The sequence below is a fragment of the Carassius auratus genome, chromosome 9 (genome assembly GCF_003368295.1).
Source record: "Carassius auratus strain Wakin chromosome 9, ASM336829v1, whole genome shotgun sequence".
NCBI classification, from domain to species: Eukaryota; Metazoa; Chordata; class Actinopteri; order Cypriniformes; family Cyprinidae; genus Carassius; species Carassius auratus.
The window spans coordinates 5,572,855-5,644,943 of NC_039251.1; the positions used below are offsets into that span (position 1 = coordinate 5,572,855).

The window sequence follows — 72,089 nt, forward strand, 5'->3', positions numbered from 1 at the left end:
TATTTAGCTTGAATTGTATTATTTTTAGTACTTAAACACATTTCAGATCAATTAGTTGCTATGGCATTTCATTTCTAATATTTATTCATTTATTTGTTTATTTATGTATTTTTTTAGCTTCTTATACTAGTTTTTATTTAATTTCTATTTTATTACAGATACATTTGATTATCTCAGTTAACTTTCTATTGTTTTAGTAGTTTTTCATGTTTAGTGACTGACCGTTTTTATTTCAGTTTTAGTTTTACTTCAACTTGAACATATTTCAGTTCAGTTTCTAATTTTCATTTAAGATTTCTAAGTTTAGGTTTGTTTGTTATCTACTATTGTTTTTCCATTTTTTAGCTTCTTATACTACTTTTTTATTCTAATTTCTATTTTATTTCAGCTTAACTTCAGCTAAGTAATTTAATTAACATTTTTATCGTTTTAGAATTTTTTTTTCTTTAATATTTATTGACTCTGACCATTTTTATTTCACTTTTAGTTTTACTTCAACTTTCACATATTTCAGTTCAGTTTGTTGCCATGGCAACATTTCTAATTTGAATTTAAGATTTCTAAGTTTAGGTTTGTTATTTATATATTTTATATAATTTCATTTGTTGATGTTTTAGCTTTATTTCAATTGATTACTTCCATTAATTTGTAAAAGTTTTCGTTTGGTCTTCATGTTTAGTGTCTTTGACCTCGTAGTAAAATTATTTAGGATTTCATGGATGGATTATTTATTTTTATTACTTTAACTTAATGGATAAGTTGCTGTGGCGACATTTCTGAGTTTCATTGTATTTCAGCTTTATTCCAGTGAAAGAATTCTTGTTTTGAAGTAGTTCCTGTAGTTCTTTCTCTGTTTAGTTCAGTGATGGTGACCGCTGTGGGGTTTCAGCTGTGATTGTTTGTGAATGGCAGGTCAGCCGTTTAAGCTGGACCCAAAGTCGGCCCACAGGAAGCTGAAGGTGTCCCATGACAGTCTGACGGTGGAGCGGGACGAAGCCTCGTCGATGAAGAGCCACGCTCAGGACCGCTTCGGCAGCACGGGGAACTACGGCGTGACGGGGAACGTGTTCATCGACAGCGGCAGACATTACTGGGAGGTTCTGATCGGAGGAAGCACATGGTAAACACAGACATCTGAACCATTCTGGAAAATACACTAGCGTAGTTTTCTTGTCTTGTGACTAGTGGTCAACCGATATTGTTTTTTGACAACCAATGCTGATGCCGATATCTTGGAAAGTAAGGGTTGGCGAGAGCCGATATAAAGCCGATATATATATATATATATATATATATATATATATATATATATATATATATATATATATATATATATATATATATATATATATTGGTTTTTTATCAGCTAGCACGCGCCTTGCTTTCCAAGATATCGGCATCAGCTTATCGGTCCACCGGTCCAATAATATATATATTATTTTAATTAATTTTAAAATAAATTTGAAATCATTTGACAATGGATTAAAAAATACATGTGTAAAATAAACATACTTTAGGTGACAAAGTATTTTTTTCACAAATATTTTATAAAAATATAATAAAAAATAAAGTAAACACTGTAACCAACAGGAAACTCAGTATTCTGGGAAGTTTGTGTGCATTGGGAGTCATATTTTTCAAATAACGCAAAAGGATAACCATCATTTTACATACAGCACACAGAGAAAATGACATGAATATGACAGTGAGCAAATGCATAAAGGGCAGAATAATTAAAACAATGGGTTTGAAGTTTAAAGCATTCAATTAACACGGACTGACGCGATCATGCATGATAAAAATACTCAGATTTCACGGCTGGATTTCACTAAGATTGCAATTCTGTGAAAATAAATGTTCATTGGATATTCAAAGATTTGTTTAAATGATATAAATGCATATTTGCTTAATGCTGACGGCAAACGAGACAGTATTATAATGTTTGCCTTTCTATTACTAATAATATAAAAGCAATCGATATAATACTTTTTGTATATATTAATTTCTTTGTTTAACTGTACAATATTAGACAGACTTCTATCTGTATTAGACAGAACTGTTAATGAGCACTGTGCCATCAAAATAAAAGGCCTGCCTCAAACACATCAGGCAAGCAGAAAAATGTATCGGCCGATGCCGATATTTGAAAAATGCTAAATATCGGCCGATATATCGGTCGACCACTACTTGTGACCAAAGACCAGCATACATTGGTTCTATTCCAATATATTGTCATATTCAAGTGTTGTTTTAGTATTAATAATAAATTTTTATTATATGATTTATTATTATTTTGCTAATAATAGCTTTAAGGTTTCTAATTAATTTTTTGTTTGTTTTAGTTTTTTTGAAAATGTTATGCGCTTTTTGCTTTTTTATATATATTTACATTTAGGTGTAAAATTATTTTACTTCAGCTTTAGTAATTTTATTATTTAACATTTTAGTATTTTTATTTTATTTTATTTTATTTCATCATATTTAATTAATTAAATATTATAGTATAGTATAGAAATATAGTTTTCATCTTATTTCAAGACAACAGCCCTATTCAGACAGTTATTGTTTCTCATTCTCATTGTTTTCTCATTCTATAAAAATACATTTGATGATAAACTGGATTGGCTTGGCGATTTATTCACAGATTTTATTTCATACATTTTTATTTCTTCTTTAGTCATTTTAGTATTTCAACTTTAATATGATTTATTTCAGTTAGTTGCCAAGGCACCATTTCACACTTTGATTTATTTTAAATCATAATAATATTTCACATTTTTACTGTGTTTCTGATTTTAAAAAACTGCTTTGGCGATCAGAAGAGACTCAAAATCATTTAAAAAAATCTAATAATTGACAGGAAGAATGTATAAACAATCATTTAAATGGAAATGCATTCTCTCTAATTCGTTCTAGGTTTGCTATCGGGATCGCCTACAAATCGGCTCCCAAGCACGGCTGGGTCGGTAAGGACTCGGCATCATGGGTACTGAGCCGCTGTAACACCTCATGGGCCGTGCGTCACAACAGTAAGGAGTTCCCCATCGAGCCGTCTCCTCACATGAGGCGTCTGGGCGTCCTGCTCGACTACGACTCCGGCTCGCTGGCGTTTTACGATGCCGCTGGAACGCAGCACCTGCACACCTTCGACATCGCCTTCTCTCAGCCCATCTGTCCCGTCTTCAGCGTGTGGAACAAGTGCTTGACCGTCCTCACCGGGCTCCCCATCCCAGACCACTTAGAGATCAGCGACCCGCGCGACTGAACGCTCGCTGATCACAGGAAGAGTTCTGACCAGAAACGAAAATTAGCTGAACATGTGTTCACACTCGGGTCATCAAAGATTAGGATGAGTTTGTTTCTTCACCAGATTTGTAGAAATGTAGCATTGCATCAGTGTCTCATCGACGGATGCTCTGCAGTGAATGGGTGCCGTCAGAATGAGAGTCTGATAAAAACATCACAATAATCCACAGCACTCCAGTCCATCAGTTAACATCTGGAGAAGACAAAAGATAAAACACATCCAGCATTAAGATGTTTTTAACTAAAATACATTGAGTCTATAATCAATAATAACACTTCCTCCAGTGAAGAAGTCCATCTCCTGTTGTCTCTCTCATCAAAATCCAGACACATATTTGTTTAGAGCGGTTTTGGCCTGTAAACTGTGCAGATTTCTCTCCTGATTCAGACCAGACCGCTTTTTCACTGGAGGAAGTTTTATCATGGATTATTACTATTTTTAACTAGTGTCTATTTTTTTTTTTTTTTCAGTTTTAATTTTTATATTTAATTTATATTTATCTTTTGTTTCTTCTCCCCTATTTTAGCAACTTATATATTAATAAATAAATAAAAATATATATATTTTCTGTTTAGCTTTTTTGATATAAATTTTTATTAATCAAATTTATTTCCATTTCAGTTTTTAGTAATTGTAGTACTTCAGCTTAAACTTATTTACAAATTATATATCAAAATTATATATTTTTTCATCATATTATTTATTTTTTTTTTCAGTTTTAATCATTGAAGTACTGTAAATTAAACATTAATTTAATTTATGGTCAGCATTTCCATTCAGGACATTTTATTTCAGCATCATTTTAATTAACAAACATGGTTTTAGGTCACAATAACATCACTATCAAGTGTTTCCTGAAGTTAAATTAAACTTAATAAAGAATTTCATATGATGGATTATGGACTTTAAAGTCCTAATGCTGGATTTGTTTCATCTTTTGTCTTCTCTAAATGTTAACTGATGGACTGGAGTGCTGTGGATTATTGTGATGTTTTATCAGCTGTTTGGACACTCATTCTGACGGCACCCATTCACTCGCAGTGAGCAAGTTATGCAATGCCAAACTTTTCCAAATCTGATGAAGAAACAACCTCATCTACATCTCAGAAAGCCTGAAGACGAGGACACATGCAGCACATTTTCATTTTTCTCTGAACTATTCCAGCGTATAGATAAAAATAAATAAATAAAAAAACAGCTATGTGTCTCTCCTGACCGCTTGTTAACATCAGGTGCTCTATAAACCTGCAGAACTGGACCAAAATCATAGGAAAAGTCCATAATAATGTTCCCGGCTTCACTAACAGATCGTATACTGTGCATTGCTTCACCTACACTCCATAATTAAACACCTTGATTCCTAATAGTTGATGATTATTTATGACTCTTCTGTCTCATGCACCTCGAGTCACTTTATTTACTCATTCTTTAGGGTTTTTAGTATGACTTTAAGATCGTGTACAAACACCCAAATCATCACCTGTAGTTACATGAAATCAATATTACTATCTGTCTGCTCCTGTGCTCCTCTATTAGACTGATGCTGTTCTTCACGTCCTCAAACCCTTACTGTGTTCAGAATGGAATACTCGCTCACTACATAGTGCATACTGCGCAGTATACTTACTCTGAGTAGAACAGAACAATACTCTCATTAATCAACATATTTTCATGATTTCTGAAGATCATGTGACACTGAAGACTGGAGGAATGATGCTGAAAATACAGCTGCACATCACAGAAATAAATTACACTTTAATATACTTAGAGTATACTGCAGAAATAGTATGAGTAGGATGCCATTCTGAACCGAGCCATATATTGTACGTGCACTTTTTCTAAGTGTCTGACCTTCTACCCTGTTATTTTTTGCAAGAAAACTGTGAGGTTAAATTTGATGAATTTAATTTCCAGGATGTTTTTGGACTCCCTGCTCGTCACGTGACATGGAAGGAGAAATGCCAAAGTGTGGATATATCCTGAAATGAATTTCTTTTGACTTTGATGAAATCGATCTGACTCTCAGGACGTTTTCATCGTCACACTGAGGTTCGGTTCGAACGACCAAAATCACAAAGGGATGTTAGTTAAAAACGATCAATGATTTGTCACAATCAGTTAAATTAATGCCATTTGTTAGAAATATGGTGTATGTGTTGCAGATTGAGTAGCACCTACTGCACTTTATACATGAGTTTGGTTTGATTCACTGTTTAGATCTTCTTTTTTTTTTTGGCCCTTTTCTGGAAAATGCTTTTAAACCTGTTTCAATGTACAGTGTTACAGTTATATTTTGTATTCAGAATATTTTTTTTTTCTGAATAAAAAAAAATGAATTATGTGCTTCCCTGAAATAATAAAATTGTGTGTCCTATTTTCGTTGTGAATGCGTACCTCCAAATATGATAAATACAATGATTATTATTGGGACAAAGATAGTACATTTTAAATTTAAATACCAAATTTTGACCTTGTGGGGACAAGTTTAGGTCCCCTTGAGCAAACAAGCTTCATAAATCATAAAGAATAATTGTTTTTGAAAATCTAACAATGCATAAAGTTTCATATAAGGGGAAGGTTTAGGTGAAGGCTTGGTGTAGGGCGATAGAAAATACAGTTTGTACAGTATAAAACCATTACGGCTATGGAGAGTCCCCATATAACATAGAGACACAATGTGTGTCTCTGTGTGTATGTGTACGTAAAATAAATAGCACACACTGTATATATATATATATATATATATATATATATATATATATATATATATATATATATATATATATATATATACAGACTGCATAAAATGTTATACATACGCAACTAAAATAAAAAAGACATTTTGTAAAATAAACTATTATATATATAAATTATATATACATTTACAAAATGTCTCTTTTTATTTTAGTTGCGTATGTATAAAATTGTATGCAGTCTGGGTTTTTTATTTTTATTATTTTTATTTTCTGTGTCGCGGAAGTGAACGCGCTCTTCATTGATTGGTTGCCTGCTTCCTGACCCCGCCCAACCCGGAAGAAGCTCCGTGTAGGTGACGTCGCATGTTGTTGTCCACGATGGCGTCGTCCACAGAGCAGTGTCTCCTGGAGCTCACTGAAAAGGACACTCGGGAGAAGCTGTCACACTGGGACCAGCGCGTAGATCCGATGGCTCCGTTAACGGAGAAGCAGACGGACTCGGTGCTCGAGCTCCGTGCCGCGGCGGAAGTCACGCTTCTCCCAGCGGAGGTGAGTGAGTGTAACGTTAGCTAGTGTAGCTAACAGCACAAACACACTCCTCTCGTCTATTCATCTCTACACACTCGCTGTAGAGTCACACTCCTGCTCGGTAGTGTGCACTAGGTCTGTATGACCCTCGTCGGGCTGGTTAGGTGTGTGGAAGTGTGCCACGTATCTAATCCACCCCGTATGCAAATGAGTCAGGCTAGCTAAACAAGACTTGCGTTTCACTTCTGAGAAGAATTAATAATGAACCCATACAGAGTGGCTTTAAAAATGTTATATAAAATCAATAAAGTTCTTTACTGAATAGAATTGGTTTTACACAATTTTCTTTTCAAAATATAATTGTTTCCATGCACATGAAAATATTGCTAAATATATAAAAAATTTAGTTTTCCATACACACAAGGATGATCATATTTGGGGATCAGCGGCATCTAAAAAATTGAAAGTCTCTGAATGAAACTTCGTTTTGTCAAATATTTTGTTTGGAAGGCATGCTTTAAAATAAATGACACCTGGTTCATTTTGTGTCAAATCAGCCAAATTTCAAAAACTTCCCAAGGTCAAATTTTTAATTTTGCCCAATATTTTTTTCTGAAGAAAGACAGACATGTATAGTTACAAAAGAAAAATTAAATGTCATGGAAGAATATTCACGAAGTATTCCACTGTTTTGTAAAGGGAGGGTCAAAATGGCAATCTTCACTTGAGATTCAGAGCCTAATCACAGGGGGGTTAAAATGACTTCAGAAAGATGTCAGCATCATAATGTTATTTTTACACAGAGATTAATAGCTCTATTAGTAAAATCTGTTGACTTTAGTAATCTTAGTTGCATTGTGTGCCAATGGTGACCATTCAAATATAGGGAAAGAGCACTTTTCAAGTTTACTTCTTCAAAGTTTGCATGACCGTAACTCAAGAAGTAATCAAGATATCTTAATGTCCTTTTAGAGATTGGGTCATAACAGACTTTCCTTTGGGCATCTGTATTTTCCAGGCCCTATATGCTTTGGTTCCAGAGATACTGGAATCACAATATGGCTCCAGGAGTTAAAATGGACATGTTTTCAGTGGTCCAAAACCAAAAGTGGATCAGTTGGCATAAATATGATGCTGCTTTATTTTAAGGAACAAATAATGTTGAAACTAGAGATGCATCTCGTTTACTCTGTAGCTTTCCAAGTGCCATAAATATATATATATAAAAAAAAAAAAAATATATATATATATATATATATATATATATATATATATATATATATATATATATATATATATATATATATATATAAAATAAGTAAAATCAAAAATTAGAGCCAGGGAGCTCTTGAGTGACACTCCTGCTGCCATGTATTGTTGTTTAATCATCATTCAGAAGCATTTCAGACATTTGCACTTTCTCACGAACTGAGTCTAGGGATCATTCTGGAGTTTCTCACTCTTAATCATGAGCATGAGATGGTGATGCTGCTCTGAATGTGTCCTCAGCTGCCCATCGAGGACATCTGCAGCCTGGCGTCCCGCTCCCTGCGCTCCTCGTTCACAGCGACTCTTCCCGAGTCCACCGAGGAGGTGCTCCTGCACGGCTTTCAGATGCTGGAGCTGGAGAACGAGCGCATCCAGACGGCCCAGCAGGTCAGACACACACACACACACACACACACACAACACACACACACACACATCTATTATCCTTTCATCACAAGTTCCAAAGGCATTCTGTTTTAGGTAAATGCCATTGCATACTCTGTCTAGTCTGCACTGACAAGTTGCATTAATCTTATAGTGCATTGTACAGTGCAGACTCACACTAGACAGAAACAGGAGGATAACTTCATCAAATATGAGAATAATTAAAGAAGCTCTAATAGTAGCTTACTAACACAGTTCTTACTATTTCTGCAGAATATATATTCATTATAATATACACGATAAAGACTCATTACTTTATCAAATGCTAAAAGTTAAGACATTTTAATTATGGGGGATCCAGGTTAAATCGAACCCCTAACGTCTGCAAACAAATGAAATATTAAATGCATGCTATTAAACGTTTTGTGAATTATTCTTCATCGCATATATGGTTAATGTTTTAGTTTTTAACCATGTGATTTTTAATCAAACTGTCTTTATTCAGATGCCTCATTTTTTAACAGCGCTGCACGATTATGACAAATATCATAAATGTCCCGTGAAACTGTAATTGCAATGATTAATTACAGTTATCATGATTTACATTGACTGATGTTTTGAATAGCTTTATACCATTGTTTGAGGCAAATGCATGCCATATTTTGATATAAAAATGAACAAGCTGAAAGCACTCCTCCTGAAAAACATATATTGCTTTTCTGTAGCTTTGTCAATTTGTACATTGACTTGGTTTGTGTAAATATAAAAAGTAAACATGCACGCTATTATTAATTTAAATCCAAAGCTAAAAGTAAAACCCTGGGGGAAAAAAAACTTAAGATAAATGTATTTTATGTATTTTTTTGTGATTCATTACTGCTAAAAGTTTTGACATTTTACTAAAAATGGAAAAATAAATGTTATTATAGCCTTGTATATGATGAGATTGTTTAATATCAGTGTGCCTGTCACCGATCAAGGAGTTTATTATTTAGTATTAAAAATAAAAACACATTGTAGGGAAGTAAAGTGATGAAGTATTACACACTTTTAATGAATGCAAGTCTTCACAGACTGTATAGTTTGTTTGTTTTTTGCATCTGTTGTGCACAAGCTGAATGACATCATCATCATCATCATCACATGACTGATGACATCATCTCTCTGTCAGTTTTTCTCCTGGTTCTCGAAGCTGCAGGTTCAGATGGATCAGGATGAAGCTTCAAAGTACAGGTGTGTGTTCATGTCCGGTTCTGACCCTGGGCTCCGTTTTTAGAAATGTATGAGATTTATGCATCACCTGAAAGCTGAATAAATGAGCTTTCATTGATGTGTGGTTTATTAGGATCAGACGATTGTTCGAGACACAACTATTTGAAAATCTGGAATCTGAGGGTGCAAAAAAAAATCTAAATATTGAGAAAATCATCTTTAAAGTTGTTCAAATGAATTCTTAGCAATGCATATTACTAATCAAAAATTAAGTTTTGATATATTTACAGTAAGAAACTTACAAAATATATTCACGGAACATGATCTTTACTTAATATGCAAAAGATTTTCGGCATAAAATAAAAATCTGTAATTTTGACCCATACAGTGTATTGTTGGCTATTGCTACGATGCTAGTTATGACTGCTTTTGTGCTCCAGGCTCATGCATTATAATATAATATATGAGTATTTTTTAATTGTGCATACATCGTTGTGAGTTTATTATGATTGTGTGCTTTTAACCTGATAACTGTCACTCACGTTTTTGAAGATAGACTTGAATGTGCATGATACAAACCTAAATTTTGATATTTCATGACTGAAAACATTTTGTAACATGATTTTGATGTGCCATTTACATGGTAATGCAATGTCTGATTTTAAAATGGGTTTTGAAGGATGAATTTTGAGATTTTATGTTTTCAAGTGATATATAACTTCTTATGATTTCTAAAATGTGATAGAGAAAAAGGCAACGAGGAAGTCTTTTTTTTTTAAACAAAGGTCAAAGCTCCTTTTGTAATGTAGATTTCTGAGGGTGCACTCTTGTCATAAATTCATCTATTACTTTTCCTACATAATTTTTAACAAAAAATATTGGCATAATATATATTTGGGAGTCTTAGACCTTTCCAATGATATATAGTTTGTCAAGATTAGATTAAAATTGATTTTAATATAGTATAGTCAACGTAGGCGTCCCGTATACTGGACGGGGTGACATTTAACAGTATCAGCAGAAATGAATGGGTGTTTTCAACAAAGGCACTATAGTATTGCCCCGAAAGCAGATGTCTGATCAGAGTAATTGGTCTGTGCTCCTCAGGACGACGCGGGATGCTCTGAGCGGCTGTCGGGAGCAGTGTGACTCCATCCTGAAGGACGTGAACACCGCGCTGGAGCATCTGGACTCTCTGCAGAAGCAGTACCTCTTTGTGTCCACCAAAACAGGAACGCTCCACGAGGCCTGCGAACAACTGCTGAAGGAGCAGGTCTGATGCTCCCTCTTAATATTTACAGTAAAATTGTGAAATATTATTACAATGTAAAAGAACTGTTTTATAAGTGAATATCTGTTAAAGTGTAATTTATTTCTCTGATGCACAGCTGTATTTTCAGCATCATTCCTCCAGTCTTCAGTGTCACATGATCTTCAGAAATCATGAAAATATGATGATTTACTGCTCAAGAAACATTTCTGATTATTATCAATGCTGACGTATATTTGTATGGAAACCACGATTCACTAACATTCAAAGGTTTGGGGAAAGTATTCAGTTTGGTCGAAAGAGACATTTATAATGTTACAAATAAATGCTGTTCTTTTAATCTTTCTGTTCATCTGTGAATCCTGAGAAATAAATCATGTGACTCTGAAGACTGGAGGAATTATGCTGAAAATACAGCGGAGCATCACAGAAATAAATTACATTTTAACAGAGATTCACACAGAAAACAGCTCTTTTAGATTTTAATAATATTTCACAATTTTTACAGTATAATTGATTAAATAAATACATCCTAAGTGAGCAAAATGTGTCTCTTTGTTGTTTTTTAAACATAAAAAACAAATATTTGAAACTTTTTTTTTTCTCATAATGATAATCTAAGTGTATGTAATTAAGGAGTGTTGATCTTGTTAAAATCTGTCTGTTTGTCTCCTCTCTCTGTCTCTCTCTCTCTCTCTCTCTCTCTCTCTCTCTCTCTGTCTGTCTCTGTCTTTATCTCTCTCTCTCTCTCTCTCTCTCGTCTGTGGACAGTCAGAGCTGGTGGATCTGGCCGAGAGCATCCAAGAGAAACTCTCATATTTCAATGAACTGGAGAACATAAACACGGTGATGCTCTGCTGCTGTTTCCCCGATGCATTGATCATGCATTAATCCTGTGTGTTAATTCATGGGTTAACTCGTCTCTCCTGTAGAAACTGAACTCCGTGACGTTGTCGGTGAACAGCGAGGGATTCATCCCGATGCTTTCTAAACTAGACGAATGCATCGAATATGTCTCCTCTCATGTAAGTGTCCTCCTCTTGTGTTCAGGCAGAAGCTCTCCATCTTTCACACATGCATTCTCCTCATATTTCTTTCTTTCAGCCGAGCTTTAAGGACTACCCGGTCTATCTGAGCAAGTTCAAGCAGTGTCTGTCCCGAGCCATGCTCCTCATCAAGAGCCACACGGTCAGCACGCTGCAGAACCTGACGGCTCAGCTCACTAAGAGGGTGCGTTCAGTAAGAGCTCAAGCCTGGCTGATGACTGGATCACAGATGGTTGTGTGATGTGCTGTGTGTTTATTCCAGCAGGACCCGCTGGGCGCTCCGAACGCAGACAACGCCTTCACGCTCTACTATGTGAAGTTCAGAGCAGCGGCTCCCAAAGTCCGGGTAACACTTGTGTGCAGACACTCGCTTGACTCGGCTCTTTTATAAATCCATTTGTATTTAATATGTGATTTGTTTTTGATTTTGTTTCAGAGGCTCATTGAACAAGTTGAGCAGAGGTCCAACAAAATCCCAGAGTGAGTGATGGAGAATGTTTTTTTTTTTTTTTTTTGATAATTGTCATTTCTATACACATGGATTCCAAATGTGTTTTTTTTTTTTGTGTTTTTTTTTTTTTTTTTTAAATCCCACAACAACAAAATTAAAATCACAAATGTTGCCTTGGCAATTAGCTAAAAGAAAGTCTTTTCAAATAATAGATTTTTTTTTTTGATGGAAATTATTGCATAATGGTTTAAATTAGTTTACTATAATAACTCTATTGTCAAGAAACTGGAGTGAGTAAATAAACTTAAAGAGGTTAAAGAAAGAAGTTTTCATTTATTTGTTTTATTTTGACCAGAAATTATTTTTTTACTCCATAAAACACATGTTCGACAGAATAATTTATTAATAATTTATTTATTAGTTTATTTTAAAATTGTATTTTATTTGTTATATTTTTATTTATTTTATTCATTTTTTAGTTTGTATCCTTTTTTTTATTTTGTTAATTTATATATTTTTAATTATATATCTATTAATAAAACAAATTTTTTAATGTGATTTTATTTTAATTTATATAGTATATATATATATATATATATATATATATATATATTTAATGTATGCATTAAGCAGATGCTTTTATCCAAAGCGACTTATAGTGCATTCAGGCTATCAATTTTTACCTATCATGTGTGTGTGTATATGTGTATATATATATATATATAATGAACAAACAAACAAAGAAAAATATATGATTTTATATATATATATATATATATATATATATATATATGATATATATAATTGTTTTTTGTTGAATCACTGTTCTTGGAATCAAAGGTGTGTGTGCTTGTGTGTGTGTGTGTGTGTGTGTGTGTGTCAGGTATCAGCAGCTGCTGGATGAGATTCATCAGTGTTATCTGGAGCAGCGGGAGCTTCTGCTCAGTCCCAGTATAAACTCTACCTTCACTGATCTCACCAGCCACAACAACAAGGACCACTGCGCTCTGGTGAGGAACACACACACACACACACATCCTGCCGCACGAATCACATCATGAGCTCTTCTCCTGTTATTTACAGCAGACGAATAAATGCCTACCTTCTTTTCATTTGTCCAGTGGTTTTCAACAAGGGGACAAGTTTGTTTGATCAGTTTCCACCTTCCTTCTCCCCTGGCTTGATGTTTGTCAGAAGTGTGTGTTTGTGAAGGAGTGTGTTTCGACTGAAGGTCTGCGTTCAGCTGCTGACTGACGTTGCTGTTGTTTCAGGTGCGCAGCGGCTGTGCGTTTATGGTCCACGTGTGTCAAGACGAACACCAGCTTTACAACGAGTTCTTCTCCAAACCCTCGTCCAAACTGGAGTGAGTAAAGAAACGCTTTTCAGATTAAAGCATGAGAACTATCCCATAATTTACTTTCATTTTGTTCTGACATGCAGTTATTGCCTTTATTAGATGAAGCACAACATGTTAGACAGAATTATATTTATTAATTTGTTTATGGTTGTATTTTTTCTTTCTTAATTTGATTTTATTAATTATTTAGATTTTAAATTTTGTTAACTTCATTATTTATTTGAAATAAATTAAAATGTTTGTATTTATTTGTTATTTATTTTCTATGATTGTTTTTCTTAACAGTGATGAATATGATGAAGCACCTGTTAGAATAATATTTATTTGTTTATTTCTGCATTTTTTAATTAATAATAATTAATTATAATAATAATAATTAATTCTGTAATTTTAATTAATTAATTGCAGTTTTATTTTTTATTTTGTCCGCCGTTATTTATTTAAAATATTAATATATTTTATTTATTGTTATTTCTTTGTCTTTATATTATCTTCACTTTATTTTTTCTTTATTATCTTATTTTTCATTTAATCAGTTAATTTGTTTTAATTACCATTAATGATTTAATTATTTGATTTTTCTATTAAAAAAATGTTAATTAGTTGTAGATATTAATTTATTTGTATTTTGTTTATTTTTTTTTAAATGTAAAAATAAAAAAAAATATATATATATTTTTTTGTATTTTATTTTTTATTTACATTTACAAATAAAAGTTTTTTTTTTTTTTTTTTTGGGAGCATAGATAGTTAAATCAGAATCTACCTTTGTTGCATGGAAAACAGAGGCTATGGCATTTTGTATTTTATTCTATATTTTCCATTTTTCGATTTAACCTCAGATTGTGACTGACTCAAGCTGGGTCTCTTTGAGTCTTGTGAATATGTTCGTGTGATTGTAACATCACTTGAGGCTGTGCTTTGTGACAGTGAACTTCTGGAGAGACTCTGCGTGTCTCTGTATGACGTCTTGAGGCCTCTGATCATCCACGTGGTTCATCTGGAGACGCTGTCGGAGCTCTGCGGCATCCTGAAGAACGAGATGCTGGAGGACCACGTCCAGAACAACGGTAAAACAGCCTGTCCTTCCACAGACCTCTGCTTCTGAAGGAGTAAACACAGCTGAGATGATGGTGTGGTTTGTCTCAGTGGTGCAGCTGGGAGCCTTCGACGCCGTGGTGAAGCAGATGCTGGAGGACGTTCAGGAGCGTCTGGTCTACAGGACACACATCTACATCCAGACGGACATCAGCGGATACAAGCCTGCGCACGGAGACCTGGCCTACCCCGAGAAACTAGAGATGATGGAGGTCAGCGAGCAGAGCACGCTACATATATATAATCTGAACAAAAAATATTGAAACGTAAATTAAACTTAATGTGGAAACTGTAATAGTGTCTCATTTATACAAAAATAATATTGCTTGGAAAATAGATAGTTTCCATTAGGAGATCCATCCAGCTTTGAATTATTATTATTATAAATTGTATTTTTGTAATTTATTCATTTAGAATTTTTGTAATTTATTTTTATACAATGTTTTTAGTTCTTCTTATTACTTCTTTTTTACATGTATTTATTTCTATTTTTTAAGTTGTATTTATTATATTTTAATTTACCTAATTTTATCTACCGTAAATAAATTTTTCAATTGTATTTATTTATTTATTTATTTTTAACTTTTTTATTTTATTTATTTTATAATTGTTTAATTTAATAATAAAAAAATCTATAGTTTTTATTTTTTATTTTATTTATTTTTATTTGTAATGTATTTTTATTTCAGTTTTATTTTTTCATTTTTAAATATATTTATTTTTATAATTTTAAAGTTATTTTTTTTATTGTATTTCAATTTCAATATTTTTAAAAAATATTTTAATTTATTTACTTAAAATATTTTAATTTATTTTAATTTATTTACTTTATCATTTTAATACATTTTAATATTTAAATTTATATTTTTAATTTTATTAGATATATTTTTTATATGTATTCATATTTTAATACATTTTATTTTTGAATGTAGAAAAAGAAACTTAAATATAAATATAAATATAATGTGAACAAAAAATGTTGAAACGTAAACTAAACTGAATGTGAAAAATGTAATAGTGTATAATTTATACTAAAATAATATTGCTTGGAAAATAGATAATTTCCATTATGAAAGCCATCCAGCTTTGAATTATTATTTTTATTATTGCATTTTTTATTATTTATTTTTGTCATTTATTCATTTAGAATTTTTGTAATTTATTTTTATACAATGTTTTTAGTTTATTACTTTTTTTTTTACATGTATTTATTTAAATTTTTTTTTGTTTTATTTATTATATTTTAATTTATCTAATTTTGTCTCAATTCATTTTTCAATTGTATTTATTTATTTTTAACTTTTTTGGTTTATTTTATAATTGTTTAATTTAATAATAAAAAAATCCAATAGTTTTTATTTTATTTGTAATGTATTTCTTTCATTTTTTTTTTTTTTTTTTTAAATGTATTTCTTTTTTTTAAATGTTATTTTCATTTTCAATATATATTTTATATATATATATATATTTATATATATATATATATTTATATATATATATATATATATATATATATATATATATATATATATATATATATATATATATATATATATTAATATTTTAATACATTTGAATATTTAAATTTATATTTTATGATATATATTTTTATATTTATTAATATATTTTTTATTTTATTAGATTTTTTTATATTTATTAATATTTTAATAAATTTTGAACATTTATTTTTGAATGTATGTTTTTGTTGTCTTTTTGTTATTGATGCATGAGCCAGTCTAGTGGTTGTTCAGTGTTGTTGAAGCGTGCTCTCTCTGTTGCAGAGAATCGCTCAGAGTCTGAAGGAGGAGCAGATGAAGCTGAGCTCGAGCAGCTCTTTCTCTGACGTGCAGCTGGAGGAGTCTGATAATCAGAAGCTGATCAGCTCTGGTGTGTGTGTGTGTGTGTGTGTGTGTGTGCTCTCGCTCTGTTATCCTGACAGTACGCTGTGTTTGTCCTGCAGAGGCGCGCTCACGCAGCACAGTTTCTCCTGCAGATCTTCATGGCATGTGGTATCCCACCGTCAAACGCACGCTCGTGTGTCTCTCCAAACTCTACCGCTGCATCGACGTCAGTATCACACTCCACCACAGCCTAATTACTCATCACACAATTAGTTAACGATTATATGCATTTAATAATTAACCTTTTATGAATGCAATAGACCACAATCTGTAGTTTCCCAGCGGCACTGTTTTAATAATTGATATGCATTAAGAATATTCAATAATTTAGTACCAGATTTAATTGTTTAATTTTTAATCTGATCTTGTGGTTTAATTAGTATATTAAATCTTATTGCAGCATGCATGTTTTGCCAAAACAAACTGAAAACATTTTCATTGCATGAAATAAAAAACACATTTGCTGAAATTATAATGATAAAACACAACCAAATCATTCAAGCATGACCGAAGCCAGATGTGGTGTGTCCTGTAGAGGGCGGTGTTTCAGGGTCTGTCACAGGAAGCGCTCTCTGCCTGCATCCAGTCTCTGCTCAAAGCCTTCGACATCATTCAGAAGAACAAGGTGAGGTGTTTATACATCATCAGAAAGTTGGTCGGTAAGGGTTAATTCCCGAGAGCCGTGTTGAACGGACATCTGTGCTTTCTTCACAGACTCAGTTAGATGGGCAGCTCTTCCTGATCAAACACCTCCTGATCCTGCGCGAGCAGATCGCCCCGTTCCACGCAGACTTCGCCATCAAAGAGATCTCGCTGGATCTGAAGAAGACCAGAGGTAACAGCCACGCTTTTGGGAGCTTTGGGAGGATTTGAATAGTCTTAAAGATGTCCACAGCGCTGACAGAACAAGTGGGACAGCTGCGACTGGTGCATTCTAGATTTTAAATACACATGCATATAAATTAGTGTCTTTAGAGTGTTCTTCAGCCTTTTAACTGATAATACACAAAAAATATTTAATATTATACACTAATATTGACAAAAAAAAACATGCTCCCTCTAAACGTGCATGAATGTGTGCATAGATTTAATGGAAGACAATACAGAAGATTTGTTTTATGTCATATTTACTTGTTTGTTACTCAATAATAAAAATTGGCTTTTGCTTTTTTTCCTGAGGTAAGGCGAACCTAAATAGTGGTAATTGTGATCAAAAGGTGATTTTAAAAGTATCTGCTGTATGTAAAGTGACATTAAGTTTACTGAGAATATTTAATATCACTCATGGAGCCACATTGAGAGTCCCATATCTTTGAAACTGAACCATATTGTGACTTAAAAATGAAGATACCAACAGTTTCTATAAGGATATTAAAGTATATGTAATTCTTCTCGAGTTACAAACATGCAAACATTTGGGGGGAACACAAACAGTCACCTTTCTGAACAGTCACTATTGAAATATAATGCAACCAAGATTGCTAAAGTCAGCAGAATTTACTAACAGACAAGAATATTGAGATTGATTTAATACTTTTTGAGTTACAAGCATGCAAACTTTGCAATTTGCCATTTTTTTGAATGGTCACTATTGGCATGCAATGCAACAAAACTTTAACAAAGAAGCAACATATAAAAAGATATTAAGCTATCTTTAATGCTTCTTGAGTTACAGGCATGCAAACTTTGGGGAAAAATACGCAAAGAGTACAAGAAGTGCTTTTTTCTCAATTTTAGGTGGTCATTATTAGAATGTAATGCAATGCAGATTTCTAAAGTCAACAGATTTTGCTAAAATAATTACCAATACCTGTATTAAACATTAAGTACTGATTCTGCCATCTTTCCAAAGTCCTTTCCAAAGCCTGTAATTTGGCTCCAAACCACAGGTAATTATGACCCTCCTGGGCCACATAGAGGTCCACGTATCTTTAGAAATGAATCATATCGGGGCTTAAAAATTAAAATACAGAAAGAAAAGTTAGAATCTAAAAGGGTATGGATATATCTTTAATACAGACTTGCAAACTTTGGGTACAAACACACAAAAAGGACTTTAGTGTATTGTACTGTGTATTATACCCCCTGTAATCTGGCTCCAAATATCAGATAAAAATATTTTTGACACAAATTGTCAGGTTTTTAAAAAACCAAGCAAAGGCAGTTATATTTGAAAAGTCCTTTTGAAAATACGTGAATGAAATTCACAGAAAAGAAAGATGAATTTCATATTGAGCGTGTCGTGGGATCCAGGGAGCGAGTGTGAAGTGATGAAATGTGTGTGTAATAGCAGTGAAGCTCCACCAGGGGGAAGACGAACATTTGTTTTTCTCCGTCCTCAGACGCTGCTTTCAAAATCTTTAACCCCAAGACTGTGCCCAACTTCTTCCGTCTGAACAGCCATAACGCTATCCTGGAGTTTCTGCTGGAGGTAAGGTCAGCTTTATGACCTGAAGAGCGTCACAGAGCCTCGCCGCTGGTTCCTGATCATGAGCTGATGCTTTCTCCTCAGGGCACGCCGGAGATTAAAGAGCACTACATCGACTCCAAGAAAGAAGTGGACCGGCACCTGAAGTCCAGCTGTGAGCAGTTCATCCAGCAGCAGACGCACATGTTCGTGGGGAACCTGGAGGAGTTCCTCACCAAGGTCAGAGTTCACTCCCCAAGAGCATTATGGGTCGCAACACTGCTCCATTACGTCATCCGACTCCAAAAATGAATTACTTTAAATTACTAGTAATCAGATTACATTTACTTTATGTTATGGATTACATGTTTGTGTATTATTCACATTATCATGTGACTAGCAGGTAAACAGATATGATATTTCATACTTTAAGTGTTGTATTTTGATTGGAAGGTGTAGTTTTATATTTTTATGATTTAATTTATTAAATGAGCTTTTTATTAAACTCAGAAACCCACTGCAGTCTCTTGAGAAAGCTTGACGCAGTATAATTTTTATTGTACTTCATTCATGTATCGTCTCCTTGTATTTTCATATCATTATGGTACAAGATTCTTCTGTTTAAATCAATGCGATTACATCCACAGTAATCTAGAAGAATTTACGGATTATATTCGCTGAAATGTGTAATGTAACGAATAATGATACTAACAGTTTTTCAATACAATTTGGAATCAGTAACGGTAATTTACTATAATTCGTATAATGCATAACAAATGTGTGTGTGTGTGTTATGCATTATACAAATTATAGTTTTATTAATACATATTTCACTTAAATTTGCATAATGCACTACATAATACCATAATATATATATAATTTTTTTAAATGAGAATTAAGTGTACAATTGAGCTGAAATTGGTTTTTGTTCTTAAAATATAATGCTTTATTTTAGTGCTTTTAATGCTTTTTTTCATTGTTCAATACATACAAATATATATATATATATATATATATATATATATATATATATATATATATAATTTTTATTTTTTTTATTTTATTTTTTGGGGGGGTGAATCAAAACCCACACGTATTCTTGACAGCCATAATGAGCAAAAGATGAATTCTCAAACAAATGCACAAACTGAGATGTTTAGCCAAGTGTGTTGTTTTGAGCTTTGAGGACTTCATCTATCCAGCACTGCTCCACATGCAAATCTGAGCGTGCTTAGTGAAGGTGTGTGTCTATCTTAATGGTTTTATTAGAAAGATTTCAAGTTAAAATGTGTTTTTATTTAGTATTTCAGTTCTTGTCTTAACATTGTGTGATGATGAGCTCAGTTTGATGTGTTCTCCTCTCTTTCTAATCTCAGGTAGCAGCGTTAAAGACGATGGCTGTTGAAGGAGGACCGACGTACAGTCTGTCTCAGCAGCCCTGGGCTCAGCCGGGTAACCCGTACACACACATTATTGACAGACTTCGTAGTATTCATGCATTTACACCATAATGAGGCAGAAATGATGACGGTGTGTTCTGAAGTTAGTTCACACTTGTTAGTGAGAGTGTGTTTTCTCTACTGTTAGCCAAGGTGAATGACATTGTGATGGCCACCTATCGCATCCTGAAAAACAAGCTGCCCGTCACCTTACAGAGCATGTCTTTATACCTGGCCAACAAAGACACCGAGTTCATCCTGTTCAAGCCCGTCAGGGTGAGTGTCTGTCTCTCTTCTTAAACTAATTACACCTGTTTCAGTCTGTGTTAGTCACCGACACTCAGTCGAGCTGGACACTGCAGATTTTCAGATCAGTACTCTACTATTTTAGGATTTATTCTTCATTTATTTGCTTCTATTTTAATGGAATAATTATATTAGTATTTAATAATATTTGAATTAGTTTTTACATTTTTCAAATTATCTTAGTATATATATATATATATATATATATATTATTTATTTATTTATTTATTTTTATGTCTAATAAGATTTTTTTTCTCCAGTTTCGTGTTGGTTATTTTAATTAATTCAGCTCATTGACAGAAAAAAATATATATTGTTTTCGTTTCACATTTTTCCTCCTATATTTAATTTTATTTCTATTATCAATAAAAAAAAAATCTATCTGTTTGGTATTTTTAGTTAACATTACCAGCACTGTTTTCAGAATGAAAATCCATTTAAAAGCATCCAAACACACTGATTGGAGAAAGCTCAAAACGTTTGTTCTATAGAATGTTAAAAGGCAACCTTTGCTTAGGTCATTAACTAAGGACGGAGCTAAGCAAAGGGTCAGCTACCCATAATGCAATGCTCAGCCAGCAGGATAATGATATCAGTCAATCACATGCCGTTTCAGAACAACGTCCAGCAGGTGTTCCAGAGACTGCAAGCGTTACTGCAGGAGGAGTACAGCGGCGAGGACCTGCAGATCATCGCATGTCCCTCCATGGAGCAGGTGCTTAGCATCAATGTGTCCCAACGTTCCTTCAGATTCTGAACATGTGACTTCGAAGTAACATTCCAAACATTCCGTTTTTTTTTTTTTATGTGAGAGCATGAGAGAAAACAGTAAAGGAACATTCCATTTGATTCCAGTGTTACTTTTGAATTTGTTTTAAGAGCCGTCTACTTAATAGTAACTAGTTAGTGCCAACTAGATAGTGAAGACGTTTGGAGAAAGATATCAAAGATCTGATAACGTTTTGGGAATGTTCCATTTGAATGTTCCCTGAGAAGCCAGTAAGTAATGACGTTTGGAAAAGTTTCATAAAAATATTCCATCAACAGTTATAACTTTGAGAGAATATGAAAGATGAATAATGTTTTAGCAGTGATGTTTTGAGAACATTATCATTTTAGATCGGGTCGTTCCATTAACCGTTCTGGACGAATGCTTATAACTTTTGGAGAACATTATTAAACGTTAAGGGAATATTCAGTTTTATTATTTTGCATATGCATTTTAAATGTGCTCTGAACAATATTAAAGTAAAAAAAAAAAAAAAAAAACATTAGTCAAGCATCCAATTGAAATGTTGCATGAGTGATGTATAGATGTTTTTGTGCTAACGCTTTGAGAACATTATTCGTATTATTATTAAAGATCAGATCAGTAACCAGCATTACTTTAAGGATGTTTTTTTAACTTTTGAGAGATAATGGTGTACAAATAATGTTTTCGCCGCAACATTTTGAGAACATTATTTAAGACTTTGAATGAACATTCGATTAATGTTTCTGGGAAGATTTTCATAGCTTTTAAAGAAAATTATGTTTAAAAAATGTTACTATTGAGAGAACGTTATGGAAGACCAGATAACTTTAAACAAATATTCTAATAGCACTACTGAAGAAAACTTGTACAGAATCTTTCTGAGAATGTTTCCTGTTTATAATCAAAAGATCAAGTAGGTATGATTGGATGATGGAAATGAAATCTTTCTTTCTAGATAAATCTGCTGCTGTCGGTGAAATAGCCCTGGACTCTGTGGACAGTGATGTTCTTCCACACTTGGACCACGTCAGCGTTGGGAAAAGAGCCCTGAGAGAAGATTATTCCCAAAGCTTCTGGAGATCAACACGTCTCTCTATCTAAAGACAGAACGAGACCCCTTCCGAACACTGAACACACGCTGCAGGAGCTTGATCGGGTTCTTCAGCGTAGCATTGATACCAAATCAGTCTGTACAGATGGAAATTAAAGCGAAGGTGTGGGCTGCTGGTCTGGAGGTTCACCATCCACACACACACACATGATCCACCAGGAGGCGCTGTGTGTTTGAGAGGACACAAGAGCACTGTACTGGTGAAGGAAACTGTGTGCAGAACATATTTATTACTATGTTTAAAGGATTATTTCACAGAGAGATGTGAATTGTTATTATTTACCTGTTTGCAAACCCTGAACACAAAAGAAGATGCTTTGTCTCCCATTGACTTCCATTATATTCTTGGCCACACAATGGAAGTCAATGGGAGCCAAAACTCCTTTATCTTCTTTTGTCTGCCACAGAAGAAAGCAAGTCAAACAGGTTTGGAAATCAAGTTTGGGAAATTACTTTTAAAACCTGCATGCTATCTTTTTTTTCCTCTCTCTGATGAACACAAAAGAGGATTGTTTGAAGAACGATGTTCATGCAACTCTTCTGATGTTGGCATTGTAACATCTTTTTAAACATCCATGCAGGTTTGGATTAATATTAGGGTGTGTTATTCATATCAAGCTGAAGTAGTTCCCCTTTATGCATTTACTCATTTTCTTCCTTCGTTCTGGGCGCTTCAGTTGCATTTTGGGAGTTTAAGTCATCTATGAAAAGCTTCCTCACTTCTTGGGCTTTTTTATATGGTGCTTTTCTGTTTGGTTCTGTTGGAGTGATTGTGATGGATTCATAACTAAAGCTGAAGGTTTATTACTGATTCATTCCTGTCGTTTTTCTAAATAAATTCTCCTAGAACTGAAAGGTATGAAGCTTTACGAGGTGGAAATGAGATTTAGCCCATTAAACACTGATTAAAACCTTTTTCATATTTGATATCAATACAGTAGCTGATGCTGATTTCACTAATAATTGTATAAAACATGCTTTAAGTGCAAACTAAAATGCTATGTTAAAGATGTGAAAGTGTCTGAATTCAGTTTTGAGTGATCGTCTTTGTGCTGATGTGTATGCACCAGAAAATATATATTTACAGATGTAAATATATTGGAAATATAATGATATAAGAAATGTTATAAAACACAGATAAAAAAATATATAATCTGTATCTTATAGAGAGGATTTATTCCCAACACAAAACGATTACGGTAAATTTGACAAATTTAAAGTGGATTGTTCATAAAATTAAGTTCGCAATGTTCAAGAATTTTGTTAAGATCGTTTTAGCAGAATTATAAATTAAAAACTTATATAATTACAAACTAAAATAAAAAATAATAAGCAAAAATTGAGTAGTATTATTTTAGTAATAAATTAACATTTTTATATTTTCCTTTTTTATTTTAAGTTAAAGTAATTGTTTTTAATTATGTCTATATAGTGTTTTTATATTAGTTTTCTTTTTTCCGTTTGTCATTTTAGTACATCAAGTTAAGAAATATTGCATTGACAACTATAGCTGATATAAAATGAGTTTTTGTAAAATATTTTAATATTTATAATTTTTAATTTTATTTCAGTTGTGGCTTTTTTTTAATGGTTCTAGTTTAAGTTTCAGTTAACTTTAAAGAATGCGATGCATTTTTTTTTTTTTTTTTTTTTTTTTTTACAGGATGTACACATTTTTGTTTTTACTATTTTCATTTTTATTAATTTTTATTTCAGTTTGAGTTATTTTAGTACGTCAAGTTTTATTTCAGATAGCTGCTGAGACAACATTTCAAATTTTCATTTAGTTTTTTTTTTTTTTATGTTTTGTTTAATATTCCTGTTTTTTCATTTAACATTTATTTTATTTCAGGCTACAAGTCTTTTTATGGTTTTAGCTTAGCTGTAAAAGCACTGGAGGAAGTGATCAGACGCACCATGTTCACCTGCTGGACCACAAAAGAGGTAAAGACTAGAGTCCCACAGACATGCACTGAAACCTGAGCCCCATCTGAAGACCAGAACAAACCAGTTATGAACAGACAAACACTACACTTCATTCTCCAGAGATATATCCTCCCCTTCCTCAGAACAGCGTTGATTTTGAAAACTTGAATTTTATTGAATATAAACAAGTTACACACACACACACACACACACATATATAATTTAATGCAATTCAGTTAGCTTTTTTATTTTAAGATATATATATATATATTATGTGCATTTTATTCAAGTGCAAGTCTAATATAATTTTAAATCTAATATTAATATCTATTTTAATTCTACTTTATATTTTAATAATGTTATTAGTTATTTTAGTACACAAAGTTAAATGAATTAAAATGAGAAAGCTGCCTTGGCAACTAGCTGAAATAAAGTTTGTTTTTTAATTATGTCTAATTTCAAGTTTAAGTCTAACATATATCAGATTTTATTTCAATTAATAATAGTCAATCCATAATAAAATAGTTTCAGTTAACAATAAAAGCACTGTAATAAACTGGAAAAAAAATCGGATATTTTGTTTCAATTTAAATACTTTTAGCTAACAGTATAACAAACTACATTTCACAGTATAATGCCCTATGTGATCTTTTACAGTTTTTCACTGTATTTTTTAAGATAACCTACTGTTATCCGACAGGTTTTTTACTGTAGTGTTTCAACAGTGTGTGTCATGCAACATATGTGTAATGTTACATGAATTGAAGTTAAATGTCGGTTATTCTCTGATGTAAGAGGAGTCTGGAGTGATTTCATGGGTCTGTGGTGCTGAATGTGAACTGATGGAGCTTCTCAAGGCCGGAGGAACGGATGGATGGATGTGAACGTGTGTGTGGCTGAAGGTCTGATGCTTTACATGAACCTTCAAAGCGCTGAGATCACCCTCCAGACGATATAAATCAGCAGCCGCAGACGGATGAAGGACACAAGGTCAGTCTCTTCAAAGTCTGATTGGAATAAAAGAAGATGGAATATTATTTGCAGGGGATTTGTGTTTAGATCTCACACACACACACACACAGTCTCATCTGGGTTTGCTGCAGGACTCAATTTTACTTTGGACATCCATAGTTGAACCAGAACTGCACTAAAATGAATGCAAAAGTCTAAAGGGATTTGTATTTGTATATACTTTCTCTTTTTTCTTTATTTTGTTTTAATTTGCGCGAACATAGATGCATTTATGTAGATTGGGGGAACATTCCCTTTGTCTTCAGCAGATCAGAAGGAAGTTAGATGACTGCTATTGCATCCAATATCTGCTAACCCGCTCCGAATTTCTGATCTGATTCAAAAGGATTCGCTAACCCGCTCCGAAACTCCGATATGATTCAAAAGATTCGCTAACCCGCTCCGAAGATTCGCTAACCCGCTCCGAACCTCCGATCTGATTCAAAAGATTCGCTAACCCGCTCTAAACTCCGATCTGATTCAAAAGATTCGCTAACCCGCTCCGAACCTCCGATCTGATTCAAAAGATTCGCTAACCCGCTCGAAACTCCGATCTGATTCAAAAGATTCGCTAACCCGCTCCGAAACTCCGATCTGATTCAAAAGATTCGCTAACCCGCTCCGAAACTCCGATATGATTCAAAAGATTCGCTAACCCGCTCCAAAACTCCGATCTGATTCAAACGATTCGCCAACCCGCTCCGAAACTCCGATCTGATTCAAACGATTCGCCAACCCGCTCCGAAGATTCGCTAACCCGCTCCGAACCTCCGATCTGATTCAAAAGATTCGCTAACCCGCTCGAAACTCCGATATGATTCAAAAGATTCGCTAACCCGTTCCGAAACTCCGATCTGATTCAAAAGACTCGCTAACCCGCTCGAAACTCCGATATGATTCAAAAGATTCGCTAACCCGTTCCGAAACTCCGATCTGATTCAAAAGATTCGCTAACCCGCTCGAAACTCCGATATGATTCAAAAGATTCGCTAACCCGTTCCGAAACTCCGATCTGATTCAAAAGACTCGCTAACCCGCTCGAAACTCCGATGAGTCCGATATGATTCAAAAGATTCGCTTATCTGCTCCGAATCTCCGATCTCCGATCAAAATGGGAGAAGCAGATGAACACAAAACAGCAGAAAGAGGGTAACTTTATAATTCAGCTGTATGTTTTAAACACTTCTGCTCTTATGTTCTTACTCCGCTCATATTAAACGATCATTCTTGAAGCAGTTTTCTAGTGTATTTATTTAACTCCTCAGGTCATATCAATGGAATGACATATTTCAGATGCCTCCGAAATTACAACAACAGTGGTCACAAACGCATTTATTTAATTGTTTTAACAAAATTATTGCTAGGGACAGTTTAATAGTCGCTGGATATTGGTAGGGACATGTCACAGCATCTCTACTCAACTCTACACCCTTGACAGTAACAGATGAATTTTGCACCAAAATCCTGAAAAGTTTTATTGATTGCATGACCTTTGATATAAAAAGAAAACATCCTTGATGTGCTTCTTCCTTTTAAAACTCAAAACCTCTAGTTATTCTGCTCCTCCAGCTCTGCATGTAATTATATGGTTAGTTGCATTGTATTATTTGCATTTGTGGTTGTTGTTTCTCACAGACCGGCGCTGTGCTTCAGTGTCGTGACCCATGAGTGCATCAGTGATGATGTACGGGACAGACGGGATAAATCCATTAGGATGATAGCATGTTGATTGGCCCCTGGAGGTAAAGATGGCTGGCGTATTTGGCTGTCTGTGCTTGTCCTTCATTACAATGGAGATGGATTCACCAGCTCCCACTAAGCAGATTACGACAGGGACATTTCCAGAAGGGAAGCTAATTATGTTAACGGACGAACTCGAAATTGGCCTACCTTAACACTTCACCGAATCCTACCACAAATCCAATGCATAAACCATTAAAGCTGTGCATTTGTGTGCACGTCACATCGTAATATGCAACCTTTGATTATAACTGTGATTTGAATATTCAGCCTTTTGATTATAATTGCATAATTATAATATTCATCCTCTGAAGGTGAGGGTTTCCTGCTCGGTCCGGTGTCACAGGCCTCATTATTACAGTAGGGAGGATGAATATGAGCTTCAGGAGCTCTTTTGTTTCATGAATCGGTGCCTCGGCAAAGAAACAGATCAATATTCTGCTCGCAAACCTCGACTTGAAGTGAATTTGCTCAGTCTGTGATTGAGCGTATTATGAAAAGATAGGAAATGTTCCTGAGCTGGCGAAGTTGTGACAAAAGGTGAACGATTTGGATGAAATCTCATTAGCACATCTTTTCTGTGAAAGAGAGAAAGAGAGAGAGAGAGAGAGAGGGAGAATCGTGGAGCGAGTTTGTGCACCTGCATGGTGTCTAAACAGCAGAGAGGATGGGAAAATGTGATTCATGGGTTAAAGTGAGAGTTTGTAGAAGTGCTTACATTTCCACCATCTGTGATAAAAGTGTGGCTCTGTAACAAAAAAAAAAAAAAAAAAAAAAATATATATATATATATATATATATATATATATAAATCATCTTTAAAGTTGTCCAAATTATGTTCTTGCCAATGCATATTACTGATAAAAAATTAAGTTTGATATATTTACAGTAGGAAATGTACAAGATAGCTTCATGGAACACACTCTTTATTTAATATTCTAATGATTTTTGGCATAAAAGAAAAATTGATAAGTTTGACCCATACAGTGTATTTTTGGCTATTGCTACAAATATCCCCTAGAGACTTCAGACTGCTCTTGTACTCCAGAGTCACGTGTGTATTCATTTTAGTAATTTTATCATTTAAATTCATTTTATTTCATTTGCAACATTTATAAGGTTTTTAGTTTAAGTCTTACGTAAATTAAAATCTGGTATTAATATTTTCATCTATTTCAACTATATTTTAATTAACAAAAATGATTAATAGTTTAATAACAGCAACACTGGTTTACATCATAACAACAATATTGTCCGTGACTATATATACATCCATCTATATCTACATTAGTCTATCAGTCGGTTTTGTCAGTGACTTTATTTTTGTGTAAAATTACCTTTTTTTCTGCAAGGAGATCTCATAATAGTGTCAGTCAGATGAGATTGGCTGGAAATAACATGTCTGGAACTGTGTATCCATAAGCAAAGATGGCAGCATGATTAAATAATGCAAAAAAAAAAACAAAGTAAGAAGTATGTATTACTGTAATTTTCCTAAATCAGTCTTCATTAGTGGACGTGGAATAAAACAAGAGTAGAGGACCACCAGAAGCTGTGAATGGAGGTCCATGATGGGACAGTTAAAGCAGCAGCGGTGTGAGTTTGTTTGGGATGATGACTGATGCTGTAGTTCGTTCACTCACACAGCTGTCCACTGCCTGCTGCGCTTCATCTATTACTGCTCCGTCTGAGCTGGGCTGGTTACCGTGACGATGACCCTTCACCTGAGTACACTAGTGAGTCAGGAGCAGCTCTGCTGGGGAGCAAGAGACAAAAGACAACACGGAGCCGAAATCACACGAGCATCCACATGCAGACATAACCTGAGCGGATGAACGGACGGATGGATGGATGAACGGACGGATGAACGGACGGATGGATGGATGGATGTATGGATGGATGAATGGATGGATGATGGATGGATGGATGGATGGATGGATGGATGGATGGATGAACGGACGGATGGATGGACGAACGGACGGATGGATGGATGATGGATGGATGGATGAACGGACGGATGGATGGATGGATGGATGGACGGATGGATGGATGATAGATGGATGGATGGATGATGGATGGATGGATGGATGGATGGATGCAAGGATGGATGAATGGATGGATGCAAGGATGGATGGATACATGGATGGATGCAATGATGGATGAATGGATGCAAGGATGGATGGATGGATGGATGGATGTATGGATGCAAGGATGGATGGATACATGGATGATGGATGGATGGATACATGGATGGATGGATGCAATAATGGATGGATGGATGGATGGACGGACGGACGGATGGATAGATAGCTAGATAGATAGATGGATGGATAGTGGGTTAGATTGATGCAAGGTTGGGTTTGATGGCTAGATGGTTGAATAGATAGATGGTAGATATGGATGGATGGATGGTTGGTTCGAGAGATGATGTATTGATGGATAGATGATAAACATGGATGAATAGAGAATTTGTTAGATTGATGCAGATATAGATGAATGGATGGACAGTTGGATGGATAGATCTGGAAGGACATCAATGCATCAGAAGAAATGAGAAACAATGATGAGTGTGTGAATGTGCTGCATTTATACGCCGTCATGGACTCTAGATTACAGTGAAGCTCAGTGTCGTGACCCGCAAGCGTCTGAATGATGCACTGAACCTGAGATGCTGCCAAGACGTGTGATTTACGTGCACTATCTGCTGGTAAAAGAGCATGACTGATCTTCTGATGATGCAAAGAGTATCTAATGGAAACTTCTGAACAGCACAGCAAACGAAACCCTGATGTGCTCTGGACCAGCACGAGCATCAAAGACGCCTTCAGTACATCAACAGCATTGTCTCATGTTTCGTATTCCGGTTTGGGATGGTAGGAAACATCACTCTTAACTCGTAACACAAATGCATGAGAAACGGACCCAATATTCTCATCGGCAGGATGGCTTTAGGTTATATTTTGGTTATATTTTGCTCATATTGATTGGGAAACCCTTCAGTGTTCATGAGGTAACTTTGCTGAATTGTTTTGCAAAACTTTGGGGTTTGCTCCTTAAACTTTGCATTTGCTCAAAATACTTATGTTTGCTTGTAAAACTTTGCAGCAAAAGTATTATGCTCCCCGAGAAACTTTGTTCAGTTGTATAACATTGCATTTGCTTGCAAAACTTTGAATTCGCTTTTAAAAATGTTGTTCTCTCTCTATAGTATAACTTGCCATGAGACATTTGGCATTCTCTCACAAGACACTTGCATTATCTAGGAAAACTATATCATTCATCTGAAAAAATTGTGCATCCAAATGTGCATTTGTTTGTGAAACTTTTCATTAATTCATAATCCAAGTGTTACATTCCCAAGAAGCTTTGCACTTGTTAAAAATAAAAAATTCCTCCCTTCTAATTTTATTTTTTAACATCACCATGTTCTTTTAGATGCTCCATAATAATAATAATGTTAAAAAAAAAATTAAATTTATATACCTAACCAGAGAATATCTGAAGGTTTTTCACACAGCTCTTTTCTGTAAAACAACTTCGGGAAATATTCTCCTTTTAAGTTCCTCAAAGTGTGGATTTAAAGCACTGTAAATAAATAATCACATTTTCAACTATTTATGTTAGTGTAGTCAGACTACATGCAATAAAATCATCAATACAAATAATAAAGCTCTGTATACTGAATGTCATGAGAAGGAATAATTCACTACGATGGAGGAACTCTTGATATAGACAGCAGTGGCTGCAATGATAGTGGGATTTCCTCATCAAACAGCTCCGATCTGCTCGAGAGGCTAATGATGACACGCTTCCTTTGAAATAATGTCAAGTTCATCAGGAACTCTCTTTTTTCTCGTTCTAGTTTTAGAAAATGGCCAAAGACTGGTGGCTCTTTGGGTTTTATTTCATCGCGCCGCTGGCACGCACCACCGTCTTTAACTTGCTGATGACTTGGAGGATTTTAAACTGAAGTGTTAAGAAGTTGGACAAACACATAACGCAGGTAAATCTGGATCTGGGATTTGGAAAGCTGTTTATGAATATCTGAGTCATCAGAATGACAGAAAATCATCAGAAAACCTAAACTGACTATAAGATTATAAGATATTTTATATTCTCTGACCGTATCTGCTGCTGTCTGTCAGGTCATGTTATATTTTAACATGACTTATATTTTTTATATTTCTATTTACCTTTATTTTATTTAAGTTTAAGTTTCTGTAATTTTAGTACTTTAACTTTAATTAACTTTACATTTTATTTCAGTGCACTTTCTAAATTTAATTTATTTATTTTTTGAAGTTGAAGTCCAATATCAATTGTTATTTAATATGTATGTTTTTTTTTATTATTTCATGTTTATTTTAAATAACTAAATATATTTTTTCATAGTTTTACATTTAGTTAAAATGACAACACTGGTAAAATATATATTTTTTATTTTTATTTTAAATATTTTTAGTTTTAATTCAAATTTTTGTTATTTATTTAAATTTTAAATGGTTTTAATAAACAATAGCAGTGGTATAAATAAAAAAATAAAAAATAAATAAAATAAAAATAAATAAAATAATATGTATGTATGTGTGTGTGTGTGTGTGTATATATATATATATATATATATATATATATATATATATATAATATTATATAGACGTACACAAGTATAACTGTAAAGTAATTAAGTTTCAGTGATGAGTAGTATTTTCCTCAGCGCTGGATATTGTTTTGTCTCTTTGTCAATAAGATTACATTGGGAAAATCTGTTAGTTTGTGCAGGTAAATAAACTGTATTCTTATTCATTGACAGCACATGATATGAAAAGGAAAAACAGAATTAATTTGCATTTTTATTGGCATCAGCTGTAAACGCTCCACAGAAAGCGATTAAACAAGGATCACATCTTTAGATTAGTGGAGGCAGATTTTCGCACACACTTTGTTTACAGATGAATTATGAATAAGTATTACGTATCGCGGGAAATTGGATGTGACAGCAGGTGAACTGTGGATTCTTTTCATTTTATGCTCCCTGACAGAGTGAAAAGTTTGAGTTTGACTTTACATAAAAGTGACCTTGTGCACAGCATTTACATAAATCATGTATAATGCCTCATGTTAATCTGCTCAGGCGCATCATTTGCATAATGTTTAGCGAGAGCAGCGTTTCATGTTATTCTGAAGGTGTTTGGCTGGGCCTGCATTGATTTCTCTGTTCTTTCTATTACGGCTCATGTTAATAGCGGTTTTACCATAATCCAGCGAGCAAGAGTCCTGGTTAACATCTGCTCTGTGTTTCCTCTGACAGGCCACTCTCGCCGCTGGTTGTTGTCGTTCATCCGAACCCATCCCTATTCAGGAATAGAAGCAAAGTTTCATGAGGTCAAAGGTCATGGAGCCGCTGTCTGACAAAAGCAACTCCGTCAAACAAGAGTAGACATCTGATGACAATTAGAGAACAAGCTTTCTTCAGAAATGTGCTTGTCTTAGAGCGTAAAATCAGCTTTTGATGTTCTATATTTACTCTTACTGTTTGTTTTTTATTTTTGTACATACATTATGAATGAAAAGCATTTTTTTTCTGTTGCATTAAAATCAACACCCAAAATTACAATTAACTTAAACTATATAAAAAAACATGCATTATTTGAAATAAGCCAAAACATAATATACCTTAAATTTTTTCATTTAGTTAAACTTTGTGCACTAAAACCACTAAACATTTTTTATTAAATAAAAATAGTGTATAATATTTAAGAAAAAGTAACACTTAAAAAATACTAATAAAATATGACACAATAAATGACAAAAGTGTTGTAGTGCCTCAGTGATACTAAAACAATGCTTTAAAACTTATGTGAGTAGCCTTTTATCTAAATGCATTACTTCAGACTTTGTCTCTAGAAGCCTATAGAAGAATTGGAGAATATTTAAATTTGAGTTTCATTAAATGACCATCCCTACAGTATAAATTCTGGGTATCTCTTGTTCTTTGAAACCACAATAATGGGGAAGACTACAGACTTGGCAGTGGTCCAGAAGACAATCACCCTCCACAAAGAGGATTAATTACAGAAGGTCAATACTGAAAGGGCTGGCTGTTCACAGAGTGCTGTATCAAAGCATATTACATGAAAATTTGACTGGAAGGAATAAATTGGGTAGGAAAAGGTGTACAAGCAACAGGGATGACTACAAGCTTGATAATACTGTCAATCAAAGCTGATTTAAACACTTGGGAGAGCTTCACAAGGAGCTGACTGAAGCTGGAGTCAGTGCATCAAGAGTCGCCACGCTTAGACGTCTTCAAGAAAAGGCAAGCCACTTCTGAAATGGAAACAACATCAAAAAATAGAAAAAAATCTGTAATATTGTGAAATATTATTACAATTTAAAATCTAAGTTTTCTTTTTTAATATATTGTAGTTTATTCCTGGGATGCAAAGCTGTATTTTCAGCATCATTCCTCCAGTCTTCAGTGTCACATGATCTTCAGAAATCATTCTGATATGATGATTTACTGCTCAAGAAAAATTTCTGATTATCATCAATGTTGAAAACAGTTGTGCGGCTTCATATTTTTGTGAAACCGTGATACATTGGATTTTTCAGAATTCTTTGATGAATAGAAAGTTCAAAAAAACATTTTTAATGGAAATCTTTTGTGACAGTATACATGTCTTTAGTGTCACTTTTGATCAATTTAATGCATCCTTATTAAAAAAAAATTATAAAAATAAAACATTTTAAGTCCTACTGATCCCAACCTATTTGTACCTTTTTGAGTAGAAGTGTCGTTCTCAGCTGTTTGTGACCTGAGACTCATTTTAGGTCAGTATAATGTGTTTCTGCCAGGTCTATTATACAGTACAGTCATCGCAACCTCACCTCGCTCTTCAGCGAACAAACTCAGCTTATTATTGTGCAGATGACACCGGCATCATAACATTAGCTGTAGGCAGGTGAGCCTCACATGATCCAGTCCCTCAGGGTATGTTGACTCAATCCCAGCCATTACACAAAGCACTGTTTTCTTTTCCCGCGCAAATATATAGTGGTCGACACGGGTCATGAATCATCACTCAAACGATCCAGGTATTAGCCGCAGGTTTCATGGATAAAACTGTGTAATTGGCCAGACTCTGGTGGATAAATATAGATACAAGCAAACGTCAGTGGTGAGAGCGCATATATGTATCCGAATAATGAAGTCTCTGCTCAGAAGTGCACTTTTGATTAGCCGCTGTATGTCAAAAGCATGACGGAAGTGATTAAAGCGTTCACCCTGAAGACGACGCGCTTTTCAACCATCTCTCAAGAATGGAAATGCAGTAAATTGGCAACACCGGTGGGTTTTCCTTCACACCGCAGAATGACTGATTGATGACTAGCCTATTTATAATGCATTTTTACATGTGTTGTGCATTGGGACACTTTACGGTAGACTTAAGGAGGAGACAGAGCGGCTATGACAGAATGAGGCCAGGAACGAAATCGTAGAAATAGGAAAAAAAAACAGCTGATAGGCCTGTCAAAAGCGCAAGACAAGCCGAGATTGGAATATTTCCAACCGCTGCCTGCCTTTGACCCACATGTCTCTCAAATATTAGGATCGTTTTGGCAAATACTGTCAGCTAAATCTGGCTCTGTTCTGTCTGCATGCGAACAAGTGGATGAAGAAACTGGAGTAGACATGCAGAGAAGCGCTTGTGATGTACTGCTTTTATTGGTTTGCTATTGGTTCGCATGCATGAAGTGCATAAGCAATCCCAACATAATTTAGTATGGTGCATATCAATTGGAGATCCCCACACTGTCATCAAATACAGTAACATATTGTAGACACTGTATATTCTCTACTCACTGCCTATTGTACTTCTGGTTAGATGCTAACTGCATTTTGTTGCCTTGTACCTTACATGTTCAGTGACAAAAAAGAAAAATTTTAAGGAATACTTGTTGTGCATTCGTATTCAAGTTCAAATATTAAATGCATATATTGTTACAAAAATGATTAAATGCTGTTTTTCTGAGATCTTCCACAAACATATTAAAAACGTGTCACTCAAACATCTGCATCTGCATGGTTTAATGCATATTTTTATCTCCTGATATCCAGTCAGGCTGTAGAAGGCTGTTTTTCTCTTCCACAGTATCTAGTTCTCTCCGGAGCCGCTGAAGGGTTCACTTCTTGCTGAAGGGCAGACAGCAGCGGTCACATAATTTCTCCAGGTGGGAATTGATGCTGAATCTTCCTGTTAATGGCTCTGAGCTCCTGCCAATGAGCCACTTATACCACAACACTGAGGACATGATGTCACACCGGCTTCTGGAGTCCTGGACCAGAGTTTTCCCTGCAGTAGATCGTTTCCAAGAAGTGCAAGTGAGGTTTCAAATCACATCTGAATGTCACTTTTTAGTCCGATTGGAAAGAAGAAACTCTGTTTCTATTAGTGCACTCTCTAAAGTATCAGGAGTTCAACCACATTAAAATAAGATACTGTATGCCCTAAATAATCGCTTTGTGTGTGATAAACAAAACCTCAGAATACCATTGATAAAAAATCTCTAGCAACAATTGATTCCAAATTACGATAGAAATTTAGTTGGCTTTACCGTTAAATTGTTGCATATTGCAGACACTTTTATCCAAAGTGACACGCATTTAATCAGTTCATGCATTCACTGGGAATCGAAGCCATGATTATTTGACAGATTTATGCGTATTGCATTGGTTCTTTGGTACACTATTCAACACAAACTCTGACAGCCTCATGCAACTCATGCATGCATGCTGTGTTTGTGTTTCTGGCAATGTCACGTTTCCTCGTCTCTCCTCTGCTGGTTGCTGACAGAATCATATTCATAACACTGTTTCGGCCTTCAAGGCAGCTTGGGTCCGTGTTACCAACAGTCGGTTTTCAAACCGTACACCCAATGAATCTGCAGACTAATGGATAATAAATCTATGCATTATGGATGGAAAGAGAAAATGGGATTTTCCAAGAATAGTTCACATGCGTTAGTGTCTGATTACTTTATGTATTAGAGGCACAAACATCCAGATGTTTGTAATGAGAACTTTGAGATACGCTAGTTAAACTATTAATTAATCAATTAATTGTTTTAAACACATCAAATTCTGATTTTGGCTCAACTTTTTCGACCTTCTTGTCTTGGTGATTTTATTAACCCAGTCATTTATTATTATTACTATTATTATTATTGCATTTTATTTATATTTGAGATATTTATTTCTTGAAATAAATGATTGTTGTTAATGTTTAATAACGTTTTTAATGTTAACTGAAATATTTAAAAGCATTATTTTGTTCATTTGAGATAAAGTTTAAATAAAATAAAATACTACATAACTGTAATAAGTGTTTGTTGGAAAAACTTGAAGCTACTTTGACTACATGAAAATTAGAAATTTTCCTTTTGAATAAATTTAAGCCGTGCTGAAATCATAACTGCAAACTTAAATTTTAATAAAATTAATTAAAAACCTATTTTTCAAAAATGCAGCGACACTCATCAACAAAATCAATATTATTCATAAATGAAAAAGAAACTAAATTACTGGAAACAACACTAAAATTCAATAAAATAAAATTATTAAAATTATTAAATAAAATTATATTTCAATATATAAATAACATTAAAAATATGAATTTATACAAATTAAATAAACAGTTAAAATACAATTATATATATATATATATATTTTAAGTACTAAAATTACAACTTCAGACTAAAACTGCAATACAAATTAATTAAAGCTATTGGATTTTCATATATATTTCTTAAATGTCAAAAGCAGCACATTTCAGGACTGCTAAAAGTGAAACTAAAATAATAAAAGCTCATTCAAAATATTAATGAAAACTACCACACTGCTTTGAGGTTGACATTCAACATTTTCTGAAGGTTAAGCTTCTCTTTTACTAAAAAGACAAGAAACGACTGTATTTTCAGGCCATCTTTTGTGATATGACAGACACCTGAAAAGGACCGCCATTCATATTAGTGGAATGAAATACTTTAATTAAATCCTCTCTGTCTCGGCGGTTCTCGGGTTAATTACACAGTGTAAAGTTAATTAAACCGCGAGTTTCATGAGGACCGTGAACCCTCTGTGTTCCAGCGTTTGGTGAATGGGTGTTTTATAAGAAGTGACTGCAGTCATTTACCAGTGTATTTTATATAATGTGTAGTTTCCCAAAAGAGGTGGAGGGGGAAAGTCTTCTCACAAGTTATCAAAATCAAATCTGTCCTATAAATTAATTAGAAATGCTCTGTATAATGATTTGCTGCAAATTAGATGGAAATTAGATAAAATATTCATTGAACTATCTGGGGAATGTGCCCAACAGGCTTGGGTCTGGCTCCAAACGCTGTCCATATGGCAGTAATGTGCAGCAGTGTTGCAGAAGTGTTGGTCTGATGCCTGCTGGCAGACGGAGGCAGATCTGCTCGTATCTGATGTGTGTGGAGTGAAAGATAATGAGATTGTTGTAAGTCTTAAGTACAGAACCTGCCCCGGGGTTCACACTTCAGAGCCGTGCCGATCTCGCCTGCTGTTTGCATTTACTTTGTCTTCTTCACAAACTTCGAGAGCTGCTTTCAACAGCTGCTCTTTCTGATGCACAAACCGCTTTTGTTCGTGAAGTCAGCCGCGGTTTACTGCTTGTTCTGGCCGAGAGACGCTCACTTAAACCGTCTGACTGGCTTGCTTTGTTTCAGAGTATTTGCTGTCAGAAATCATGTCTGATTGAAATGTTATTGAAGTGAAATTGTGGGATTTTTTCTCCATTCAAGTTGTAGACTATTAAAGTAAAAAAAAACATAAAACATGTAAGAATGTGTTTAGACTTGTTTAACAATCTAATTAGTGTTAACTACACACACACACTCCAGCGCGCACACACAAACACACACACAAAGTAGAAATATGTGAGAAACATGTATGTAAGTTCTGTTAAATGTTTTTTTTTTTTACTGTTAGCTAAAACTAAACTATGTTTTGGAAATTTGTTAAATTACTGTAAGTAAATAAATAAATACATAAAAATTGTATGTTTGTGTTTGTGTGTGTGTCTGTGTGTGTGTGTATAATAAAAAAAACAGAAATGTTGTCTAAATGAAATAAATAGCAATTCTAAAAGTGCTAAAAAAGTTAAAAAATAAATTGAAATTTTGAAATTAAATGCAAATAAAAATATAAAAAAAACTTTACAGTTAATAAAACTGAAGTATGATAGTAAAAGCTATTTCAAAATAACAATAAAATTTGATATGTTATCTTGACAACTAAGTGAAATAAATAAGACAAATATTGCTTAAAATTAAACTGCCAAAAAAATATATTAAATGTAAATCTTAAAATAATTGAAATCTTTATGATTGCTAAAATTTAAATATAATACATTTAGAAATTAGAAAGCTATTTAAAAATAATAAAAATAAAATTAGAATTGGTGTCTTGGCAACTATATTAAATAAGTAACTGTACTAAAATTGCTAAAACTAACCTGTAAAAAATATATAAAATAAAGTAATATAAAAAAAAACCTTTACAATTGCTAAAACTGAACGAAAATTTTTCATAAATGCAAAAAAAGATGACAACTAACACTGATGTAACACTGCTGGCCTGTTTAGACCAGAGATGCAGGTGTGTTTGATAGACTCCTCCCACTCCTCCTCCTCCTCCAATCAGAACGCTGGAGTGTCTCTTGTGGTTGATCAGTGAGACTCTGCTCTTTCTGGAGCCGTTCTGTCTCTCTGCGGTTGGGTCATATAATGTTTCCTCTCATCTCCCTCATCATCTGTGCTCTGCTTTTCTTTCTTTATTCGTCCGGGCCTCTATTTTAGGCTCTATATAGTGAGTTTTGTCTCCACAGCACCTTAAAGAAAATATTTTCTTCTGAGTTGTGTTTTATTGTTTGTTTTTTACTGGCTTTTTTTTCCTTGTATTTTTACCCCTTATTGTCCAAATGTGCTATTGAGAGTAGATTATACAGATTATTTCACACAGAACTCACAAATAAAATGTAATCTTCAACAGTGCAGCAGCGTCACTTTAGTATCATATATATCATATTATATGTAATATATATATATATATATATATATATATATATATATATATATACACAGTGCTTTAAGTGGCCCAAAAGAGGTGCCGATACTCTATTATAGCCAAAAAAATATTTTCTGTGTTTGTTTGTTTTTAGTTTTTTTCATCCCCTAAGGTAACAACAACTATATTGAAGGGGTTTTATATACAGCAGTCAACAGGCAACCTTAATAATTAATCCTTTTATTAGTTTGTGGATTTGCTTGAGCTAGAAAGAACAACTGAACATAAATATTAATAAATAATAAACAATAAATACCCTTAGAAAGAGCTACTGCATTACTGCATTCAAACTTCCAAACTGACTCAAATGATTCGCGAACCAGCTCCGAACTCCCGAACTGACTCAAATGAATCACGCTCCGAACTCCCGAACTGATTCAAATAATTTGCGATCCCCAAACTGATTAAAATGATTCGCGAACCCGCTTTGAACTCCCGAACTGCCTCAAATGATTCGCGAACCCGCTACGAACTCCCGAACTGATTCAAATGATTCAAAATCCACAAACTGACTCAAATGATTCGCGAACCCGCTTTGAACTCCCGAACTGATTCAAATGATTCGCGAAACCTATACGAACTCTCGAATTGTTTCAAATGATCCGCGAAGCCGCTCCGAACTCCCGAATTGATTCAAATGATTTGCGATCCTCAAACTGACTCAATGATTCGCGAACCCGCTCCGAACTCCCAAACTGACTCAGTGATTCGCTAACCCCGCTCCGAAATCGCGAATTGATTCAAATGATCCGCGAAACAGCTCCGAACTCCCGAATTGATTCAAATGATTTGCGATCCCCAAACTGACTCAAATGATTCGCGAACGCGCTCCGAACTCCCAAACTGACTCAAATGATTCGCGAATCCGCGACGAACTCCCGAACTGATTCAAATGATTCACGCTCCATACTCCGAACTAGGAAGAATTAGGAAAGCGTGCATCTTGAAGGGCGCTCTGAAAAGCGGCAGTGAAGGCAAAGGATTTTAAAACAGATGTCCAAATGAACGTACCTGTACGCTAAAAGCACGTTCTGGGCTCACGGAGAGGTGGTGGTAAGCTCAAGAGCTATATTTGGAAGTGGCGGTAGTGAGTACACTTAAAGCACTGTATGTGTGTGTGTGTGTGTGTGTGTGTGTGTGTGTGTGTGGCTTTTGTTGATGTTTTTAACTATATTATTTTTATATTATCTGTTTTCATTTTAATTTAAGATTTTCATAATTCTGATGTGTATTTTTGTTATTTTATTATTGTTAAAATGTTGTATTACAGATAAAAGTGAAACTAACATTAAAAACATAATTAACTAAAATTTTTTATTTATTTTATCTTGATGTACTGAAACAATTTAAACAGAAATAAAATTAATTAAATCACAAAGACACAGGAGAACACAGGAAAATTACCAAATTAAACCAAAAATAAAATAAAAACGTTCAAAATATGAATAAAATATATAATTGTATCTAAGTTATATATTTTTAGTTTTTTTACGTTTTTGTTTGCAAAATATATGTGTGTGTGCTGTCTATATTTATTATGTACATATAAATACACACACATGCAGAAAATTTTATGTTTTTATATATATATATATATATATATATATATGTGTGTATATATATATATATATATGTGTGTGTATATATATATATATATATATATATATATATATATATATATATATATATACATATATATATATATATATATATATATATATATATATATATATATATATATATACATATATATATATATATATATATATATATATATGATATATAAAGTAAATATTTTCTGAATTTATACTGTATGTGTGTGTTATATATACATTATAAATAAACACAGTACACACACAAATATTATGTAAACAAAAACTTTTAATTTGGATGTGCTTAATCGTTTGATTAATTTTATTTGAGTTATTTTTACTAATTTTAACCATTCAATTTTATTGGATTTAGTTTTAGTTAACTAAAATAACACCGATATTCAGTTCTGCTCATGAATATCTACAGTACATTTTATTTCTGTAGTGCATTTTACTGCATAGAAATTTGTACACTTTTCCTCAAAAGAGAAAGACTGTTCATTGCAAATATCTGCTGAACATAAATCTATTTTCAATCATCTGCCAGCATATAGATGATCTCCGCGCTAATAGATATGGACTGAAAGCCACACAAGTCCAATTCTGCTTTTATGTGGGCTTTTACTGGAGCAGAATTTGTCATAATAAGTGAGTTGCCATAACATCTAAACACGCTGGAAATGCAGATCATAAATATGCTTGAGTGAGTATCTAGAGCGTAATGTTATTAAGCAGGAGGTAGCCAGCTTTCTCAGCCCTTCACAGTCGCCCAAAAAAGTGATTAAAATGAGCATCCATTCAGAGGGATTCACGAGGCTTGAGGTTAATGGACGTGCAGCGGTCCGGTCTCGCCGAAGGGTGCGGAGAACTCTGGAGAAACCTTGAAACACTGGACAAATCACACCGGCATGCAAAGATGGCAGCGGCCAGCGAAGCATGAGATTAAAAACATTAAACCTGAGAACCGCATCATAGCTTTCATAAATTAGCAAAGCAAAAAATAGGTGCGGAAAAAGCTGACATCATGGTGAAAGCACTACATCGCCGGCGTCTCTCTCGTGCAGTCTGGAGTTAAAGACTTCGTGTGTGTCGATTCAGATGAAGGGTTTGCATTGGTGGGCTCACTGTGCAAAATAAAGTGCAGTAATGCACCCATTATGTGACCCTGGAGCACAAAAGTGTCTTAAGTGACAGTTTTTCTGAAATTTAGATAATCTGAAAGCTGAATAACATCAATAATTTATGTCTTGTTATAAGAGGACAATATTTGGCTGAGATACAACTAGTTGAAAATCTGGAATCTGAGGGTGCAAAAAAATAAAATAAAATAAAAAAAATCTAAATATTGAGATAATTGTCTTTGAAGTCATTCAAATGAAGTTCTTAGCAATGCATATTAATGAAAAATTAAGTTTTGTTATATTTACAGTAGGAAATTTACAAAATATCTTCATGGAACATGATCATTACTTAATATCCTAATGATTTTTGGCATAAAATATATTTATTTTTTAATTTTGACCCACACAGTGTATTGTTGGCTATTGCTGCAAATATCCCCCAGAGACTCATGACTGTTTTTATGTTGTTTATGTGGCGTGTTGTTAATGCAGCTCATGGGAGCTTTGACTCTGAGAAGAAGGCTTTCTGAAGGTTTCTCTCGAGCACAGACACACTTACACTGATGTGATGATGACGTGTGAACTCTCAGGTGAATCTGACTCTGTAGCAGCACACAGGACACTTGCACTTTGGGAAACGTCAGCAGATGTAAAGCCTGAAGTTCCCAGCATGCATCTATACAAGGAAAAGATTTAGTGTAGGGTTACTTTTCACTCAGAAATTGTAAATATATATATATATATATATATATATATATATGACTTTTTCTACAAAACACTTGTGTATTTCTGTATTTTAATAAAGATAAAATTACCCATTTTACATCTCTAACTTTAATTTATCATAGTTTAATGGTGCAAATATAATTAAAATATGCATTCCTTAAAAATGTATTTTAAATCAGCAGTTTTATGTTAGTATATATGTAATATCATAGTTTTATTAATATTTTGTTTTGATTTTATTTTTATATTTTCTGTTTTCAATTAAATTTGAAAGTTTTAGCAATTCTGTTCATTGTTTTTATAATTTTTTTTATCAGTTTATTTAATATGTTCTAGTTTTTGCATATTTGTCTACTTTTAGTAACTTTTGTTTCTGTGATTTTTATTAGTTTTTAAAATAAGTTTATATAGTTTAAAAAAAATGTTTATTTAATGTTTATTCTAACATTAAAAGTTTATTTTATTTGTTTATATTTGCTATTTTATTTATTATATTTATAATTTATTTTAGCTCATGCTTATTTTATCTTTAATAATGATTGTGTGAAGACATTAGTGCAGTTTTATGGTTTACTTGCATAATTAGATTTGATCAGCTCTCTTATCTTGTGCAGTAATTTACATTTAGTTTTAATACCTTTTTATGCTTCATGATTACATTTGACATTTGACCTATCATCTTGTTTACCAAAGTGGAAAAGGAATAGGCCTACATAAATGCATCACTGAATCAAATCCTTATAAATATATTTATTAATAATAATATTTTATTTTATATGCCATATTAATATATACCATAGTAAATGCTCTCAAAAAAATTCATATTTTTAAAAGTGTGGGATTTTAGCATTCTAAGCATTTCTAAACTCTTTTTTTTTTCTCTATTTTCTCTTCCGTATTCAATAGAAATCCCAGATTTATAAAAAGTCTCATGGTTTGCTGGGATTGCAGCAGTATTTTCCCGGATATCCATCATCTTGCTGACTGGGAGAATCTGAGATTCCTCAGATGATTTTCCCACCCCACATACTGCATGGTGTTAGATTTGATTGTGTTTGTGTGAGGAGACACAGACTCACAGCCGCTGCTCTTCAGCACTTTGATTAAATGTTGAAAATCACAGCTTATTCTGGTCAGGTATCGTCCTCTTACTGTAGATGTGTAAAAATTGACACACAGCTGGTTTGGTTTATATGCATTTACACTGATTAAACAAATGGCCTTGAAACTCTTTTTCGCTGAGAAATTATAAATTTCACACATACTTAAAAGAAATGGTAAGCAACATTGTATAAAACAAAGCAGAAATACTAAAATAATACTTTCTTGTACTTCACTAATATATATATATATATATATTTTTTTTACAGTGTATATGTTTATATCAGTGTTTATCTGGATCAGTTTTTATTTTTATGTTTTTAGAATTTATTTACATTTTAGTTTTTAATTTTTTTGTTGGTTATTCTTCATTAATTGGCCATAGTTCCAAAGTAGTTCTCAATGGCGATATTTTTCTTTAGTAATTATCAAACACCTAATAAGGAACTACCTATGTCCTAAATGAGCTATTACTTACTGCTTAGTTTATCTTGCTTCTATATTAGTTAATAGTATTAAGTTAAGTGTTAATGTAGTACTACCTATTACTTCCTGCGTAGTTACTTATTAACAACGGACCATTATTTTAAAGTGTTACCGTTTTAATTTAAGCTTGCCAAAACAATAACACCATATTTTTTAAAAACAATTTCTAAAAGTACATTTGTATTTGTGCCTATAATGCTTATTTATTTATTATTATTGTCAGCTAATAAAACCTATGCTTCAGGGACCATATTCATATTACATCTAAGGCTAAATGTAGCTCTTGACTGGTTGAGTTAGATGGTTATTAACACTAAACTGTAGACATATATATTATCAATGTATAATAACCCTGATCTTAGAAAATATTAATTTATATGCATGAGAAAAAATAAATTCCATGAAAGCCAATGGTTTTGTTTCCAAACCCTATCAGGCGTTCTTTGATTATATTTATTTTATCAAAACAAAATGCTATGCAATCAGAACACGGCCTTCAATAAAGCACAGTGTCATAACCGATGACATAAATCTCCAGCAGCTCTGTACAGCGGGTCACAGCAAACGTATACACAGAGGGGAAAATTCGCCTGCAGTTTTTTGAGTTCTTGGAAATATTATTCCCCCATACAGGGCTTCAAGGCACAAACAAATTGTGCCTCGGCGAGCAGCTGCTGCTGTCTGCCCTCGCCGCTTCTGATGAAAGCCCAGGTGTGGTGGAGAGAAGAGAGGATCTTAAAACACAGAGAGAGGGAGAGAGAGAGAGATGTCTGCGGTTGCCCATTAGCACAGCAGCGCCGGCTCTCTGTGTGATTGGCAGACGCAGCGGGTCATCGTGATGCACAAAGTGCTGTCTGTTCCCCGGCCTGAAGGGCTCTCTGGGAACCAGCGGCTCCCTGGAGCCACACAAACATGAAAGCAGGTCTGTATCTCCCCACGCCGGCACTGCACCTATAACATTTAGTCTTTTCTGCACCACAGGGAGCGTTTTTATATTTCACAAACCCTTCAGCTGCTGCTTTCTGCAGAGCCGCGGGAATCTGGAGACTTCAAGGCCGCGAGGCAGGGCTTTTTCTCCCCTCGGTGTTAACAGGTTGTTTTGTTGCTTATAAATGTCTTCTGGTGTATAGTGGGCTTGTCTTGGTGGATGTTTGTGTGTGTGTGAAATTATATATAGGCTACTTCTCATTGTGTAGTGAGTGAGTGTATACAATAATAATAATAATTATTATTATTATTAATGCCTGAGAAATGCACTAAAATCTAGTTAGTTTAGGCTTTAAAAAAACTGTCTATGAAATCCGAAAAAAATTAATTTAATTCAAAGGAAAAACTATGATTGTTTGACCCCATTGGCATATGTTTTGTTTTCTTTCTTCTTGTTTTAAGGAATAATTCACATCATTTTAATAACATTTAATAATATTTTTCTGAAATATTAATACTTAATATATAATGTCACTGTGATTCTCAAGTATGTTTATATATTATATATTTGTAATGGAAAACAAGACAAATATAGTAGTAATAATTTTTTTTAAGAGTAATTAAACTTATGTATATACATATGTGTGTGTGTGTGTGTGTAATGTGTAAGTGTTGATCCCAACATCCATTAAATTAATATTATAATCCATTTTTATTTCTTGATCTATGTTTATTAAACAAACAATAAATAAATAAATAAATAAATGCAGCACCGTACATGACTTTATCTGTTAATACAATGCAATATTATGAAAAATGGGTGTTTAATATATAATGCAGCCAGATGAATCTCATCATGTTTGCTGAAATTCAGCTTATTTTTTTTCTATTATGCAATAGTCAACTTTAGATGAAACCATGTCAAGTCACCATCATTTATACAGTGCTTTATACAGCACAGGTGTCAAAGCAGCTTTACAGTGTCAGGAAAATAATATCATGCAATACAGAGCAAGAGGACAATAGAAAAGTTTAAATCAGTTCATTGCTCAGTTCAGTTCTCCTCAGACAGTATCTGTGCAATCAAGTCCACAATATTGCCAGAAATTAAGTGTCCCCAACTGCAAGCCAAAGGCAACAGACAAGGAACCAGAACGGAAATGGAGAAAAAATAAAAAAAATAAAAAACCTTGTGGAGAAACCAGGCTCAGTCTCTGTGTATAAATATACATATGCTATATATATATGATAACAATCATTAATCAAGTAAACACTGTAAAAAAATGCAGTCTGGTGAATAAAATTCAAAACCACTGGTGCTGTTGAAATAAGAGTTAAATAGAAAGCAAAGCCAATACACCTTCATGCATTTATCTAGTGCTTTCAAATGAACACTTTTTTTAATACATGAATGGAATGTATAAATGAGGAATTATGAATTAAACACACAAGCACTGCTTTTCCTGCTTTTGCAACTTCTTAAATAACCACTAATGCACATGGAATTCAATTAATGCAGTGAGACTGGCAATTTGTTCAGAGCATTATCTCTAAACACTGGGAATTAATAATAAAAACCCTATTAGGAAAAGACAGAACTGCGAGAACAGACCCAACAATGGCTGGCTGGTTTCTGCATTCTTGGAGGGACGCACATGACTGCTTTTTTTCTGAATTGGTCATTGCCTCTACAAATCTGTTCTTGGAGCACACCGCCAGAATCAACAAGATGGATGTAGGCACTGAAAGTACGGCTGGACACCCATGATAAGAAGCCCATGGCTCAGAAAGAAGCAAAAGAGAGATGCTGGCCAAAAGCCTGGACCAGTGGATGCAGCTCATGCCACTAGCTCAAGAAATCACAATCATGTACAGAAGACAAAGAGCGAGAAGGTATTTCATCAATATTCACGCTGCTCTTTTCCATGCAATGAAATAAAGACACTATCAAGTGGCAAAAATTATAAACACTAGAAAAACCTTGCTGAATTCTTCCATATTTCGAGTCTTTTGTGTATCTTTGCAAATTAAAAATTGTAGAGTGAGGATGCATTTGATTCCAAACTCCATTGGTTCTGCAACTGCATTAGCTAACGTTGGATAGAGCAGACTTAATTTAGTCTGGCTTTTACTCTGATTATTTATGCTACGGTGTGTCAAAGTATGCAAAGATGTAATGCAAAGTGTTTGTTTGTAATGTGTGTGCATTCAAGCCAATTCAGAAGTGCTTTTATGCCACCTATGGAGTGTAAATGTGGAATTAAAAAAGTAAAAATGTTGCCTCAAAATTCTTTGTAAAAATGCAATGCCAAACAAAAACCAGACTAAATTAAGCCAGCTCTGACACACCTGGCATAATTTAGCCTGCTTTGCATTGATTCTTCTTCGAGGCAGTATTTTTATATTTTATGCCACATTTACACTACATAGGTGGCATAAAAGCACTTCTGAAGTGGATTTTAGCTGTCTTTACAAAGACAGTTTAATGCTGCTTAAAAGTGGCATCAATGCATTTACACAAAACTTATTGTATAACTAGATGCCTGCCTTAGTACTAGGGGCTGAGGTGGGATGATGAAGTCTGGATCTTATTCTGCATTGCATCTTTACACAGAATTGTAATGCATTGTTTTTAGTTTCCAATAGTTGCACTACACATGTGGCATAAGTTAAATTGGCATTTCAGTGTTTCTACACAGACTGTTCAGTGATGCTCAGAGGAGGCATAAATGCATTTCCACACAAATTATAATTGTATACTTTAAGGTTAAGGTGGCTCAGAGTTGGCGTAATCTTGTCTGGCTTTTATTATGCATTGCATCTTTACACTGAATTGTAAACGGGCACAGAGTAGCCTTAACTGCCTTACAAGCTGTAAAAGAGGCTTTAAGATGCAAAGTCAATTTCAAAGTATTTCACAACAAATCAATTAGTGTTATTATTAAGTCAAGTCTCCTGTGCACTTTGCAGTTTTGCAGTTTCTCTCTAGACTGATCCCTAATGAGGTTTAATCTTAGTTAGGATCCTGTCTCAGAAGGCAGCTGGCTATATAGTAAAAAGCAAGACTCGATATTGAAGCAGGGTCTAAATAATAAAGTGAAGCCACAACTAAGATGCGAATAATTTCATCTTATTTTCCACCCATTGTTTATTTAATCTAACACTTAATTGTGCATGCACATTGCGAGACCATTAGCAGAAGCAATTATCCGTCACCCATTAGTGCTCTTCTTCTTTTCTAGCCCAGACAGACATGAATGAGGGTCTCTGATGACACCTCGCTCTCCCACAATCACTGTCAGGTAAGAAAACCTGCCTCACATCCTCTCATTTTCTTTTAATGACCGTGACAGTGGAAGTGCAGAGGTGGAGATGTGTGTCCTCCCCACCGATCCCCCTCCCTGCAAATTTGAGCCACTTCAGGGCACTCAAAGGTGCTCCGTGGGGCTCCTTTAATGTCCACGAGCCGGAGCACGAATCATCAGGAGGTCCTGGATGTGTCACGCTTGTCACCTTGCTTTAAGTGCGTCTGGCAAGCGTGCATGCTGGATTAATATTATATAGCCTACGGAAAGACTGTCGTATCAGCGATGAAAGCGCGGTAATCATCGTTGGCCGGTGAAAAGCAGGGCAGATGTCTCATTTTATTCTGCACACTGAGCGAGCAGATAACATCCCTGTTGTCTACATTCACGGTTCCATAGAAAAGAAGCTACACAAATGCTAGACAGTTAATATGTGGTTATACAGTCATCCGATCGTTACCGCTAAATAAAGGACCTTGACATGACTCGGAGGGCTCTTGTGTCAACCTGACTGTACGTATTAATAAATGGACATGAAATATTGATTTGAGTGTGGATGATTTCATTATGTGAGGAGGAAAAGAGTATTAAATGACTGCTATGAAGCTAATCGCTTGAATGAGACGGTTTCGCATCTCCAATGTTTCATTCCTGAGTGAATCAATGAGTAAACGAGTGATTGAATCACAAATTCAACTGATTTGTCATTCACTCAGTCGATTCGTTCAAAACTGTCTTTATTCATATACAGCAGCGCTTTTAACAATACAGATTGTGTCAAAGCAACTTTACAATATTAAATATGAAAATAGTGCATAATAACCCACATGAAAAAATTTTTAACGTAAATATTAAAGTGCTTTTGAACCATGCTATAGTATTAGTATTATACTGTATATGTTATAGCATTTACAAAACTTTGTTAATGAATGCTACAGCAAACTGTAGCATTAATAAACTCTGCAGACCCGGTACCGGGTCCGAAAATAGCATGCCACGTGTTTGTGTCTCATTTGCATATCCTTCCTTATATGGCATTTGCCCAAAAATGGGTTCATTTGAAAGCTTAGAGTGTTTTCTTTACAAAGAATACCATTAATTGGGGTTTTATGATACATAAAGTAGTCAAATTAAGCTAAGAAATATATTTCCCCCCCCATAAATTTCCATCTAACGATTGCGAATACGTTTTCGTAAGAATGTGTATTTAAAATATTTTTCACAAAACAGTCAAGTCATATATCACAAGAAAGCTCTCATTCTCAGGAATCTGATGATGTAGATCATTTTATTGTGTGACAATCACAGATCGAATGATCTTCAACAGAATCGCGATGTAAAATTTCTCACCTTATTATTTATACATTTTGCACCGCTTCAGTCAGCCGCAAACAGCCACGCATACCTATATACTCGATATAATCTTTTAGATTAGAATCTCTTCTTTCAAACAAGACCATTTTTACGTTTCTGCGTGCTTCCATTGCTGAGATATAAAGCGTTCTGTACAAGTGCGCAATAGAGGTCCAAAGCCCTGTGAGCGCTGACCAGACCTCTAACTCATATGATGCGCACTAAAGCCTTTTTCCTGCTATACAGATCTGATCTCTTTGTGAAGCGCTATTAGTCCAAATAGCTGTCACTCAAAAGCCGTCTGAACCAGTCAGAGGTGCGAATAGCCGCAACAGGGGGGTCACTTACTGCCCCGTCCTGTTTCCGTCCGGTGACGTCACAGAACTGCTGGCCGAAGGGAAATCGAGTGTTTGGCTGCTTCTAAACAAAGACCACGCGAGGGGGAAACTACACGCGGAAGAATCTCCGGATTAACAATGAATAATATTCATAATACAAGTTATGGAGGACCACCGTCGCCGTGGAGAGGTCAGGACGCGCATCTGGTAAGCGTATACGCGTGATACTTGCTTTTATACATTTCATTCTTTATTTTGAAGCCTCGAAGCTCCGCTAGCCATAAGCTTATCTGTTTATTTTCATAATTTTCATATTTGACCGCATTTCAGTGAATATACAGTAAACAGTACAGTATACTGGGTGGATGAACATAAATTAGTTTGTTGACGCTCCGAAGTTCGCGTTGAAGCTTCGGGGACGCGGATTTATCGCTGGTTTTGAATAATAACAAACAGACACGCTATAAATATGAAATATCATACATGCTTGAGACAGGCAAGGTCTCCTAATCTTTACATGATGCAGAATAGACATAAATGAAATGATATTAAGCTGGAAATTGTGGATTCTATTTAAGACTGTGACAGACCAGATATTTTAATAATTCTATGCATGTCGCTATTGCCTAATTCTATTTGAAAGACTGTTCAGAAAACATACACACAAAAAAGCACATTGTATTGAGATGGTTCATCATATGTGAAACAACATAAATAATACTATTTGTCACAAACAGCAGCTTTTTATGTAACTTCTGAGTGTTTTCTGTAAAATAATATACAGATATCACATTATTCCATACTGCAAGTGTGCAAAAGATGACTTCATACTTATTTAGACTAAAATTTTGTACAAAAATGGTATTATTCCTTCCTTCAGTTGGAATAGAATAACTTTTGCATAGATTAAGATAGAAAGAAATTTCTTTTTTCCTCTATTAGCTGACATGTGCTAGAAAAACATGAAATTGGTCTAAAGTTACTAGGCCCTTCATTGCCTGAGCTATACTATTTCAAACTTCAGTTTACACAAATAAAATAAAAAAGCGCCTTGTTTTTTTCCCTATTTATTATAACAAAGACAGCATATATTGTCATTTTTATCAATTTCAACAGTGTTTTATGTAATTTCAAAGGGTTTCCTTTAAAATGATACCAAACTTTGTCATCTCACACTTTTGAATGTGAATAGGGAAGCATTCAAAATTAGGAAGGAAAATGAAAAACGGAAATCCCCAAAATAGCATTTGTGCTTAAGAGGTTAACTATAGTGATCTGATAAACTGTAATAAATACTGTAGTATGCTTTAATTTTTACTACAGTAAACGGTAGTGTATTGTAGTGTAATATACACTGTAGTACAGTATTGGGTAAAGTCATTTGTTTATATTATTATAGTTGTTATGTTACCACAGCAACTACAGAATTACCACAACAACTTAATTCAAGCACTTTACTATAGTATGGTTCAAAAACACTATAGACGTTTACTATACATTTCTATATTTTTTCATGTATGAACAAAGGACAATAGTAAACAATACGTTTTTAGGTAAAGTCATGAATTCAATGATGTCATTATCCAGCTCGAAAAACCAGACAAAAGTTTTAATTCCAGGCTGCAGGTTTCATGAATATATATTCGTGTTTTGATCGAATCATTTGAATGCAGTATTGCAGAAAGTTTCACGGTTGTTGGACGCAGCTAGATGACCAATCAGATTCAAGGATGTAAATTAAAGGTGCAGTAGCATAATTTGGTATTTTTAGGCTAATACTGTAGCGATGTATGAAGCACAGGCACAGCTTACACAGAAATAACTTCAACGTACAGATGATTACCTCAAAATTACTAAAACAAAGGTCGGAATCGACTACTACGAAAAATGATTCACCGTTTTGAAGCACTCGAAATGCCACAGACAAACAACAGCTGCTGGTAAAAACCTGTAGGCTAAAATTGTGTCATTTTATTAATGTGCCAAACAAGCTTAATTAGCAATTAAATATTCTCTTTTCTGTGTTCTACATGCACAAGTACTAACATTAAATTAATAAAATTTGAATCGAATCGCAACAAAGCCTTGTTTGCTGAAAACACGTGACTTGGCAAGTTTAAAACACGCCCCAAATCACCGGTTTCTAAATTAATTATTCGTGAATGTTTAAAAGCTTCATGTTGCAGTGTTTGTAAAGCTCACTAAATTAAACGCATGCATTTGTGAAGTAAAGAAATATCTCACCTTCGCGCAAAATTCCTGTCTGCGATGATGGTATTTAAAGTACTGGATCACATGGATACAATACTATGGTAATTTATAGTAAGTACTGTAGTGTTTTTGAACCATGAAAAAGTAAATTCCTTGAATTATTTTTTGTGGTTATTCTTTACTTGCTGTAGTAAATTTATTTTACAGTACGTGTAAAATACTTACAGCGAAGTTATCTAAGAAAGTTTTGGTAATACATAGATTTAGGGTTAGGTTTAGGTGTAGGTTCAGGGTTAGTACCTACAGTAGTTATTACATAGTTATTGTAATTACTATAATAAGAAGATAGTATGTACATGAGGAACAGTAAAATAAAGTGCTACCAAATATAGTAAAATAAACAAATTACCTTACCCAATACTGTTTTCTGCAACTATAGGGTGCAAAACATTGCAGTTTACTGTAGTTAAAACTACAGTATACTACTGTATTTATTACAGTTTATCAGTTATGCTGTAGCATTCATTAACAAAGTGTTGTAAATACTATAGAAGATGCAGTATAATATACTTTACTATAGTATGATTCAAAAATACTTAAATATTTTGCTATAGTACTTCTTTCACGTGGGCGCCCACGAAAATTTGCTCCTTAATGGGTTACAACACTGTAGGCTAGCCTATCGCATTGCTCTTTCTATTAACTTATATCACATACTGTATGTGGTTATCGGTGTGGGTGTAAACATAGCAAAACCCATATTTGTCAATGATTTTGAATAGGTCACGAACTTGTCACTACAGGATACAGTCAATTAAAACACATTTAAAAAATAACTGTTATTGTGTAAAAACCCCATAAACTCCAACTCCTTTGAGAGAGAGAAAAAATGTCCTGTCTAAGCATAATGCTAAAATGTCTGAACATTTGCTCAAGGCAGTGTGAGTTTGCTCACTTCTGACATGGACATTCTTAGACACTACATGCCAAAGTCAATTTGATTTCCTGTAGAGTTGCTCATGTTTCCCCACTGAGACAACCGCGGTGTGACTGAAACATGAACTGCTATCACAGAAGAGCATTCTCTAAAAAGCATCCGGTGATGAGGATTTCTCCTCATTAGTGTGATCGTGCGAAAGCAGCGTTATGGGGCGCAAAAAGCGTGTTTGAAATGTGCTTCATACATCATTAAATCTAAATCGCTCGTGCTGCTTTTGGAACTTTGTGTCCTGCCTGTTTGTGGAAAAACAATAAATAATGAATAATAAATAAATAAATGAAAACACAGACCAGACAGCCTTCAAATTACTGAAGTGGATAAGGTCGTTTTTATATTTGAAATATCATATTTTATTTAGATGACTTTTGCAGTCACTGTAGCACAGGACTCATGTTAGTTTAAGATGATGAAGATGCAGTGAGAGAAAGACTCTCCACAGAGATGCCGTGGGATCCAAAAGAGTGAAATGCCTCTGTTTTAGTACATTTTCATTACAATTTATTGTCAGCATCACATATGAGTGACCAATGAAAATCTGACTGTATAATAATAATAATAATAATAATAATTAATAAAAATGCATGAACAATGTCACTCGCTTACTTGGAAAGTAGAGCACAATCTGACATAGTTCTGCTTCATTTTGCATTTTTTCTTTAAACATTTTCCTAAAATCCCCAATGTTTTATTCCTATATTTAAATGGAAAAGAAAACATTCTAGATTTTCACTGTGGCCTCATATGTCTAAAACAAAGTGATGTGCTCTTTATTTCAAACCTGAAAGTATACTGTGGGAGGATAGTTGACATCAAAATACAATAAACCCATTTAAGAATAGCTCAGAAGGTGTTTGCTTTTTCTTTTTTTAAAATTAGTACATTTAAATCTTGCTGCACATACCATTTAATATCTCAGTGGGTAAATTCATGGATTAGCCAAATGATTACTAGCAAACCAAGCCTAAGCTTAATGAGTTATTAATGCCTACGCAGAGGATTTTGTGAAATTAGGTTGCAACTCTTACACACAAGATGTTATTAGGTTCATCCAACTCAGTATTTGTTAATTGCCTGGAGTTTGAGGAAATGTATTTTACAGTTTGCATTTTAATAAATGCAATGCAAATATTTATATTCTTGTAGTTCTTCATGTAAAACTGAGGTATGTGATTTGCAATACCAAACGGAATTGCAAAAATAATGACTGTACCAATCAAACACCGTCTTACGTCGCATTTCCAATTGCAATTTCTGTTTGTTTGGTTCCTGTAGTGGCTAGGAAATAATAACACAAGACATGCAAGTGTATATAACTCTGTCTGTTACGCAAAACAAAATATTCTCAACTACTTTTTATTTGCATATTAAAACACATCTTTTGTTCCATAAGTTACATCAGAGTTTTACTTTTGTTTACTTTACACCTAATTTTCCAACATCGCAAAACCCATATCCATCAACTTTGATTTTTAACTTGTCTCAAAATATATTTTACTGCATGCATTTTAATAAATGCAATGCAAATGTTTATATGCCTGTTAAGCTGTTTTATTACCTTTGCCGCTTGCGATCAAACCAAAACTGCAAAAATAATCAAAGATCTTCCACTGGATTGCATTGCACCGATTGCAGTTTTGTTTGGTTCAGAAATAAAACACTGCACATACAAGTGTGTACAATTCAAAAAGCATATTTTAATAGTCCTAAAAACATGTGTCTGTTATTCAAAGCTATTTTTTTTTTCAACTATTGCTATGTGTATAACTTTTTGGTTAACCTTTGTTGAAAATGTCTCATTATACTTCAGTTTGGACCTTAAGGGCAAATCTACTGTGCATTCAGCCGGTGACCAGCAGAAACTCAAGAGTAAACACCGGAGTTTACACGACTCCTAGCACGCGAGCTGCCCACCAGCGGCACGGCATGATGACCCTGCACACCTGCCGACAGCCGTGGTAGTTGTAAGGCCATGGCCAGTAGCCCCCGTGAGGCTCACAAACCCGCTCACAATGGGTGTAACTGCGATGACATTCTGTGCAGCAAATGCCACGGTGGTCCAGCATGGGATCGAACACCATGTGCCCCTCTGAACCCTCCTCATTCCGCTGGAGAGAGAAGAGAGAAGAGATGTGAAATTAATTCAGTGGGGCAGCAGTTCTGGTTCTCTTTGTGCTTGTATTATTAGTATTAAATGTATTATTCTTTGTACGATTATATGTTAGTCTTGTGTTGCAGTTTGTACTGAGTCATTATTCTTTATGTTTCCGAAAGAAATCTGTTATGCTCATCAAGGCTGCATTTATTTGAGTAATAATGCTGTAAAATTGAGAAATATTAGTATGCAAATACAGGAATATTCTGAAATCTATTCCGATGTGAATCCATGTTAAAATGTAATTTATTCCTGTAATCAAAGCTGAATTTCAGCAATCCTTCAGTGTCACATGATCTTCAGAAATCATTCTAACATGCTGATTTGCTGCTCAGGAAACATCTCTGATTATTATCGATGTTGAAAAAAGTTGTGCTACACAATATTTTTATGGAAACGGAGATGGATTTTATTTCTCAGGATTCAGAGATTTCAAAAGAACAGCATTTATTTGAAACAGAAATCTATTGTAACATTATAAAAGTGTCTTTAGTGCCACTTTTGGTCAATTTGACTTGCGATTCCCACAAAATATTAATGGTAATAATTATTTGATAGATTCAAAATATGTAAAACATATATATATTAAAAGCAGCAAAAATGGATGTATTAAAATAGTTATTTTAAATTGGAATAATACTTCAAAATATTACTGTTTTTACAGCATTTTCGATCAAATAAAGGCAGCTTTCACTCTTAAAAATAAAGGTGCTTAGGTTCTTCACAGCAATGCCAAAGAAGTACCATTCAATCAAAGGTTCCATCTCTTTCTTAACTTTTTATAATCTGAAAAACCTTCTTTCGCCGTAAAAACCTATTAGGAAACAGAAAGGTTCTTCAGATAGAAGGTTCTTTATAGAACTATTTAGACAAAAAGGATCTTCGATGGCATCGTGAAGCACCTTTATTTTTAAGAGTGTTGGCGAGAAGAAGAATCTGAATTATTCCAAACGTCTGACTGGTAGTATATTTATAGTATGTTTATGCATGACTGTAATAATGAAGGCATGGCTCACATGATAAGGGTTTTCAGGGTTATAACCGGGCCTTGTCGCCCGCTCATCTTCTCTGGCTGAACTCGTGGAGTTTCGGCGTCTCGTCTGTTGTCGGTTTAATCCACCTGTAGTCTGGCGTCTCTCTCGCGGCACACTTCTCCTCTTCCTCAATGCTTCAGAGAATGAGTGAAGAGCAAGGCATTTCTGAGCGTTAGATGGTAATCACTGCCTCATTCACACATGTCACGGTCAATGTGTGATGGCCATCAACCGTGGATCTGTTTTGCATTAAATATCCCACCTGGGATCTATAAAATGTATGTATTTGTATCTAAAAAAGAAACGTGTTTATGTGCTGTATGAACTCGGCTAACAGGAAACATTCTCAGAATGTTCTGCCAAGGGTCTATTAAAGTCACAAACAAATTCAAAGTTATAATGTTTGGACAAAAATGTTATATATGCATTGTTAATTAACTTTTTTTTTCTGAAACGTTCAGGTTGGACATTTGCCTAATGCTTTTTTTTACTTTACTACTAGCTACTTTTCAAAACATTCAACATTCTAAAATGGAACGTTTCATTAATGCTGTTTGCTAATCTTTGCATGCTACTACTTGATTCAGAACGTTCAGAGAACATTCGAAAGTAATGTTTCCATATGTTTGGAATAATAAAATGGAATGTTCATATAGCCAACATAAACATTCTGAAATAATGTTTTCATAACTAAATGGAATGTATTTTTGTTGGCTGGGATTTCTGGTCTTTAATAACGTTCTCAAAACGTTAGCACAAAAACATTATTTTCATTATGGGAATGTTGCTTTTGAATATTCTTTTAACATTCCGAAACAAGTAATATCTTTTTTTTTTCTTTTTTAAATGTTAGTTTAACTCATGATGATGGCATTATAAGGCTTATTCTGAACTATTAATTATACAATATAAAAAGCAATACTTTATCATCATATTAACTTGCACTTCATCATTGCTCTTCATGTGTTGCAGGTGTATTAATAGAAATGCAGTGAAACACCTCTGGAGTTTGCAGGATGATGCCAGTAAATGGGAAGGTCTCCGCAGAATCTCATTATTTCAGGGCTCAGAAAACTGACATCCTTCAGTGGTTCTTCAGAAGCGATCCAGACCAGAGACCCCACATCAGGTTTCACCACGCCAGCGTCAGCCTCCTATTGGTAATTAAAACACAACGGGTGACTGAACACTGAAACCTGAAAGTTCCAGGCTAAAAGATTAATTTTGAAAGTGGAAGTGCATGGATGTCAAAAAAAAAAAAAAACAACAACAAAAAAACACTACTTTTAAGTTGTTGTTAACAAACATTTTGAGATGAAAAATCAGTTTAATGAGTAATTTAATATGCAGTGTATTCACAGTTACAGCCAACGTAACATTTAGACTGATAAACTTTAGTCTCATTTATATTATTATTCATGTCGAAGAAGGTATTCTTTCTCACCTCAGAAAGTTCAGATCTGACTTCTGATTTGATGTAACACTTCTCTTTTCTAGGAAACTTGACTGCTGTAATGCCCTGTGAAAGAATGAAAATAAATGAGATATTTTCTGAACAGCTCTGAAATGAGATGCGCAGGTTTATTATGTGCTACTCACGGCTTTGAAGTCTTGAACTTCCACAATTTTCCCATCTGCAGCATCCGAATCGTCTTCTATCTTGATATCGATGTTACTGTAGTGAGCGCTGATCACCTGGCGATCATAAAATACCAGAGTTAAGTTCTAAGTTGTTCTTTTAAGAAAAAATAACCCACTTAATTTTGATGCTTTTTTCCCCTTTTTTCTTTTTCCAGAAAACAATACTTAATTACTTGGGTCATTTTGCTGCTCTGGTAAATGCATCTTAATTTAAAAATGTTGAATTTCTATTGGAAAATAAGACAAAATATTAAAGGGACAATAAGTAACTTTTTAGGTATTTTATTATCTAAAATCAATATTTTTATTCATAAATATGCCCTCAATGGTGTACAAATACCTATGCCAATGTTTAAACTAATCCTTGTAAATGAAGAATTTATTATCTTTATATACATGGGACGGGTAGGTCGACGGAGGCTTCCATGTAGTTCCGCCATCTTGCAAAACTATAATAGCAGAGAGGGACAAAAAGTACTAAGCCAACGCGTTTCCACAGCGCGTTTTCGGTCAGAGCCAGAAACGCAGGTGCAGAGCAGTGAGAGGCGCTTGAAACTGCACCGGCAAGTTTAAAAGTCTGGATTGCATTCTTATTATGGACCATACATATGCCACGCCACAGGAGAAGAAAACATCGTCGCCAAAACAGTCAAAAATAGAACGTAAAAGGAAACGTGACCGTAGATTACAGAAAACAAGAGTTAATGTCGGGGAAGCTTTTTCTAGGTGGAAAGAGCTAATGCTGGATAAAGATTTCAAAAGAGACGCTGAAGTGGCCAGTTTTCTTCTCGACAGGTAAGTCAGTGTTACAGTCTATATTATAATATTTTTTTTATATCTAACAATGCATATAATTCAGAAAATATAACGAATAAATTAGACATAACTACTAATTACAATATTTCATGTTTTCCACAGTCAGTAATTCATACTGTAACATTCGTTTGTTAGTTGTCATGTTGCAGTTTGTTTGAAATAACACACCTGTTCACCTGAAGGAAAACTCCTGTCAAAGCTTTTTGGTACATATCGCCTACCGTAGATGCAACGCGCATTTGAAAAAGCGAGGCGCTGGAGAGCAAAGTTAGTTTGAATGCAAAATACAATTTCACCACTAGATGGGAGTAATTCCTACTCAGTGTCCCTTTAAATTAGAAAGTAATTTCTTGTTTATTATACAGTTTATTTGAAAATTGTAGAATAAAATACAATACAAACATTAACTAAAACTATAATTAAAAGGGAAATTAATAATATTATGCATGCATATATAAAAATAGTAATGATAAAAAATTATGGAAAAAAACATTAAATTAATAAAACAATTACCTAATATTAAGATGAATAGAACGTTTTTTTCTTCGATTTTTTTTTTATTATTTCGATCATTTATTATTTAACATTAGATTAACTTGATGTACAAGAATAACTAAAACAAATAAAAAATGTAAAAATAAATTTTACGATTAAAAATTATATTTTTATATTTAAACACAAAACACAAGAAAAATAAATATATTTTTTAAATGAATATAAATAAAATAATATATATATATAATTTATAATCATTTAAAAAATATATTTATTTTTCTTGTGTTTTGTGTTTTGTTTTTAAATATAAAAATATAATTTTTAATCGTAAAATTTATTTTTACATTTTTTTTAAATAGCAACTATCTTAGACAAAAATAAATACAAATAAATTCATAAATGAAATTATATCTCAAAATAACAATCCAACAAATATTACATATTTTAATCCAGTGGTTCAAATGATGCTAGATGGAAATAATAAAACTAACAATATAATCATGGATACTTGTCAAAAGGAGAAAATGCCTCCACAATAAAGTAATTAGTTAAATAATAATTTGTGACATTTTTTTCTTTCATACATTAATCAGTTTTGGTTTGCCAATTAATCTACGTCCTGAAGCAAACCTACTGTGAACCACTGATTTATTCCATATAAAACATACTGTGTAATATTGGTGCATTATTTTGTGCAGTGGTTTGCTCACGGGTGCAGCTCTCACTGGCCGTTTGTGTTTGCGTTGGGATGTGATGCATGCTGATCTGTTTGCAGTGTTAACACTGCGTGATTATAACCCAGCACACAGACCTCTTTGTTTGCCGTCTTTAACCTGGACGATTTTTTTGAAATGCCAGAGGTGCCTGAAATCAATGCACACTGATGGCTGCAAATGCAAACACGGTGCTGCCTGCTTCATTGATCATTCCTGACACTTTGCTGAGACAAACGCAATTTAAATATTCTCATTCCAACTCAGACCTACCGTGCTTTAAATATCGACACGTCTGCGCTATTGCATCAGCATGCATTTGAGAGCAAAACGAAGTGATTATGCAATGCGGAATATTAAAAATGGATACTTTAAATATAGCAGTGTTACAAAATCCCCTTGATGAATGCATGCATGCGTGCAAATTAAACCCAAAACACTGAACAATTTGCTGCAAATCAAGAAGAAAAAAACAGCAAAATGTTTGTATTATTACGCAGTTAACTCAACAAAAAATTGTCATTCCACCTCATCAATAATAAACGCTTTACTGCTTTGATTTGCCTTTAAGGAGTTCAAGTTTTAGCTTTAGTTGGCTGAATTTGATAGACACTCCAAAAAGTTTTTTGTAGGAGGTTGCTGAACAGTTGCACTAATTTTGAGCCAGACTAGTTTAGACTACTGTACAGTCTGGTCTGAGACACTTACTTCTTTCTCGCTGACTTTCCACAAGCAAAAAGCTCCAATGCCTCCAAAAAGCAGCAGAACGATGCCAGCGATGAAGGCTACGACCACTGTCGTCTTCACACGCACAAACCCTTTGGGCTTCAAGCTACTGTAAGCCTTATTAAACACACATAGTTGGATTATAGACATAAATCAAGTGTATTAGATGCATAATGTGAAGTTTAAGGATAGAATGAAAGCATCGCCTACCTCAAAAGGAACTTTTTCTGATGTTTCCTCCATGGCGTCCTGGCTTCTACTGAAAGTAGAGCTTTGTGACTTGCTGTAGCTTCTCTCAAGTTTCTATCATGTAGGTGAGAGAGAGGAAAAATTCAGGCAAAGCAAACAAGGTCCCGGAGAAACCCAAGCCTGGAATTCCTCTCCGGGGATTTTCTGTGGCATGAGAAAACAGTGCTGAGACACACGCTTCTGACTATTCATGCACATTTGCAGTGAATTTGTGTAAATAGACAGGCAAAAGAGGCCCAGATTACCTGAATTCACTGGTGTAAAACTATGGGACGCTTTTGAGGGCAACATCTATTTTTGAATTCAACAAAAGTCAAGTAAGGTTCTTCAGTTTACCCAGGACTGGATCTGTAAAAGCTCTCATTATGTACACTACAAGTCAAAAGTTTGGACACACTCATTTTCTATTTTGCACTTTAAAAATAAAATCAGTCATTTGATTAAAGTACTCAAATAGAGGTCTGAGAATGATAAAGTAGTGATATAAATGTGTTACACAAATGAATATTCTTATATTTAATCTTTTTTGTCAAGTTTTTTTTCATTATGAACATTCAATAGCCAACTTCAGGTGCATCATGGGATGCTTTTTAACACTACTTAAGAAGAAACATGCGTGAGTAAAACTAAAAACATTTAAAACATTTTTACTTATCTAAAATAGAAACAACATTATATCAAATCTCCCGTTCCAGCACATCCCAAATCTGATCTATTAGATTGAGATCTGGTGACTGTGGAGGTCATCTGAGTAACGTGAAATCATTGTCATGTTCAAGAAACCAGTCTGAGATGATTTGAGCTTGGTGACATGGTGCATTATCCTGCTGGAAGTATTCATCAGAAGATGGGACACTGTAGTCATAAAGGGATGGACATGGTCAGAAACAACAATACTCAGGTAGACTGTGGTGCCTAAACGATACTCAGTTGGTACTAAGGGGCCCAAAGTGTGCCAAGATAATTTCCCCCACACCATTACACCACCACCAGCCTGAACCGTTGAGAAAGTACAAGATGGATCGATGTGTTCATGTTCTTTACTCCAAATTCTGACTCTAACATCTGAATGTCGCGGCAGAAATCAAGACTCATCAGACCAGGCAACGTTTTTCCTATCTTCAATTGTCCCAATTTTGGTGAGCCTGTGTGAATTGTATCCTCTGTTTCTTGTTCTTATCTGACAGGAGCTTCACCCGGTGTGGTCTTCTGCTGCTGTAGCTCATCTGTTTCAGGGTTTGATGTGTCATGTGTTCAGAGATGCTCTTCTTCATACCTTAACGACTGGTTATTTGAGTTACTGTTAACTTTCTATCATCTCTCACAGTCGGCCCATTCTCCTCTGACCTCTGACATCAACAAGACATTTTCATTCACACATCTGCTGCTCACTGGATATTTTCTCTTCTTCAGACCATTCTCTATAAACCCTGGAGATGGCTGTGTGTGAAAATCCCAGTAGATCAGAAGTTTTTTAATACTCAGACCAGCCTGTCTGGAACCAACAACCCTTCCACGCTTAAAAGTCCCTTAAATCCCCTTCTTCCTCATTCTGATGCTCAGTTTGAACTTCAGCAAGTCGTCTTCTCCACATCTAGATCTCTAAATGCATTGAGCTGCTGCCATGTGATTGGCTGATTAGTAATTTGTGTTACCAAGCAATTGAACAGCTAATAAAGTGGGCGTTGAGTGTATATATATATATATTTATAAATTGCTTTCTCTGCTGTGGAGTCAAGACATTTGCAAATATGATTAAAAGATGAATATGCGACAAAACTTGCATTCGACGATGACACACACAAACCAGGATGAAGACAAGGAAGCCGACTCTGAAAGAAAAGCAAGCAATTTGGATGCTAAAAGAAAAGTGAAAGTAACTTAGAACTATAGAAAAAAGAAAGGGCATGGAGAAAACAAGAGTTTGGAAACTACCGGCAATATCAGCAACGACGACCTGATCGGCTGAGAAAAACAACAGTAGCTGATGACAGACAAATCATAAAAGCTGTGAAAATGAACCCTAAAATACATGTCTGTAGATGAGAAAATGCATGATAAAGTTCAGTTGTAAGCATAATTTTATTCAATATTCAAGCATTTAAACAGAAGTGTGAAATATTTAAAATTTTTTTACTAAATTAGACAAGGATGCAAAAAAAAAAAAAGAAATGTAAAAAAAAAATGTCCTCATGTTTTTATTTCTTAAAGAAGCACTTCATTTCTTTCTGCCCGTAGTAATAGTGCCAAGGTCATGAGTTTGATTGCAACTGATAAAATGTAATAATAAATAATAACAATTACATTGTAAGAAAACATTACAAAAGTGGAAACATTTAAAACCTTTAATTTGAAATTGTATGATGAATTTTAATCGTAAGCACAATTTATAATTGTCTTCAATTTAATATAATTCACATTTTCAACAAATTCCAAAAATTATTCAGAAGCCTCAAGTTTTAACAGTTTTTAAGATCCTAAAATGTCCAAAATGACAAGAAAGTGAAGGACACAAAACATTGTAGGGTTTTACAATAACTTATTTTATTTCTCACTTATTTTATAAGTAAACATTATAAAAGTGGTAACATTTGCAGCTTTTAAAAAAATGACATTTAATGTGTTACACTTCGTTACAATGTGACAAAAAAGTGACTTACAAACAAACACAATCACATAATATTCATCCAAAACATGCTGTGAAAAAAACAACAGATAATATTGTTAAAAATATAATTTGTATATACAAAACATCAACGCAGTCAAAGATAATATGTACAGCAACATTATGACAGTATATGCCAGTATCAGACTGAGGTATCAAGCTTCTGTAAACCTGCCAGGACTCTCTGTGGCGATGGGTTTGGTGGAGTGTGTGAAGACTTGCATGTCTATATTCTCCGAGTCTTGTCTCCGCTGTGACTGTGGAGAGCAGATGTGAATGTAATCGTACTGACTCTGCTGATCTTCTGTAAGGCTGTGCAAGGCCACGCTTCTGTTGTTCTGCGTGTCGTAACTGCTCCTCTGAAGCGTGGCCTGTGAGCACGGCCTCGTCCTTTGGAAGGTCGAGAGATGTCTGCTATTAATGCTCCCGCTGGTTCTGCTCACAGACGGGCTCCAGCATCTGTCCGAGTGACCCAGGATCCTGCACTCGCTGGTGCAAGCCCACAGACCTGAGGAAACACACTCAGGTGAGGAACAGCCACAATAAAACTGCTTTTAATATCTTATATGAACTTCAGTCCAGTAAATTAATCCAGTCAACAACAATTTAGCAACATTTGCATCAGTTTACATCAATTATAATAACTTTTTTCTCAAAATCAAAGTATGCATTTTTATATTTCATAGTAATTCTGACTTTGCTTCTCAGAATTTTTTGTTTCTGACACTTGTGAAACAAACTCGTGATTTGGACTTTTTTTCTTAGAAAAATCTCACTGTTCAGACGTTTCTTCTAAGAATTGCGAGTTTTTGCAGGTTGTGAGATATAAGCTCGCAATAAACTTTAACCAATCAACAGCATTTGCAAATTTACATCTCACAATTTTGGCTTGTTTCTTGAGACCATATTCCCCAGGAATTCTGAGTTTACATCTCCCAATTGTGACATTTTTCTGGAATTCTGAGTTAAATCTCATAATTGTGACTTTTTTCTGGAATTCTGAGTTTATATCTCATAATTGTGACTTTTCTCTGAAATCTTGTAACTCACTTTTTTCTAGGAATTCTGAGTTTATGTATCACAATTTCAAATTCTTTCCTAGAATTTGAGTTTACATTTCAAAATTGTATTTTTTTTCTCAGAATTCTGTTTACATTTTGTAACGTTTACATTTTTCTAGGAATTCTGAGTTTATATCTCATACTTTAGATTTTTTCTTTGAATTCAGTTTTTTTATGTTGTAATTTTCACTTGTTTCTCTGAATTCTGAGTTTATTTTTCGTAATTTAAAATTTTCTCTGAATTCTAAGTTTATATCTTGTAACGTACTTTTTTCTTGAGCCCCTTTCACACTGCCATTCCGGCAAATACACAGGTAAAGTGTTCCTGCAATTGTTCCCCGGGTCGCTAGATTTTGCACTTTCACACTGCCAGTGATGACCCGGTATATGTGCGTGCTTTCACACACAACCCTTGAAGATCCCGTGACGACACGTGACATCAGCGCGTGACGTGTAATGTACGAGTCGAAAACGCTAGGCACGTTATACTTTCACTGAAGCAAGCAAACGATCTCTGCGTCAGCGCGGAAAGTGAGGAACTAACTGATCTCTGCTTCATTACAGTTTGCAAATATGTTTTTGTCGCAAACGTTGATCTTCCTTCAAAACAGCCGGTAAAAGAGTCGCGCAATAACGCGAGTCATAACTTCGACATGGAATTAGATCTGGCTTTTGTTCACACAGCGCTCGTCCCAGGTCGAACCCCGCAATGTTACTAGGTCCCCTACCCGGGTTCAATGCGGTAATCAATCGTGGTTGCTTTCACACAGAAGGCGACCCGGCAATGTTCCGGAAATATTGCAGGTCCGACGTGCAGTGTGAAAGGGGCTTTGGAATTCTGAGTTTATATATGATAATTTTGACTTTTTTCTTTAAATTCTTATTTAAATAACATCCTGTAACTTACTTTTTCTTGTAATTCTTTGTTTACATCTTGTAACTTTAACTTTTTACTATCAGAATTCTGAGCTTGCATGTTGTAATTTTGTGCCCTTTTCCCCAGCAAATTTATATTGTGAGTTTTTCTCACAATTCAGGCTTTTCTTTTCTTAGGAACACGACACATAAACTCATAATTAAAAAGGTTATTACAAATATTTATCTCACAGTTCCCATATCAGTTTAAATCGTACAATTCTGACTATTATTCTGAAAACGGCAGTTTATAGACTTGAGTAATGTTGCAAGTCAGAATTGTGAGAAAAAAACTTCTAAATTGTGTGAAATAAACTCAAAATTGCATTATATTCGTTTGACTTTTAATGTGCTCAGATGCATGTGACTCTTGATTTGCACACTGCTCAACTCTATTAGTGCGCGTGATCTCTCAGGCTCTTTGTTTCCCATACATTAGTGTTTAACAAGGATGCAACAGAAATGAATAAAAACTGACCTTGAAGTGATCCAATCAGCAGCTAATTATTCTGAGCACCTCTCTATTTTAACTTTGCTTCACTAATCCACACAACACCAACACCTCATCAACACAACCATGATCCTGTCTGTGTGAGAAGTCATGCTACCAGTGACTCTGTCTTTATTTGTTTCATTGGTGCAGTTTTATCAAGAACACAAATGATCAGTTACAGTATGTAAGACTTACTTTCTAACTGTATAAAACTACAATTGTCTCTTCTCTCATTTAGTGTAAGACCTTTATCAATGCTCCACATCCTCCAACTATTCTTTGTTTTGTGTTTTGCATCAGATCCTATATTACCTTTGACATTCAACAAGATTATTTGGAGGCATATATATATATATATATGAGACTAACATCTGAATGGAATCAAGACTCATCAGACAAGACAACGTTTTTTTCTATCCTCAATTGTCCCTATTTTGGTGATCCTGTGTGAATTGTATCCTCTGTTTCTTGTTCTTATCTGACAGGAGCTTCACCCGGTGTGCTCTTCTGCTGCTGTAGCTCATCTGTTTCAGGGTTTGATGTGTCGTGTGTTCAGAGATGCTCTTCTTCATACCTTAACGACTGGTTATTTGAGTTACTGTTGACTTTCTATCATCTCTCACCAGTCTGCCCATTATCCTCTGACCTCTGACATCAACAAGACATTTTCATTCACATCTGCTGCTCACTGGATATTTTCTCTTCTTCAGACCATTCTCTGTAAACCCTGGAGATGGCTGTGTGTGAAAATCCCAGTAGATCAGAAGTTTTTTAATACTCAGACCATCCCGTCTGGCACCAACAACCCTTCCACCCTCAAAGTCACTTAAATCCCCTTCTTCCTCATTCTGATGCTCAGTTTGAACTTAACTTCAGCAAGTCGTCTTCACCACATCTAGATCTCTAAATGCATTGAGCTGCTGCCATGTGATTGGCTTTGATTGGCAATTTGTGGTACCAAGCAATTGAACAGATGTATCTAATAAAGTGGCCGGTGAGTGTGTGTGTGTGTGTGTGTGTGTGTGTGTGTGTGTGTATATATATATATATATATACACACATGCTTAGAATTCTGCAAAAAGATTAAATATATTACCATTTTGGACATGTATATGCATAATAATAAAGCATGTATAATAAATAGTTTTGAGTGTCAGATGAGTTGATTCTAACCTTTATATGATGTGTAGTCTTTCTTGAGGCCTTCACTGATGTCAGAATCACTGTCATTAACATCACTGTCTCCTTTTCCGCTGTCTTTGCCACTGATCTGTGGGTCTCTGACTGCGATGGTCATCATGGAGTTTCCTTTCCATACAGTGATGGGTCGAGCGTTGTCTTTACCATACCCAGGCAAAGTGGAATAACCCTGTGAAAACACAAGGACCAAAGCTCATCATCTCTGCTTTTTCAGAACGATATGACATGGAGTAAATAATGACAGACATTTCATTGATAAACTACTTTTACTGTTATAGTTAAGCACACTTTTGTGTTCAGTCCACACTATTTATTCATTTATATAATTTATTTATTTATTGGGGTGGGGGGTATACTGTATATGCACATTGATCAGGCAGATGCCTTTGACTGTTGCATTGCATGCTTGTTTTATTTCTGCATCCTGTGCCATGGACCTTTTTATTTTAAAGACAGCTGATGACTAATAAAAACAGGTATATTTTGTAAAACACATTTAGAAACCCGTTCTGTTTTGCTCCTTCTAGATGTTTTATAACATTTCTGATGAGACCCCTGTGATCTGTCACATTGCTTTGTGCTGTTTTTTTTTGTTTGTTTTTTTGGTCTATTTACTAATAGTTTTTTGGCCATTTGACCACATCTCGCTGCATTTTCAGGGCCTTCCTTAAGTTTTTAACTTCATATGTAGTTAAAATCCGATCATTAAAAATATTGTTTCAATTCCAATGTGTTTAACTGAGTTGGATTCCATTGCACTATTTATAGGTGTTTTTAACGCAAGTAGTGCATTGTGATTGTACGCCTCCTTCAGTCATTACATCATATCCATTTTTCAGAGTTTCACACAATGAGTGTTATGTTTTTAATACAACATATCAAGCTAAAAACTAAATGACCTATGTGGCGAGTGGGGCGGGGCCGAGAGGCGTGGGAACGAGGAGTGAGGCCAGGTGTAGTGATTGGAGATGAGCTGCACCTGCGCCCCACCGCCGGTATCGAGTCCCACGTAGGAGATGGAAGGATATAAAACTGGAGCGACTATAGTGAAGGACGAGAGAGGACCAGGCCTGGACAATATTTTATGTTTGCTTTTTATTTTGTGCGCACCAGTCGTCCGTGAGGGGCTGGTGCGCTGTTTTGTGTTTATTTTTGAATTATTAAAATGTTTTGACTGTGCGCCGGTTCCCGCCTCCTTCTTCCCGATGAATAGTTTTTATCATTACAACCTATTTTATTCCTTTGCATCAGTCTCCCCTATTGTTATTTTTCATTGTTGCATTTAACTTTCAAGTAACAAAAATGCTTTTTCTATTATTAACTACTGTATAATAACTCTAAATTTGATCCCAATCCTTCAGTTGTTATAATCATTTTTGCTCTTTTTCACCATTTTATTTACTGTTGCAACCAAAGCATGTGGACGTTTTTATGGAGCCCCGCACATGACATGCAAGATAAAACAAAAAAATCATGCACACAATTTACTAATTCATTCCCTTGATGTATTAAAAAGTGCACACAATAACTATTTTGTATCCTTGTTTTGCTTAATCGTGCACACAATTTACTCATTTGTTCTCTCGATTTATAAATCATATGCACGATTTAACAAATCGAGGAAACATTTTGGTAAATCGTGGACACATTATAAATCGAGAGAACTAAATAGTAAATTGTGCACATTATTTTTTTATTTTGCATTCCATGCGTGGTGCTTCGTACTTTTTTGAGCGTTACATTGCATTACGCTTTTTTAGGTTGTCAATCTGCATTTTTTTTTATTCTTATATGTAGGATACATATGTATATATATATATATATATATATATATATATATATATATATATATATATATATATATATATATATATATATATATGAGATGCAAGTCTTTGTTCACTGCATTGTGCAAAGTAAATTTTTGAAAAAAATTATTTTGGTTTTATTCCTTTGCTTTCCATCTGCACTGTTTTGGATTGGCCTGTGCACATGCATCAGATGAACATTATTGGCTTTCATATCTTGCGTCATTAGCATCGCTTGTTGATCCCTGCATTCTGTTCAACAGAACAGTCAAACAGTCAAGAAAGAAACAGTCACCACTTACATCTATTTCCCCCGCCACACTCCTATATTTGCTCTTGAAAGTCTGAGAGGTTTCGTTAAAAACTTCAGGCGTTGCCTGCACACTGTTGTGTAGTTTCTCAGGCGTGCCGATGACGGTCGTGGAGTGAAATGCATGCGTGTCGAACACATTGGCAGTCTGGCTGGAAATCATCGACACGGCATTGTGCTCTTTATCGTAAGGAATATCCACTGTATCAGGAAGGTCAGCTTGTCTCTTCTGACCGTTTTTGCGACTTTTGCATAGTATGTACGATAAAATAGCCAAAAACAGCAGCGAGGTACTCGTCAAAGCCAAGATTAAAATAAGTGTCCATTGTTTTGGTTCGCCGTCCTCTCTTTCGTCATAAAAATTGCCATTGGAGGGTGCAGACTCAGTTAGGGTGAAATGAATCGTAGCTGTTGAGGTTAGCGACGGGTGGCCGTTGTCGTTAACTGTTACTAAGACTTTCCATAAGTCGTACTCGTCGTAATCGATTTTGCGGTTGATGTATATTTCCCCCGTATTCGGATCAATTGCAAAACCAAAATCGCCTCCGTCATAAAGTTTGTAAGTGAGCTCTGCGTTCAAACCGGCGTCTGAATCTTTCGCCACGATTCGGGTCACGATATAACCAGGCGGCGCATCTCTGGGAAGCTGGATTTCGGCAGATCCGTTGACAAGTGGCGGTTGCATTATTGAAGGCATGTTGTCATTCTGATCAACCACATTGATAATCAGTACAGCACTGTTGTGAAGTTGCGGCCATCCTCGGTCGCTGGCCTGGACACGAAGATCTAGCCGCTTTGTGACTTCATAATTAAAACTTTGCAAGGCGTAAATGTTCCCCGCTTGATTCATAATAGCAAACCTGGAGATGCTGTTGGTGTCCGAGTCAAAAAGCTCATAGCTTATTTCCCCGTTAAGCCCAGAATCCTGATCGCTGGCTAAAATCGTCGTAATGTAGGTACCTGGAAGTCGATTCTCCTCAATGAAACCTTCATATATCTTAGCGCTGAATGTCGGGGCATTGTCATTGACGTCTGTAAGCCGTATAATGTAATGAGTGACTGTGCGTAATGGTGGTACGCCGAAATCCTCAGCCACTACAGTCAAATTATACTCTGCGATCTTCTCTCTATCCAGAGGAGCCATCGTGACTATAGTGTAGCTCCCTTCATACGCTCTTTTAAGCCTGAAGTTTCCATGTCCACCATTTAGAGTGCAGCTCACTTGCCCGTTCGCTCCAGTGTCCTTGTCTTTGATGCTGATTAAAGCAACCAAGATGTCTGGACCTGTAGCTTCGCTAACATGTGCAACACCATCCGTTACTGACGTGATGGACGTGATGATGATTTCAGGCGGGTTGTCATTCACATCTCTGATGTTGATGATGATTTTGCACATTGAGAGCATAGGATTGTGTCCTAAATCGCTGGCTTGGATGTCAATTTCATATGTGGTCTCGTCTTCATAATCCACAGGGTTTTGCAAAGTCAAATGTCCAGTTTTGTAATCCAGTTTAAACAGTTGTCTGATCTTTGTTGTGACTTGTTTCCCAAATTCATACACGACCTGTCCATTGAGACCTTCGTCTGGATCGACAGCGTTTAAGTCTAGCAGTAGCGAATCAACAGAGGTGTCCTCTGGCACGTCCACAGCATAATGGCTGTGGTCAAACAGAGGACTGTTGTCATTAGCATCCTTCACTTTGACGGTGACATTAGTGGCGCCGCTTTTCGCCGGATTCCCGCCGTCTGCCGCCACAAGTTTTAGCGCGAAAAAAGCGCGGGATTCGCGGTCAAGCTCTTTGACGAGCACCAGCTCCGCATATTTAACCCCATCCACTCGCGTTACGACATCGACGCTAAAGTGAGCGTTTTCGCTCAGATGGTAGGTTTGGATAGAGTTAGACCCCACGTCTGCGTCCTCGGCGGCGTCCAGCGCGACGCGCGTCCCAAGCGCCGCGCTCTCGGAGATCTCGACGGTGCAGTCGGCGCGCGGGAACACCGGTGAGTTGTCGTTTACGTCCAGAACTTCCACCTCGACGTGAAAGAGCTCAAACTGCTCAGCGGACACAAACGCGACGTCAAAAGTGATTACGCACCGCGGGTTGCGCTTGCAGATGCGTTCGCGGTCGACGCGCTCTTCCACCGAAAGCCTCCCGTCGCTTTCCCTGAATCGGATGAAGGAGCCGGTGGAGGGGCTCATGAGCTTAAACCTGATTCCGGGGAAAGTCCTGCGCGTTTTGTCCGGGGTCCAGGTTACATTGCTGGCTAGAGTTCCGATGACCGTCGGCGGTCG

The 72,089-nt window shown here is 34.8% G+C and overlaps 4 protein-coding genes across 8 annotated transcripts in view; 2 read left to right on the forward strand and 2 right to left on the reverse strand.

Moving 5' to 3' along the window:
* The window catches only part of mid1 (midline 1), a 47,538-nt gene extending 44,082 nt beyond the window's left edge, over nucleotides 1–3,456 (forward strand). For all 4 annotated transcript variants that reach the window (XM_026271100.1, XM_026271099.1, XM_026271098.1 and 1 more), the window contains exons 9-10: nucleotides 913–1,120; nucleotides 2,917–3,456. In XM_026271100.1, coding sequence (XP_026126885.1) covers nucleotides 913–1,120; nucleotides 2,917–3,265 — 557 coding nt within the window. In that variant the 3' untranslated portion in view covers nucleotides 3,266–3,456. The remainder of the gene's footprint in view (nucleotides 1–912; nucleotides 1,121–2,916) is intronic.
* Nucleotides 3,457–6,328: 2,872 nt separating this feature from the next.
* Nucleotides 6,329–23,548, forward strand: cog3 (component of oligomeric golgi complex 3). 2 transcript variants are annotated; one of them, XM_026271101.1, is made up of 23 exons: nucleotides 6,329–6,552; nucleotides 8,041–8,187; nucleotides 9,356–9,417; nucleotides 10,504–10,669; nucleotides 11,438–11,512; nucleotides 11,599–11,691; nucleotides 11,771–11,896; nucleotides 11,975–12,058; nucleotides 12,149–12,192; nucleotides 13,047–13,173; nucleotides 13,435–13,526; nucleotides 14,451–14,590; nucleotides 14,670–14,830; nucleotides 16,400–16,505; nucleotides 16,579–16,685; nucleotides 17,055–17,144; nucleotides 17,234–17,354; nucleotides 18,862–18,950; nucleotides 19,032–19,166; nucleotides 20,303–20,378; nucleotides 20,514–20,641; nucleotides 21,288–21,386; nucleotides 22,381–23,548. In XM_026271101.1, exons 1-23 carry the CDS (start codon nucleotides 6,367–6,369, stop codon nucleotides 22,405–22,407), a joined length of 2,481 nt encoding a protein of 826 aa, XP_026126886.1. In that variant the 5' UTR covers nucleotides 6,329–6,366; the 3' UTR covers nucleotides 22,408–23,548. The 2 variants fall into 2 exon arrangements, with proteins under 2 accessions (XP_026126886.1, XP_026126887.1); XM_026271102.1 differs by having other exon boundaries at nucleotides 11,978–12,058.
* A 31,644-nt stretch (nucleotides 23,549–55,192) lies between these two features.
* Nucleotides 55,193–61,444, reverse strand: cnmd (chondromodulin). Its single transcript, XM_026271103.1, has 7 exons — nucleotides 61,306–61,444; nucleotides 61,078–61,212; nucleotides 58,304–58,399; nucleotides 58,149–58,223; nucleotides 57,705–57,858; nucleotides 56,687–56,838; nucleotides 55,193–55,623 (listed from the first exon to the last, which is right to left on the reverse strand). Exons 1-7 carry the CDS (start codon nucleotides 61,336–61,338, stop codon nucleotides 55,399–55,401), a joined length of 870 nt encoding a protein of 289 aa, XP_026126888.1. The 5' UTR covers nucleotides 61,339–61,444; the 3' UTR covers nucleotides 55,193–55,398.
* A 2,433-nt stretch (nucleotides 61,445–63,877) lies between these two features.
* The window catches only part of LOC113108214 (protocadherin 8), an 8,706-nt gene continuing 494 nt past the window's right edge, over nucleotides 63,878–72,089 (reverse strand). The window contains exons 1-3 of the mRNA XM_026271105.1: nucleotides 69,789–72,089; nucleotides 67,652–67,847; nucleotides 63,878–64,517 (exon numbers count right to left, since the gene is read on the reverse strand). The exon at nucleotides 69,789–72,089 is cut by the window's right edge and continues 494 nt beyond it. Coding sequence (XP_026126890.1) covers nucleotides 64,165–64,517; nucleotides 67,652–67,847; nucleotides 69,789–72,089 — 2,850 coding nt within the window. The 3' untranslated portion in view covers nucleotides 63,878–64,164. The remainder of the gene's footprint in view (nucleotides 64,518–67,651; nucleotides 67,848–69,788) is intronic.

What these genes read in the sequence shown, in the direction of transcription:
- cog3 (XM_026271101.1), top strand. Translation starts at nt 6,367, where the DNA reads ATGTTGTTGTCCACGATGGCGTCGTCCACAGAGCAGTGTCTCCTGGAG. An exon ending in CGGCTCAGCTCACTAAGAGG is followed by an intron (nt 11,897 to 11,974) that starts GTGCGTTCAGTA and finishes TGTTTATTCCAG; the next exon opens with CAGGACCCGCTGGGCGCTCC. An exon ending in TGGAGGAGTTCCTCACCAAG is followed by an intron (nt 19,167 to 20,302) that starts GTCAGAGTTCAC and finishes TTCTAATCTCAG; the next exon opens with GTAGCAGCGTTAAAGACGAT.
- cnmd (XM_026271103.1), bottom strand. Translation starts at nt 61,338, where the DNA reads ATGGAGGAAACATCAGAAAAAGTTCCTTTTGAG. An exon ending in AAGTTCAAGACTTCAAAGCC is followed by an intron (nt 58,224 to 58,303) that starts GTGAGTAGCACA and finishes ATTCTTTCACAG; the next exon opens with GGCATTACAGCAGTCAAGTT. An exon ending in TCAGATCTGAACTTTCTGAG is followed by an intron (nt 57,859 to 58,148) that starts GTGAGAAAGAAT and finishes AATTACCAATAG; the next exon opens with GAGGCTGACGCTGGCGTGGT.